Here is a 72089-nt window from a genome sequence, read left to right as displayed (position 1 = left end):
CTACCGACAGCTTGTGAGATCTTCAATGTATCTCAACATCACTCATTTTGATAGTGCACATGCGGTTCATACAATAAGTCAATTTCAGCATGCTCCATCAACTGTTCATATGAGAACTATTTTTCATATCATTAGATACATCAAAGGGACAATAAATAATGGAGTATTTATGGCTTCTTCTTCTTCTCTAAACTTCATTGCTTATACTAATGCTGATTGGGGAGGAGATCCAAATGATAAATACTCAACTACTAGGTTTTGTGTTTTTTTAGGAGAATCACTCATCTTGTGGAAGTGAAAAAAGCAACAGAAGTCTATCCTTCTTCTATTGAAGCAGAATATCGAGCCATAACCATATAACCTCCACAACCATGGAAATTGTCTGGCTTCGTCAAATGCTCTTTGATATGGGAACAAGAATAGAAGAACCCACTGATTTGTATTGCGACAACAAGAGCTTTAACTACATTACCAAGGACCAAACATTCCATTAACAAACCAAAAATATAGAGATGGATTGTCACTATATTCGTGAAGAATTTTTGAAGAAAACTATCAAGCTTCGAATATGTCTCCTCAGAATTCCAACTGGCAGATTTCTTCACTAAGCCTCTATGTTCTCCCATATTTAACTTTCTTTTAAATAAACTTTCAGTAATAGCACCGTAAATTTAAGGGGGAGGGGGAGGGTTTAAGAAATAGGGTATATGTATACATATATATTACTTATGTTTATGTATGAACAATACATATATAAATATAGGCTAATAAATGTATTAATAATGTATTATTGATCGGATGCCTTTTTTAGGTTTTACTTTTTATATTTTATATTTATATTTATTTTTACTTTTTGATTTAGCCATTGGCTAGTCCCAATGGTTCTTTTATGAGCTGTTGCATAACTTATTGCTAAGTCAGGTATAACAGATGATAAGATCATAGAAACTCTTGAAGCAGTAGGAAGCAAAATGACGATTGATGATGAAGTTTCTCTTACCAATCCTACTCCCTACCGACAACTTGTGAGATCTTCAATGTATCTCAACATCACTCATTTTGATATTGCACATGCGGTTCATACTGTAAGTCAATTTCAGTATGCTCCATCAATTGTTCATATGAGAACTATTTTTCATATCATTTGATACATCAAAGGGACAATAAATAATGAAGTATTTATGGCTTCTTCTCCCTCTCTAAACTTCATTGCTTATACTAATGCTGATTGGGGAGGAGATCCAAATGATAAACACTCAACTACTAGGTTTTGTGTTTTTTTAGGAGAATCACTCATCTTGTGGAAGTGAAAAAAACAACAGAAGTCTATCATTCTTCTATTGAAGCAGAATATCAAGCCATAACCTCCACAACCATGGAAATTGTTTGGCTTCGTCAAATGCTCTTTGATATGAGAACAAGAATAGAAGAACCCACTGATTTGTATTGCGACAACAAGAGCTTTAACTACATTACCAAGAACCAAACATTCCATTAACAAACCAAAAATATAGAGATGGATTGTCACTATATTTGTGAAGAATTTTTGAAGAAAACTATCAAGCTTCCATATGTCTCCTCAGAATTCCAGCTGACAGCTTTCTTCACTAAACCTCTATGTTCTCCCATATTTAACTTTCTTTTAAATAAACTTTCAGTAATAGCACCGTAAATTTAAGGGGGAGGGGGGGGTTTAAGAAATAGGGTATATGTATACATATATATTACTTATGTTTATGTATGAACAATACATATATAAATATAGGTTAATATATGTATTAGTAATGTATTATTGATCAGATGCCTTTTTTAGGTTTTACTTTTTATATTTTATATTCATATTTATTTTTATTTTTTGATCCAGCCATTGCCTAGTCCCAATGGCTCTTTTATGAGCTGTTGGAACTGGCCCAATGGCTAGTTCAGTCCACTCTTCCCTCTCTTCTTTTGTATAAATATCTAAACTACTCATTGTACAAATTGAGCTGTGGTGTACAACAAATCTCTATTCATTTGAATAAAGGTTATCTTTTTACTTAGCCTTAGTGCCTATTTCTACTGCATGTTTATTTAGTAATTGTTGCAGTCACATTTTCACACATCCCATCGCGTAAGTGGTGAACTTAGGCAACAGGCATACACTGACGCTTAGTCCACGCCATATCCACAAATATAGTTCTCGGGTTTTTAACAGCAAAATTTTTCTTGGGTATTTATAAGCAATTTTTTTTGGGAAAATTTTTGGAAAATCTTGGAGTTTTTTCAAAAAAATAAAAAATGAAAATGTTAGGTAAAAATACAAGAAATGAAAACTATTAAGTATTGTATTGCATTTAGGAGGTTATGTTAAATGCCTAAAATAAGAGGAAATAAAACAATGAAACAAAAGTTGAAAAAAATAAAAACAGAAAATGAAATAAAAAAATAAAAAATGGCATTTAAATTGCAATAAATTCAAATTTAACTTTTTTTCAATATATCTTGAAATTTTCCCATTTTTATCATTAATATCATGATATTTTAAAAAATATCATGATATTTGTGGCTATGGTCAACGCCCAAACGATGCCTTAACAACACATATTGTTACAATATTAAATATTTTATGAGCTAGTTAGCCTTTAAATCCATTATTTTGACTTACATAATTGATAATCCTATGAATTTCCCTACAGCGTCTAGTTCTTCCCTGATGGAAGCCCTTGGCTAGAAGCTGCAAGATCATAACAGGTGTAATCAGGCAAGGTGGACTTTTAACACCAACAAGAAGGTTATTTGATAACAAGCAAATAATAAAAGGGAGAAATCTCCAAGTTATTATCCTTCCAATTTTTTGGCATTTAAAGTTAGATGAACATACAGAAAGACTAAAAGACCTGAATCCAACAAGGAGAGCCACTTTGGAAGTAACATAAAAAATGTGCAAAATATTATACTAAATGAAATGGCACAAATATGAAAAAACTTTCAAGAAATGATGACAATAGTTAAGATGTGATATCCAATAGAAATCTAAACTAAAAAGGGCCACAAAGAATCAATATTCACAAGTACAGGAATAAAAAACGTTCTTGGGAATCTGTACTCTTGATGGTTCCAGCCAGTCACTTCCTAGGAACAGATTCCTACTGCATCTTTCAGTAACTATGATCATAACAGAGAAAAAACGTTGGAAATGTTCACAAAATAAATATCATCAATGCAAGAAAACTGAAACAGTGAGAAAAACAGATAACTTCACAACCGACAAGATTTTGAAATATGTGTTACATAGGTAGGTACGCATGTTCAAATGAAACCATTCAAAAGAGAAGAACAAGCATTCTGATCTTGTAGGAAACAACACATTGAATATCAGATAACATAATTTTCTGAAGGACTATGACTCAACCTAAAATGGGTAGTACAACCACATAAAGTGACAAAGCAACAGATCCTCACTTCTTCATTCATCTCAAAACCCAAGGCCCTGCAAAACCATCATTTGGTCTTGTAAGGAGGTTGCTCTTGTAAGAATGAAATCAGTAGCCAGCATACCTCATTGCAACATTTAGCTCCTTGGCATCAATTGTACCTAAATGAAACAAGTCAGAGTCAACAAGAATATAAACAAAGGTAGAAGCAAGCATACAATGGATAACAGTCATGCCTGAACCATAAGTGTCGAACAAGTCAAAGGCTTCTTTGATTTCCTATTTCTTTTGTTGACTTATTGGATGATGGCACCCTCTGGGCCTCTCTCTCCTTGACATTCGTTCACTTGTTTGGAAGCTTGCCGGAAAGAATAAAAGCCATTACAATAATTGAAAGGAAGTCCATTGAGGCTTCCTTGGCAAATATTTCCAGGTTTTTATTGAAATAGAGCTGCAAGAAGGCAACATGATCAACTATAATTTACTCAAAGGCACACCAGCACAATAAATAGCTGTAAATTTCAGTATGCTCATTTGCACTGCTCAAACTAATTATCTCAGAAATAAATGAAACTGGGGTTAGTTTGGACCAACTGCACCTTGTCAGGGACTTAGAAATAAAAATGAAATACATTTGATAATAACTAACTTTTAGTTGTTATTCTATTATGGTTCTATGTAAACTGAAGGACCAATTTAATGTAATCTCCTAAATGTAAAGGCCCAATTGCTGGCAGCATGCTTTTGTTGACAACATTAGGAAAAAAAAAATCAGTGTTGGTGTGAGATTGTCCTTTCATTGACCACATAGAAGAACTCAGACATCTCAAGTTTGATTGCACTACCTACACAATGTATCATGAAATTGAAGATAAACGTCATTAAAATAAATTTTCCAAAACAACAAGAGGAGGTGGAGAAAAAGAGTGTCAAAGTTGATGATAGTAACTAACATAAAGAACCCAAAACTATGCATCACATATAAAAGTAGAAGACTGTAAATCAGGTCCCAAACAGTGCACAAAGAGACCACCCAGAACAGCCTCAAGGACCAAAAAACCCAATGATCTAAGCATGCAGCCAAAACTGAATCTTCACACTGAGAACAGTAGAATTATATACAACGGGGAACCAAAAATGGTACTCAGACCAACAACAGGAAAAGGGACACACTTTCGTATTAATATGATAGAAAAAGTATAAGAGAAGGGAGCAACCCAACAGCCGGACTGTCCAAGAGCTAGTTAAGCAGAAAATAGAAAAATAAAGAAATAAAAAAAAAGAGAAAAATACAGAAGGAAAGAATAAAGATTACAAGTATAGACTATGTGCAAGATACATATATGTACATCATATATTCAACAATTACTAAGCATATATGAATAAATAGTATATATGTATAGAAATTATATATATATATTATGGGGTATATATATATATATATATATACAAGAAGAAACTGCAATCTATTAGATACAAGACCCTAGGTAAAAAAGTCAAGCAAGTTGATACTCTGAAGTTACAAAAGGTAGCTCAACACTCTTTGAAGACATTTTCTGATGGGTAAAATACACCATTTTGTTAGTTTATTGACATGCATTTATCCATAATTTTAGAGATTAATGTTTACATTATTTTATGTGTTAGAAGTTTATGTTTTGAATTTGGTGTTAAACATGGCTAAAATAAAGAAGATAATGCATTTTTGGTGTTTTGGAGCGAACTGGTAGAAGAAATGGACCCAGATTCAAACCAAGAGCAAAAACTGGTCAAATCTTGGATTCAAATCTTAGAATCAAACACAAATTTGTGATCCATATGAGGAGCAAGTGCAAAATATTTCAAAAGCCATTCTCGGCGGCAAGACCTTGTATTTGCTGTTTTAACATTTTTTGAGTTGCTTCACAATTTTATGAAGTATGTTGATTGTTTTTTAAAAGATTAGTGAACTCTTCGATAAAAGCACAGAGAGACATCTCCATGAGAGGTCATCGATGGCTGCCAAAGTCCTATGAGCTTCCATCCTCTCCCTTTTCCAAGTTCCATCATGGCGGATGATTCTTGTCCATGCATTGTTCTTTCCCCAGATTTGCAGGAGGGTGTTCTTGGCTGGGTAGCTTCGTTTCATCCTTCTCACCTCTTTGTTCCATCTCTTTTATGTTTTTCACTACTTGTCTGTTGAGATGGGTGGGTGCATCAAAGAATGGGAAGAATATTGGACCTAATGTGGATGTTTGTGGCCCTTCATCTTGGGACAGGTGGTGCTCCTTGTTGAGATATGGTTCGGGTCAAGTCAGACCCAACCATTTACACCACACGCAGCACATAATGGGCGATGGCAAACTTGGAATATTTATTGTTCTTTTGTGTATTTTATTTGTAACACTTAAATGTAATTAGTTTAAGTAATGACAAGGGGTGGGTGCTCACCCTAAGGCCCTAATTTTTCTTCTCTCCTTTCTCGAGCAGCCTCATTCTCCTCTCTTCCTCTCATATCTTCTTGAGACTCCATCTGGTGGTAATATATCAAAAACTTACACGGAATCAGAGCAGGTTTTGCCATTCAGAATATTTGGTAAGAGTTTTTGATTTCTACCCTAATCTTTCTGATCTCTTCCCTAATCTCAAAACTGCCATTTTTCTGCCATAATCTCTTATCTCTGCCCTAATATCAAAAACTCCCATTTTTCTACCCTAATCTCTCTGATTTCTGCCCTAATCCCAAAACTGTTGTCTTTCTGCCCTAATTTCCAAGGTGATCTATCCTAGTTCCTAAAACTTCAGCCCTAATTTCCCAAGCCATCTGCCCTAATTCCTAGACCTATCATGCCCTAATTTCCAAAGTCGTCTGCCTAAATTCCTATCCTTATACATATAGCCTCAAAGTCCAAATATGGATCAAAACCGCAACTCCACCATCTTGTCGTCTAGCTTTCTCTCTCAACTCATCTCACAAAAACTGAACCATACCAACTATTTGACATGAAAACGTCAAATAGTTCCCTTTATCAAGAGTCATCGCCTCTATCGACATCTCAGTGGCACCTCACCTGCGCCACTAGAATGGATCATACAGGAAGTGAAGAATGCTATAAGACAAGTTCAAGAAACCATCACAGAAGCCAATCCTGAATATGAGATATGGATAGCTCATGATCAGTCTCTTGTTGCATACATTACCTCCACAATATTAGAGGAAGTTCTGGCGGATGTTGATGATGACCTTTTAGCACTTGAGTTGTGGAATGTTCTCGCTACTGCATATTCTCAAGTATCATAAGCAAGATTCCTACAATTCAAGAGGCAGTTCCAAGATATCAAGTGAGGAACAGACTCAGTTTTGGTATACATACATGAAATAAAAATATCAGGGATCAACTTGCCATCATAGGACATACAGTTAGTGACAAGGACAAGGTACGAGAGGCTCTGAGTGGATTGGTTCCATATTTTGATGTTTTCTGCATTGCTTTAGAGGTGTTACTTGTTGGGAAGAGGTATTCTTCCTACACCAAACACAAATGTACAGTCAAATGTACTACAAAAATACCCACTTGTTTTTTTTGCAATAAGAGAGGTCATGTGAAGTCAGAATGTTAGCATAACCCTCAAAATAAAGGAAAATAGGTTAGGTGTGAAAAAAAGGCAGCAAGGCCATCTGTGTCGAACATAATGGCAGCACAAAACATTCCTCTTGATGTGCAGCAAATCTTAATGATAGCTTTGTCCAAAGTCAATCTTAAGCAAAATGAGGAAGCATTATGGTATGTGGAATCTGGTGCCGCAGCTCACGTGACTGATGACGCAGGTAAGCTTTCTAATGTTCTTCCTTATTTAGCTAAAGGCTCAGTTGCCCCACAAAATATCTCATATTGGAAATGCACATATATCCATGGCTTATTCCTCCATACCTTTAAAAAATGTTCTTGTTATTCCAAATGTCAAAAAAAATATTATTTTCATGTCAAAGCTTATTGATGATACTCGTTCTTCTGTTGAGTTTACTCCATCTTCTGTTTATGTCAAGGATGCTCAAACCGAGAAGACATTCGCTCACGGTGTTCGCAAAGGAGACATGTACGTCATTGACAAAGCTCCAAAAAGTGTCCAAGTCATGTGTTTCAAATTCATCTTTTCCCGGTCAGAGTGAAGTCAATCTAACAAAGTATGATAAGCCATCCATTTCGCATGGTCGTTTAGCACATTTTAGTCTGCATTCAAAGTCTTGTTACAGACAGGTATTGCATAAGCCTAGTCTAAGTCCCATCAATGAGTCTAGCATGTGCTCAAGCTGTCATATTTGTAAGAGTCATGCCTTACCTTTTTAGTCAATAAATAAGTGAGCTTCAAAGTTATTTGATACCATATACTCTAATGTTTGGGAACTTGCTCCTATTGCTTCTTCTTCTTGGAGCAAATATTATGTTTTTTTTATTGATTCTTATTCACGTTACACATGGATTTACTTTATGAAAAGCAAATCAGAGGTTTTTCACTTGTTCACCCAATTCCATGTCTTGGTCCAAAACAAATACTCTTGTAATTATGCATTTTCGATGAATTTACTGAGTATTTATTAAATCATTGGACTACTAGACAGATTTTCTGCCCTCACACACCATAAGAGAATGGTATTGCTGAAAGAAAGTATAGACACAAAGTTGAAAGTGCATTAAGTATGATTCATAACACAGATGTGCCCATGAATTTATAGACTGAAGCTTTCCATAATGTTGTTCTTGCCATTAATCGACTGTCATTATCTCTATTTGACAAAAAATCTCCATTCTTTATTTTACATCAAGAACAGCCAAATTATGATGAACTACATGTTTTTTGATGTGTCTGCTATGTCCATGTTGATGTCTTCTTGAGAAATAAGTTTCAAGATCGAGCTGTTATGTGTAAATTTGTAGGTTATGCATAAAATTATAAGGGCTATAGATGTTACAATCCAAAGACTGGGCACGTGTATATTTTACGACATGTTTTTTATGAGTTGAGGTTAAAGGATTTACAGGAGCCACAAGCAACACTTAATGTAAGAAATGATGTATATGATTCATGGCTGAATGCTGAAACATTAAGTCAAAGAGCTGATACAGACCATGCACAACGTGACAGAATTATTGATGAGTTCAAGACAGCCACAGATACTCAGATGGACAACACACCTTCATCTACTCATACCAACATCTAATCGTTTTTCAGGAGTGGTGTATACTCGACGATCAGTTCCAGCAACCGCTTTAAAAGCTGCCATTACTTGTCTACATAGATCAAAACATGTGCGGCACCCCATTGATAGATAGGTAAGTTATGATAATTTCTTTTTGGATTTTTAGCTTTTTATGACAGAATTGAGCAAAAAGGTAGAGCCAAAATGCTATGAGCATGCATGCAGAAGCAAATATTAGATCAAGGCCATGAATAAATAAATTGCTGTCTTAAATGATTAAAGGATTTAAAGGAGCCACAGACAACACTTAATGTAAGAAATGATGCATATGATTCATGGTTGAACACTGAAATATTAGGCCAAACAGCTTATGCATACCACGCACACAGTGACAGAATTATTAACGAATTCGAGGCAGCCTTAGATACTCAGATAGACAACACACCTCTATCTACTCAGACAAACAACATGTCTTCACCTAATCGTTTTTTAGGAATGGTATATCCTTGATAATTAGTTATAGTGACTGCTCCATGAACTATCATTACTTGCCCACATAAATCAGAATGTGTGCTGTACTCTATTGATAGATGGGTAAGTTATGATAACTTTTCTTTAGATTTTCAGCTTTTTATGACAGAATTGAGTAAAAAGGTGGAGCCAAAATGCTATGATCAAGCATGTAAAAGCAAATATTGGATCGCAGCCATGAATGAAGAAATGGTTGCCTTAAATGAATGTCAAACTTGGGAGATTGTTCCTCATTCAGATGATAAGAATGTAGTGGGTTCAAAATGGGTTTATAAACTCATATATAAGCCAGATGGAAGTATTGATAGATATAAGGCTCGTCTTGTGGCTGAAGGCCTCATTCAATAGTACGAAAAAGATTACGACGAGACTTTCAATCCAGTTATCAAGATGGGAACGATTCAGGTTGTCATTTCTCATGCAGTCTCACATGGATGGTGTCAACATTTTCCTCCAATGACTTTTTATTTTCCTGTCTCATAAGGTGAATATTTGAATCCAACAAGATGGTTGAAACAAGAGCACAAACTAAACAGGTTCCTCAAAATGAAGCTTCATCTTCTAGTCCTACGCAGAAACACTTGGCTTACCAGCAATTTAACCAGAAGGCTACCATATGTTTCGAATGTTTATGAAACGATTCATATGAGAGCAAGAAGAACAAAAGGCCCTGATGGTTACTCCAAAACCAACAACTGAAAAGCCTACCAAACAAAAGAAAACAAGAAAAACAACAAACCTTCTCCTACAGAACATGATAAAGACCATCTACATTTGGACTCATCAACCAGTAACTATGAAAAGCCTGAATTGCTTCTACAAAAGAAGGAAAAAATGATAAAAAAAGCAAGAAAAAAAGAGAAAGAATAAAGGTGAGCAGCTCACCTGGCCCTATCTCAAGTGAATGTTCGAAGCCAAAAAGGAAGAGAAAGCCTACCAAAAAGGGTAAAAAGGTAAAAAAGTAAGTAGTAGCTCGAACAATGAGAGTTCTAAAGAGCAAGTAAACGAAATCAAAGGCAAGAAGAAGAAGACAAGGTTAAAGTCAAGTAAATCAAGTGATGACGAAAGTCCAACTAAGCGCAAGTTTTATGTAATAGAAAAAAGAAAGAGCAACCTTGAACTTAGGAGAAAAGAAAAACGCTCATACTCATGTGAGGATTATTACATAGGCATTAAAGGAGATGAAAAAGTGAAGGGTTTTCCCAAGGAGTTCGTCAAATTATCGTCAATTTTGTTAAGAGTTTTCTTCAAAAGTACAAACTCATTCATGATCAGCTTGTAGACCCTTCCTCTGCAAATAGTAAGTCGGTGAGCTGCTTGTGAACGATGGTTCACATCTAGAACGTGAGACGTTAACCAATTAATTGCTACTTTTTGGCTGGGTTTAGCCGCCCTATATAGAGGTATGAAAGAGTGTGAAACTGAGTCGGTGCTTTTGGCAGCTTCAAGAATTCTGTGCCGCGCATCTCAATCTCGTTCATGTACCCAATTAATTGACAAACAGTGTGATGACGATTATGATGAATCAATGATGATGGGGGGGTGGGGTTTCTTCCAAAGCCGCTTCTAGTAACTAATACTGACGTGCGGGGTTCCGCAGTGAGAAGAAGCAGGCCCCTCGTAGATCTTGTATTGCTTTGATTTGTTGCAATATATTGATGTCGTGCTTGCAAGCGAAGCGAAGCGAAGGAGGCCGTTGATCGATTCGATCGATCAGCATGTATGATAGTGCATCAGTACTTGAGGGAGTGGTGTGTCTTGATGTTCCTTTTTTGGGTGTAGTGCCAGACCAAGGGAAAGGAAAGCTTTTTCGTTTCTAGCTCCATTATTTGTCAATCGTCATGTGGCGATTCATGAGACGTACGCGCAGTCACATACATACGTATTAGATGCACTCAAAAATACTACCGTTGTTGCGATCGAACGGTCAAAATGACCAGATCATGGTTATGGGTTACGAAGTTTCGAGTTGGCACTTAATTGAATTGGGTTGTGAAACCGATTCTGAACTTTCAAAGGAAAGATCCAAATTACATTACACAAGGATTCCTCTTGGTCTAGTAAGTTTGTGTTTGTCATATATTAGGATTCAGGTTCATTTTCCCTTACCAGATCCGACGAAGCCACCCTGGTTTTGCGTCGGCAAACAGATCGTAGTGTCAATATCCCTAATTTGTTTACAGAAAAGAGTAGGCAACTCTTCCTTTTGAGAGAGATCAATGTGAACAAAGAGTGGGCGGTCGAGTCCTATTCTCATAATGGGGACCATATTTTCCAAATGTTCATACCATAGAAGGCCAATTTGCCTTATGGAAGATCAGGAAAAACCAAGTGATAAAGAGCGGATTAAGTATTAAAAGATTGCATGAGTGCCTTTATACCAAGTAGACATGTGGGTGATTCGTATCTGTCGGCATCATGAATGGCATTCCTTTTTTTTCAACATTTATGAGAGAAGTGCTATCATGCATAGTTATTTCGGCTGTCGTTTTTCTTGTAACGCATAAAGGGGAGATCGCCACAAGTAGTTACCGCGGAAGGTCAAGTATGGCAAAAGGGAAACTACAAGTAGCAGAAGCATCATGTCCACAATATTGATATGTAGCCGACAGCTGCAGTTGTATTTATTCAAAAATTTGCAGCTACAAATTAATCGAGCTGCACTCATTTGACTCGGCAAACACTGACAGTGGGGACTGCATGGTGCTGCCCGTGAACCCCACCAACGTTCAAGCTGCGCCCAGTGGATAGATTGGGAGGTGTGGCGATAACCTCAAGATTGAAATTACTTATCTAACGGAGAAAAAATAAAATATAGCTTTGATGAGTTTGATCTTAGTAACACGATTTTATCTTATAAAGAAAGGATTTGATCGTGAATAAATGAATCTGCAAGAGTAAGATTAACTGAACAAGGACACAATAGTACTTGAACGAGTATTCAAGTATTTTTCTTCATTTACATACACTGGTGAACCTCTGTAATGCGAGAGGAAACAGACACACACACATATTGAAGCAGAGGATACTCCAACTACTGGATGTCGCTTTTTTTTTCTTTAAACAACGAGGTGGGTAGAGATACGGTGGCTGTGTGATAATTGTTACAGCACATGAATGAACTCTTTGGCGCACACATGCTTTTTTGACAGAACCAGAAGAAATTACAGAAAAGGAGAGACCCGCGGGAAATTATATTATATAGTGTTATTAATCTTCTGAATTTATTTGATGGATATATATGCAAGATTTGGTGCGGTTTTCAGTCTTGGTGTTCTTTTGAATATCTGTTGTAGGTTGCTTTCCTAACACTGGTGCCTCAGGTCTAGACGGAATGCAGGTTGAGTGAAGGTAAAATGCGAAGGAGGAGCTAGCGAGATTTTTATTTCCATCAATTGACTCTTTGGGCGAAGCTACTTGTATCGGGTTTCGGTGTGCAACGAAACTAGGTCTTCCATAGATCACAGTACCATGGCAACCTTGTCTGTACAAGTTATATGTCTACAATATCATTGCTCCCGCTCCCCAAGTATCCACACTTGCATATATTGTAAAAACCAAGACTAAGAAGTTATTATATTATTTGTGATAAACTTTACATGATATAAACCTAACAAGATTTATTTAACAAAAATGATATCACGGATCATCTCATCTAATTTAACTCTTAAAAATTAGTTAACTTATTAAGATGTCCATATTTATACTCATGATCTAAAGTTTGTATTTTGCTATAAATATGTATTATACACAATGTGAAAAACAAATATTAATTATAGAAAAATATTTTTTTCTTTATATGGGTGCAAGTACTGCACATAAACACCATATCATTGCGCACCTAAAGTAATCAAACGGACATTCGGACAAGCTAGGCAGTGACGGTTTGTGGTAGTGCCGAAACGTGGTCGTATTTCTTGCCAGTCACCCAGAAAGAACGCTGTTCGCAAGGGAAGAGAAGCTTGCACTGTTAATTGTTAGCGCCAAGTTACACACACACACACACACAGAGCACAGCACCCCAGCCCTGCCTCTCACTAATTCCTTGCTCAGGCTTTCCGTTGATTGCGGGATTCATGGAACTTTCCTCCCTTTAATCAAGCCGGAGGACCATTGGTCGGAATCTTCCTGCTTCTACAATTCAAACTCTCCCTCTCCCTCTCGCTCCACGACAACATTAGCAAGTTGCCCAACTGCGTACTTCTACTCTACTCTAACCATATCTGAATGGAGAAAAAAAGTGTAAAGAAAAGCAGAAACCTGAAATTAAAAAAATGAAAACGAAGGAATTGTTTTTTCAAAAAAAGTGAACTGCCCAAAATCTATTTGTTAACAAGAAAGTCATACCTAGTCCGACATTTTATTTTTCTAAAAGGTACATGCATAATTGAAGTACTTAAGACTATATATGTTGATGGTGTATCTTTAAGGACATGAATGTCCCGTGGGGAGCCCCAAGTAGACCTGGGCATCTCAAACCCTTGACAAGCCTTTAGGCGACATGCGTCTTAGACAACTTGTCCGAAACTACGAATTATTGAAATCAAGAGCTTCCCCTCCTCCCTCTTGTGATTAGATCGGATCTGTATACGGGTTGTGTGGGACGAAGGAGACTCAGAAAATCTGAGGTGGGCAGTCCGCTGGATTGCTGCTGTCTCGAGATTTATGACCTTTCAACCTCTCCACAATCAGGGGGGCTACCGCGTGGACCTGTAGCAGCTCAAATCTATCGGTAGCAGATCGATTGCGCTGATCACGGCGCTTTAAAACCTTCGCTTATGTAACAACTTGCCCACACCTTCACCTTTCAACATTTATCAATGATTGCTACAAGATCCAGGCAAATAACAAAGCTTCACTACTTTCCAAGGAGTCTCGAAGGCATTACAGCGTAATGGTACAAAGAAAATGATAACCTAGTTGAGAGATTTGAGCAAAATGTTCTCATGGATCCAACCCTCAGTACCCTTTGCAGTTTCCATAAAAAACAATGAGAAAAATCTCAAGAATTTATCCAAAAAAGGAGAATTCAATACAACAAGATGAAGGAGCCTATCTCTAAAACACAAGCTCTATCACTTACAAAGAAAAATCTTGCCCAACCCTTGAAATTCTCATCCGCGATGCTCCAATCAAGACCTTTGTAGAGTTAGTTGAATAAGCAGATTCAATAGAGGAAGGAATTGAAGAAGGCGATTTGGATGGAATTATTGCGCCCAAGTATAAAGAAGAGAGTAAGAAAGGACAACAACATCAATTATAAGCATGACAAAAAGACAAACCATAAGAAGAACACACAACTGACCAAAAGAGACAAAGAAGGAAGGAACAAATACCAAGGCTAGACTTATGACTGGAATTCACTCCCCTTAGCCAATCTCGTGAGAGGATCCTAGAATACTTCATCACCAAAGGAACTATCGCCTTACCAAAAATTTTACAACCTCAAAAAATGATGGAATGTGATAAGGAAAAATTGTGTAAGTTTCATTGTGCCCTTAGTCATGACACAGACGATTGTTTTGTCCTCAAAAACATTATCCTAGATTTCATTAACAAAGATCTCAAGGTTAATGATGATAGCATCCCTAAGAAACTAAGAAATCCATTCCCTGAACACCGGAAAGGCGACAGTTGCCACGATCGCCGCAGTCACTCCACTCTCATATCATCTGTAGGTTTATATCTGACCTTGTGATGGAAACAATTCACACCAAGTTATGTTTACTAATCGGGGTAAGAAACCTTTAGACTTTATTGGTATGATGAATAACAAAGCAGATGGTTCATCCAAAAACCCTATCATAATACCAAAAACTTTTCTTTTATGAGACAGTGATGATGAGTCATCAGATGACTCTCCTCAAATGAGGATCCATGTTATTTGGATGATGGCATCCCTTTGAAGGAACATCTTATTAAGGAAGACTGAATTCGGGCTTCTAAGGACTAGTCAATCACTTTTACAAAAAACGATATTTCAAAATGAGGATACTACCATGAAGATGCTCTCTACATCATCGTCCAAGTTAATAAGATGATTGTGCCACATGTATTGATCAATGGAAGAAGTGGCTTAAATATTTATCTTGATCTCACGGCTAAAGCTTTGGGATTTTGTGAAGACAAATCGCCCAACGAAACCAAGATTTATGGATACGATGGTCGAACCATGAATAGAAAAAGGACCCTCATCATGGACATGATCATTGAACACACCAGTCACTGCATTTTATTCTATGTGGTTGATGTACCCCCATCATATAACTTGTTCTTGGGATGGTCTTGAATCCAAGAAGTACGAGGTATCCCAACCACTCTTCACCAATGCCTCAAGTGAAATTTTGGCCCATCTATCATCACTGTAAGCACAGAGGACCCAGTTGAGAGGTTGGTACAACCAATGCACCCTAGACCAATTGGGTTGGTGGACGTACCCAACATAAGAACAACAAAAGAAGCACCCTTGGAGGAATGAGCATGAAGGTAGCGAATCATCCAGAAGTGCCTATATTGTCTCTATAAGTCATCTGAATTATCAAAAACATCTCTTGTATGCTCATTTTATAAGAAACCCTAAGGAACTTTAGTTACTTTTTAAAGGTGGATATCATCCATTCACTGGCCTCAGAAAGAATGAAGATGGCATCTCACAGCCAATCATTATCCCCTTTCAGTTAAACACAGATGATTGGGATCTCCTAAAGAAGTTTGAAGAAGATCATGTTAGCAGATAGTATTCGCCTTTATTTTCAAATCCTCTCACGAATTTTGTGATCTTAACTTGTACTTGTCTAGTCTTATGAAAGAACCTCCTCTATGAACTAAGAACTTTTTATATACAATGCAAGTAAACTTTTGTTATAATTATCAATTTTAATTTTGTTCAATTTTCTTTTATCCTCATCATTACAGAATGTTGAAACTCAACATGTCTCAGTTCCTTCTTTTTCCTCGAAAGTCCCCCAATAAGCATTTATCAAACAAATAGTCGACAAAATAAAACCTACGACAATACTCGAGTTAGAATTACTGAAATTCACTTAGATTCATAGAGAAGAGTATCCCATGTCCTTAGTTAATGATCCAATTGAAGAAATTAATATTGGAACTAGTGAGAATCATAAGATCCTTCAAATTGGCACCAGTTTGTCAGTAGAAGAGAGGAAAAAATTGGTAGACTTTCTTATGAGCCAACAAAAAATTTTCGGATGGACCTATGAAGGTATGTCGGGCCTAGACCCCCAGCTGGTTGAACATCATTTGCCCCTAAGTCCCAGTTGTAAGCCAGTTAAATAAAAACAATGCATGTTTGATCCTCAACTAGAAGGGCCCGTAAAAGAATGATTAGAGGACCTACTAATGGCAAAATTTATTCACGCCATCGCTTACCCTTTATTGTTCGCTAATATCGTGGTTGTCCCCAAGAAAAATGGCAAAGTTAGGCTGTGCATTAACTTTCTATACCTTAATAAAGCTGCACTAAAAGACGACTACCTCTTCCAAATATTGATTTATTGGTGGACAGTACTGCAGGCCATGCCATGTTCTTTTTTATGGAAGAATATTCAGGATACAATCAAATCAAATTGACAGTCAAGGATCAGCCCAAGACCACTTTTACCACACCCTAGGGCACTTTTTGTTACACGGTAATACCATTTGGGTTAAAGAATGCTCAAGCAACTTATCAAAAAACCATGACTACCATTTTTCATGACCAAATTCATAAAATCATGAATGCATATATCAATGACATATTAATTAAATCTAAGGCAAGAGAGGATCACATTGAAACCCTCGCTGAATCCCCAAAAATGTGTGTTTGGGGTTTAATCAAGTAAACTTTTGAGTTTCATGGTCAGTAAGAGGAGATCGAGATGAACCTTACCAAAGCAAAAACAATCATCGATATGCCACCACCTACCAATATCAAGGAACTACAAAGTTTCCAAGGGCGAATCCAGTCTATGAGACGATTCATCTCCAATCCAGCCATAAGATGCAAACCATTCAACCAGCTATTAAGAAAAGACACCAACAGTCATTAGAGAGGATGAAGAAATACCTTTTAAATCTACCAATCCTAAAGCCCCCGGTGTTTGGTAGACTATTACTACTTTACATCACAGTAAATGAGTCAACATGTGGCAGCTTTTTGGCACAATATAAGGAAGGAAGTCACATCGATCATGCATTATATTATGTCAGCAAAACTTTTATCCAATATGAAAATAAGTACTCTCTCATAGAAAAAAAATTGTCTAGCATTAGTTTGGATGTGTCAAAAGCTTATACATTATTTATTCGCTTGTGAAGTCAAGATACTCTCTAAGCTAAATCTTCTTAAGTATATCTTAGAGTAGTCATTCTTTAATGGGTGTATCACCACGTGGCAAGTTTTGCTGATGCAATATGATCTTGAATGTGTCCCAAAAGTCAATCAAATGACAAGCAATTTTTGATTAGTTAGTAGTCTTTCTCCAGTATAAAGAAATTAGAATAGATGATGAGTTTTCTGATAAACATCTGCTAATATTGGAAATGGCCGCAGTATGAAAGATGATTTTTGACGGATCTAAATATGTGATGGGAGCAAGTATAGGCATTTTACTTATCACTCTGGAAGATAAAATGATATCATACTCTTTGAAACTCGACTTTTTATATACCCATAACATGATTGAATATGAAGCCCTCATATAAGGACTTCGTTTCTTACTGAGTTTTCAAGTAAAAAAGGTGCATGTCTTCGGTAAATCTCAGCTTATCATCAACAATCTAACATGTTTTCCTGTGCTAGGGACTATTTACTTGCCATGTATTGGCTTGACATTCTGGAGGTAGTGCTTAAGAGCCCATAGTTCAAGCTACTCAACCCAATAAGCAGCTTTGTATGGGTACTTCCCATTCTTGCTCCTAGTTGATACAGTTCTTCCCATCCTCCTCTCTTTGAGCCGAGTGACCACTTGAACATGATCACCAAAGCCTACTGGTGAGTGCACCGTCCACTTAAGCACTAGCTATTTAGATGTTGCTTTGCTTTGGGGTTCAGATTAATTCATCTGTAGGAATATCCCTTAAGTTGCCGCTCAACAATTTTCTAGAATGTTTGAAAGCATGCAAAGACATCCAATTTCCTAGCAAGGGGAAAAATCGAAGAAAAACATGGTAATCATCAACTATTGGTAAATAATATGTATACCCATTTCTTGGCACACAAGGAGCGGCCCACAAGTCTGCATGCAAAATTTGAAGTGATAGAGAACTCTCATTTGAAAGAGGTGCCAGTCTGTGTCAGATCCAACACCGGCTGAAACGCCAGCTTCTGATTCAGATGCTACGGTCGACAAACTGGTCGCAATGCCACCTCCTTCACTAGGTTTATATCCCGAGTTTCACGTGTGCCACTTGGGGAGAACAATGATTGTGAAAACCCACTTTCCATAATATTTTTCCATTTTGCTTATTGTGGGCTTGTAGGTTATGCACTAATGGAGGTGGAGAACTTGAAGACAGTGCCGTCAACATGGAATAATAGGTCGAAGAAAAGGACACCTAATTTGGAATCATTGACTGCATGGGGAAGACTTATATCACAGTATCAGTAGGTATTTTCCCCGATCCTCATTGCTGATTGAGTACCTTGTTTTGCTGCTTCTCCTAACTTCAGCTCTAGGTCATGTATAGGGAGGTTTTTACTACAGCAGTTTGGTCAGATTTCAGTTGTAGGCATCGGGGGGATCAGTTGCATGTTGTTCTGATTTCATCAACTAACATGGACTGGAGGTCTCTTTAGGGATTTTTGTGTTTATAAAGTATGGTGCCTTGATTTCAATTACGCTGTCATGCTCGTCAAGATCATTAGTGTTGCATGTTGTTGCTCTAGATGGGAGATTTGGAAGTCTATGTTCGTTTCAGGCAAAGCAGTTTCCTCAATTATAAGCTTAATAATTTTTTTCTCTGTACTGGATTCAAGAGTTTTGAGATTGGCCTCACCGCTTGGTTCTGTTTCATAGGGTAGAAGCTAAACTCTAGGGTTATCATTTGTTGTCAGTGAATGAAAACCAGTTCTCTAAGTGGTGTAGATTGGTTCAGGCTTTTCACAGATCTCTCAAATAGGAAGCAGGTCAAGTCCATGATACCTCCATGTATGATGACATTGTGTTTGGATGTCTTCTGTTAATGTTGTGTTAGTTTGTCATCAAGAACATATTTTAAGTTTATTTATGGCATCTTTCCATGGTCAACTAATTATATAAATGGATGAGGGCAAGTGAATGATCAGAAACCAGTGTCAGAGACAGTCTTTTATAGTTAATCTAAGAATGCTAATGCTTAATAGTGTACATCTTCCCGATCAATTTTGTTGTTTATGAGGTTAAGGTACTCGAGTAGAAAAGAGCATCCACATTAGCCTATTGTGCTGAAACCCGACATGTCAGAGGAAGCCTAGCAATTGGATGCAACTTATTGTTGTGGTTGGCTCCGAGTATGTTGGAAGCTTGGAATGCTTTCAATGCGAATCTTGACCAGTTAGTTACTTCATACATAGAAGCTCTCAAGGTAATTTATTGTTGTAAATTGCACAAGCTGTTGGGAGTTGAGACAATTCAATCACCTAGAAAATTAATATTGAGATCCACTAGTGGATAATGCATACAGTGTTGCCATATTAGTGGGGAAGTTTTAACATTTTTTATGTATAATGGTTGAAACTCCATTCCCTTGCTTTTATTGCATTATTGTGTATTTAAGCAATTTTCAAGTGGCCTACTGCAACTCTTCTATTCAGTGTTGGACTTGTTGGTCCATCTGGTAGACATTTTCTCCCATATATCGAAATGAAATTGCCCTTTTTGCTTCTCTTCAATAACATTGATGCTTGAGATGTGATGTTATCCAACATATTGATGTTATCCAGCATATTGGCACATAGCATTTTCACAAGCTGATTGTTTTTTGTTTAGGGAGCCAACATGATTGCTCTGGTAGTTAAACAGAAATCTGAAGAAATGTAGAGAAAAGATAATCTCCACTAAGTTAGTACTAAAATATTGATTATATATCCTGTGGAAACTAAAAGAGAAATCAGATTCCCTCTGATGGTTTGTCGTTGGATTAAAACTCGGCCTGAGTCATCAAGTTGAAGTTGTAAATGGACGAGTCGGGTCCCAAGTCAGTGGGTTTTAAAACATTGCACTATATGTATTTTGTATGCATATATGCACACATTAACAGAAAAACACGTGTTTATACATAATGGTATTTTATCTCTATTAGGCATTTTAATGTTGTGTTTCCATTCTTTTTATTTCTTTTGTTTTAGTTGACCAACATTTAGTGATTCAAACCAACTAGTACAACTAGATTTTGGGGACTTGGCTAACTTTTGAGTGATATCATATTTTGAAGGTGAGATTTGGACATGTTTGTCTGCAGGGCTGGATTAAAATTGTTGCCCCTTTAAAAGCCAGGAAATCAATTATGCCTCAGTCTGTTTATTCCCTTCTCTTTATGACCCTTCTACAGTGTGTATTTCTTTTTGGGCTGTAGAATTTGATTTAGAAATTAGAATTCCAGATTTATTACATACCATGGAAGTATTCGTCAATTGTGTGTTTTGATGTAGTCTAAAATTTTGTTAGTTTTATTTTTTCCAAATCCTCATTTGCTCATGTATGATCCTGTTTTCACAGTTAGACAAAGTTGTAACTGCAACTTGTACTTGTTCATCTGTGAATTCAATTCTTTGTCAACTAAAGTTTGTATGGGTAAACTTAAAATTTATCTTAGACTTATTTGTGACATTTTTGTCAAGATAGCATATATTCATCGTGTTTTTCACAAATACTATCTTAAACTTGTGACTGGCATGTGCTCTCTGAAATCATTATTGGTGATCTGAACAGCAGGAGGAAGGATGCACCAGTATATTGGAAAATGCAAGAGCCAAAGGATCCATGGACAGCCTGTCAAAAAGAACTTAGATGTCATCCTTCGGGCTGGGGATGAGCTGGTGTTTCGTTCATCTGGCAACCATTCTTATGTATCCTTTACTTGCTACTGGAACACAGTGTTGCTTACTGAACTTAAAATTTGGCTCTATGGGACTTCATGGACACTCTCTCTATCATTAACTTGGTATTGGACATGTGTCTCTGTCTAACAAGCTAGTCATAGTGGCAGCACATTTTTCATGTGTGTCAAACAAGCTAGTCATATTTTGCTTTTTTCGCCACACATCCGTTTATTGATACAAAGACATGTGTGTGCAGTATGCACATACATACATGTGGCCAGGTAGTCATGGTGGCAAAATAGTTTGATCACTGGATTATAATCTTATATAGATAGCTCTGAAGTAGCTGAATTCTAAGTTTGTTTCTTCTAGGTCACTGCATTATATTGATATGAAGGTGTATCGTACAATACATATCATATAGGTTGGTAACTTGGCTGAATAAATATCATACACATTTTTCATGTATGTCAAATATGTATCGACCATATCTTGTGATACGTTTTCATGGTATTCCTTAAAATGCATCAAATTTATCTTTGAGGAAAGCTATTGAACATTTTCTTGAGTCACAAATAACGTATGTTATATACATATACACATTATGTATATATGTATGTTATATGTATATATAACATATACGTATTGTTGTATTATGTGCATACATATATATAACAATATAAGGTATATACACATTATACGTATATACATATAACAACATCTATGTATAATCTATATGTAGATATTACGTATATATAATTGTTATAACATATATATGTCATATATACATATAATATGTATTACATTTGTAGCACAAATATGTATGTGTGTATATATATATATATATATATATATATATATATATATATATATATATATATATATATATATATATATATATATATATATATATATATATATATATATATATATATATATATGTACATGTATTATAACATATACTCATATTATATGCATTATAACATATATGTTTTACAAGAACAATATACATACAACATGCTAGTAAATGTTAAATGTGCATACATATTATACGTATTACAACAATTTATATACATATATGCAATATGTTATGTATATGCATAACATATATATATATATACATATATATATATATATATATATATATATATATATATATATATATATATATATATATATATATATATATATATATATATATATCTGTGTGTGTGTGTCACACGGGTGCACCACTTGCCCGATGCAGGTGTGGGTGCGGCCCAACACAGCACCCAACTAGGTCAAACCAAATTGGTGCTGCTGACTGCACCCGTTCTTCTTTTCTCTTGTTTTTTTTTTTCATTTTTTTCTTTCTCCTATCTTTCCCTCTTCTCTCTCTCTCCCTTCTTATTTATTTAATAAAACTTTGGATTTTGTACGATATATATATATATATATATATAGAGGCGGAAAGAGGATTTTTTTCAAAGGTGAGGGCCAAACGGTCCAACAAACTGTAATATATATATATATATATATATATATATATATATATATATATATATATATATATATATATATATATATATATATAGACTCACACACTTTAGATAGTTTCTACATACCATAGTGTAGTAGAAGTGAACATATGTCGTATATAATTGCCCGCATCATGAACATGAAGTGCAATTTGTCCTACGACACATTTTAATAATTGCTTGTGTCATGAGCACAAAGCACGATCGATCCTAACCAGGCAAGGTGCTCTATTTCTATTACAGTAACATAGGTATGAACATAAGGTGGACATACAAATATCACAACCCAAAATGTAGAAAAGGAATGCATTTATTAACCTCAAAACTAAAAAAATAAATGTTACTTACCTAAAACAAGCATTTTTATATTCTTTCTATGGTACACAATCAGTTTTTGCCTCTGTTTTTATTAAAAATAGTTACATATCATCATTGATTCACCTATACAATAAAATGTAAATAAAAGCTACATCATTTAATATTGAAACTAAATAATGACTCAAATAAACATTAACATAAAAAGGATGCAAAAAAATATTTTACCTATTGCAATTGTGCTCTGCGACTTTTCATCTTGTAAAAGGCATCATTAATATCATTTGAATCAAATATTTGAGCAATAATATCATCTTCTCAATAAGATAACACGAAAAATCTGAAATTTAAGGTAGACAATAAGATTTAAACATATCGAAGAAAGATACTAAAATTTTAACTTATGAAAAACAAGAATTTAGAACCAACCACCTTGTAAACAGTAGATAAAGAAGACAACATTCACTTGTTGAACCTCTTGCACTTTGTAGAATAGTGAAAAGTTGTTTTCCCCCCTCCCTTGTGAATGATGTGTTAAGAAATAAGATATAGTAAGATTTTAGCTTTGTTAGGTTTTCCATTTTATTTTTCTTCTTTATATATTCTTCTTTTTATTCTTTATTTGTTTCTTTTGTTTTAGCCGTTGGAAGTCCCAATGGCTCTTTTATGAGCAGTTGAAACTTCCAATGGCTAGTTCAGCCCCTTCTTCTTTCTCATTTCTTGAATAAATATGTAACCTGCTCCTTGTATAGTGAAGTTGTGATTTACAGCAATTCAGTGTTCATCTTGAATAAAGATTATACTTTTTCATTTGGCCTTAGTGCCTATTTCTGCTATATGTTCATTTAGTGACTGTTAGAGTCACATTTTCATGATATTAGAGCCACTTTTGGGCTGATTTTTTTTATTGGAACTCTAAAGCTGGGTCATTGTTCTATCTTTGGTGACTGAATCATTCAAAGTCTGCCGTTGATATCTTCACCACCTGTTTGTGGAGTCGTCTCGAAGACTATCTAAAGCTAAGTGACTCCATTTCTTTCTGCTGTATTTTTCTGAAGAAGGGTATTTATCATAAAACAACACCTCAATTTTGTGCTGTTTTAATCTTGGTTCACTGTTGCACTATGAAGTATCATCCACCAACTGTTCGATGAAACGTCCAAAACTACCTCTTAATCTTCTAGAGCATATTTCATGGATTGAGGGAGGAAGCTATCATGCCCCATACAAGCTTGATGGAACCAACTATGCGCTATGGGATAAATGTTTGGAGAATACTTCTGGGGTTTCATAAGAGGTACATTCATTCCTCCTTCTCTCAAGTTAACTAAAGAACAAAATGAGATTGTGAAAGAATTAGATGGAGAGGAAAGACAAAATGCTATGAATGAATATTATAAGTAACTAGATAATTGAGAAGCAAAGAACTCTAAGATTAAAGTACGGATTTATGGAAGTATTGAACATAGAATTACTGAAAACCTTATGTACTATGAAAAGGCAAGTGAAATATGGGAATGTCTCAAAGGAATGTTTACTCAAAAAGATATGACCCGAAAGTATCTATTGATTCAAAAGGCCCAAAATATCAAACAAGGAGAGAAAAATGTTAGAGATTATTTTATGAAAATATCTAGTGTGTGGAATGAGTTAGATCGACTTAGTCCTAAACTAGGAATGAATTGTAAGGGCCACGAGATTAAAAGAGATGAAGTCGATGAATCTATATTTTTTCAATTCCTTCAAGGACTAAGACCTAAATTTGAACAAATAAGGTCAGCCCTTCTAGCCTTAGCTTCTCTTCCACTCATTCATGAACTCCTTACGAAATGAAGTGGAGAAGAAACTAGAATGAAAGTATAAAAAGAAATGGATAGTGTCCTTATTTCCAAACAAGAAGAAGAAAAAATCTTAGCCGCTTCTAGACTAAAAATAACAATAGATCTTTTATACCTCCTCATTTTAAAAATGAAAATAGAGGAAAATATAAGGTTGTTTGCCACTTTTGTCATGAACCGGGCCACATAAGACCTAGTTGTCCAAAGTTAAACAACAATGAAGGACAATCACAAAATTATGAAGGGAATGTTTTTCAAAGGAGGAGCTTCATATCCTCAATTCAGGCAACACAACCGAGGAGCTTCGTATTCTCAAGGTGCTCAACACAAAGGTAGACAGTTTGATCAAAAGAAGGTTGCAAATGTTCAAAATGAAGGATGTGATCTTATGTCAATCTCCACAACATTGAACCAAATCATGACGGCTCTTCAACCCATAATAAATGAGTCAAATTCTGAAGCACTGGGAACAATGGCATCCACCTCCAACACTCTCAGTTTGATTCCATGGCTTCTAGATTCTAATGCATCTTTTCATATGACACCTAACATATCATCCTTGAAATGAGCAAGAAAAAAATCAAATGTAGTTACCTCTGATGGAACATCTTTAAGTGTTAAAGGACTTGGAAATTTTGAAAGAGAATTTGGAAAACAAAAATTCTTTGTATCAAAAGTCAGTTATGTCCCAAGACTTAATCTTAACTTACTTTCTTTATCTAAAATTTCAGATCTTGGTTTTGATGTAGTTTTCTCATCAAATAAATGTTTGATGCAGGATCACCAAACCAGGAGATTAATTGGGAAAGTTTTAGAAAGAGGGTCGTTTACTACATGAACAATTTATGTATCCCCAAAGAAAAATTTTGTTACTATATAAAAAATGTAGACATCAATGTTTGGCATCAAAGATTAGGTCATCCAAACATTAGAAAATTATCTATAATGACTCCTACTAAGGATATTTGTATTGAGAATTTTAAATGTAATAAGTGCATACATGGAAAGATGAAATCTATATCTTTTGGACAAAAAAATTTCTTTTCCTCTACGCCCTTTGATCTTATTCATTCCGATGTATGGGGGCCCTCTCCTATTATGTCAAAAAGAGGGCTATCATATTATGTGATATTTTTTGAATATTTGACTAGATATTGTTAGATATATATCCTAAGATTCAAATATAAAGTTTTTGAGATGTTCAAGAATTTTCACAACTTGGTACAAACACAGTTTGATGCTAAATTAAAAATTTTAAGGACTGATTCTAGAGTGTAATCACCCCAAATTTTTTTAAAATGCTACGCTCTTTTACCAAAACACAAAACCCAATTTTTGGGATCCAGATTAGATCCAAAACCCAAGTTCAGATCTAAATCAAGCATTTCAAACCCAAAATTTGAAATTAAGTTTGAAACGACAAAATTTGATCGTCGCGCTTGCACGGACCCTCCATTTGTTTTAAGAACTCATTTCTCATGCCAAAACATGTTTTTAAACCCAAGTCGCACACTTGAATGAGTCGGCAACCAACTGAACCAAAATCGGATTTGGAACAAGCTCGGAGGAACTCAAAATAGAGCCGACTACCCATTTGAAAAAAAAGTTTTTACATATTTTAAATAAAAAAAGAGAGTATTTTATTCCCATTTTATACTCATTTTATTATTTTATTTTACTTAAATTTCATAACATTTAAAAAAAAAGGGTTTGTGTGCGTCCCACAATGCGCTGTCACGCAACGCATAGTCACGCGATCGCCCATCACACAACGTGCGTGGGCGATGGCGTGACCGCGTGCATGACGTGCGTTCATGCACGACAGTGTGACTATGCGTGCCACGCATGGGTGCATGCCCTCAAGCGTAAAAATGCATTGCCAAACCCCTTTTTCCTTTAAAAGTTGACTGTTAAGGGTGATTTTGAGCGTTTTAAGTGGGCATTAGCCCTCCCTACACTTAAAAAAGGGATTTACAGGCCTAATGGCCAATCATACTCATTTCAAACCTATTTCTTTTTCAAAAGAATTGAAAATAATTCAAAATTATTTAAAATTCGTATGAAAATGCTATAAAATTAAAAAAAAATTGAATTTTGAGTTTTGGCTCCAAACTCTTTACAAATACCCCCATTTTCCCCCTCTTGGGCGAAGGAGCTAGCCCTCGGCGAAGATTTAGTGCATTCTCACTTGAGCACTTAGAGTTTTTAGCTTTATTCCTCCATTTCCTTCTCAAACTTCTTTTTTTTGTTCCAATTTGGAGCAAGCTTCATCAAGCTACAACTCTTCAAGGAAGCACCAAGATCTTTTGGAGACATCTTCTTCATCACCTTGAAACTCCATTCAAGGTGAGTCTATGATCACTCGAAGCAAGGGTGATCATTTTTTCCCTCAAATTATTCTCTTAAGAGGTATGTAACCAACATCTCACTCCATTCTTTCTATTTTCTTCTCTTTTTCATCTCTGCATAGTCATACAAGATAGTTCTAAAACTTCTATTTTAGAGTCAAGAGACTATTTTTGAGTGCACCAGGAGCATGAGAAGGTGAAATAACATTTCATTTTATGATTCAATCATGCTATCTCTTTTCTTGAATATAGTCATGTTTTACTTCTCCATTTTTTCTCTCTTCTTTATCTCTCCATGGCCATATGAGATAGCTCTCAATATCTATTTTAGAGTCAAGAAACTATGCTTGAGTGCACCGGAAGGATGAGAAGAGGAGATGATATTTCATTTTATGATTGCATCATGTTCTATCTTTTTTTGAATGTTGTCTTGTTTTGGTTCCTTTATTTTCCCTCATCTTCATCTCCCCATGGCCATATGAGATAGCTCTCAATCTCTATTTTAGAGTCAAGAGGCTATGCTCGAGTACACCGGGAGCAGAAGAAGATGAGATGACATTTCATCTTATGGTTGAATCATGTTCTCTCTCTCTTTCCTTGAATATTGCTTTGTTTCAAGATATTATCCATGCATAGTTGTTTGATTTTCTATGTGAATGCACAGGGAGAATGAGAGTATGGTTTGGGATTTTCTTTTTATTCTTATGTTAAGTTTTGAGGTTTGTACATGTTAAAACTGTATCTTCATGTCATTATGGTTAGTTTTCTTCTTAATCACCCAATTAGGAACCCTAACAAGTTCCTCGTTACGTTGCTTGATTTTCTTCCATACCCAATGGTGGAAGAAATATATCCCTTGTAACAAACCAAATAATAGAATTCTATGTTTTTATATAAATCATATTTTACAAAAGATTTTCAAAAGCAAATACCCTATCTAATATGGCTTTGGAGACTTAGCTTGGACTCTTACATGAGTTCTAGCTCCTCTCCGGCCTACATCAAACTTGAGTAAGTTATTTTAGGTTATTTCTTGATTTCTAATCTCATGAAGACACGTGTGTATATACATGTTATATACATATATGTGCACATGATGATTCCCTTCATCCTTCTCTCCCTATGATTCCACATTCTATTTTACAAATTTTCATATGCACATGAATGCGTATATACATGTGTTCTATTTCATCTCTTTTGAATATTTTATTTCTCTTTTCAAGACAAATATCTTTCCTTACAAAATTTCTTATACATACAAAAATATACGTATGGATATTTCTCTTTTACTCTAAAATCTCTCTTTCTCTTGAAATCAATACCCCTTTTGTTTTAAACTTTCATATGTGTATATATGATGGTATGTACACGTATATGCATGTCTTTCTCTATCTCTCTCTCTCTTTCCTTTCATGAGAGTATTTCTTCTCTTCTATTCTTTTTAACATTTTCCTCTCATGATCTTTTTATTTACCAACTTCGTCAAGACCAAAAATCAAGTAATGACCCAATATTGGATTCATGCTTGATAGTCTACAACCTCAATCCATTTTTAAAAAACTTTTCCTTCTTATATAAGATAGTTATCAAAATAAAAATCTTAGATGTATGTTGTGGTAGAAATATTTCTAGATGAATGTTATGGTAGGAATGAATGATTTTCCTTTCTAATCATATAGGATCAATACACTCATGCATTCACACTCACATGATATCACTTATGATCACAAACACTTTTCCAAAAGAAATTAAGCAAGATGAGATGAAGCTCTAACTAGGCAGTAATCGAATTAGAGCAAAATCTCAAACCTACTTAAAGTCTTAAGAGAACACTAAAATGACTTCAAAATGATTTTTCAAGTTTTCTAAATGATATTTACAAAGATTTTTCAATTCTAGTTTTCTCTAAAATATTTCACATTCTCAAGTAATTCTCAAAAATCTTTTCAAAAGTTTGAAACATCAAACTTTCAATGTTCTTCTACACCGCATATAGAGAGATGTTCAAGCCAAAATAAAATGCATCAATAATAGACATAGCCCTTGGATTGATTACCCCTGGTACAAGCGCTGAGAATGGTTGATCCTCGTACTGACGAGCGAGTCTCTGTCTCTCATTTTCAAAACAAAACTCATTTTTTTGGAGCACTCCAAAATCAAAAATAAAAATTTTGAGGATGCGAACACAGAGGTAGATATATTTCAAATGAATTCAAAAGATATTTGAAAAACTATGGAATAGTTTTTCAAAAATCATGTCCAAGAATAGCTCAACAAAATGGACTTTCTAAAAGAAAACGTACGCACATAGTTGAAATAACAAGAACTATTCTTATTGCAAAAAATATACCTAAAAACTTTTGGGCTGAAACAACTCTTGCTTCTGTTATCTCATAAATAGAATGCCTTCAAAAGTTTTAAAGAATACAACTCCTTTTGAAAAATTGTTCAAGTATGAACCTGATCTCAATAGAGTTTGAAATTTTTTATGCAAATGTTTTGTTCTTAATGACAAGACTGACAAACTAATATTAAAAGTTATTGAATGTACATTCATTGGTTATTCTGAGACACAAAAATGCTATAAATGTTATGACCCAGTCAAAGACAAGATCATAGTTCCAAGGAATGTAAAGTTTAATGAAGACGAAAATGTGTTCGAAAAATTGTGGAGAAACACAAAACAACAATGATTATTTTTTTTTATTCAAGTATCTCTTTTAATGTGACGATGAAATGTATGATATTGATGATAGTAACATTAATGATAATGATGTCAGTGGAGTAGCCAAAGACATAATTACATATCATGGAAGAAACTCACAATAAGACATTGGTGAAGAAGAACACCATGAGACTATTGATCTCCAACCAACTTTAAATGAAGAAAACATTAAAAGATCCACTAGAAACATAAGGCAATCCAATAGGTTTGTATCATATGAGACATTTACCTCAACAATAGAGCTAGAATCAATGTCATTCACTCTCACTTTTGAACTGTCTACATTTAACAAAGCCTCCAATTATTAAGTGCAAGAATGCTATATTAGAAGAATTGAGTGCCTTGAGAAAAGCTCAAACATGGGAAATACAAGATTTACCAATGGGGAAATAGATTATTGGATGCAAATGGGTATACAAGATGAAAATAAAAAGTGATAGATCTATAGAAAGATAAGCTTGTTGCTAAAGGTTATACTCAAGAATATGAAATTGATTATGAGGAAACATTTGCTCTTGTTGCTAGAATGACTACTGTCAGGACTCTTATTGCTTTAATATCCCTTAAAAACTGGAACATCTTTCAAATGGATGTAAAGAATGCTTTCTTAAATGGAGATTTTATAGAAGAAGTTTACATAGAGGTACCATCAGGTCTGTCACTTCCACAAGGAAAAGTTCTTAAACTTAAGAAAGCTCTATATGGCCTCAAACAAGCTCCTAAAGCTTGGTTTGATTGTTTTAGCTCTGTTATCTCTAATTACGAATTTCACTCATATTTGACTAACACTGCTTTGTTTGTTAAGAATATTACTGCAGATATCATAATCCTCCTACTATATGTTGATGACATAATCATTATAAGTAGTGACAAAGAATGTACTAAGGAATATAAGAATTTACTGCAAAAAACGTTTGAATTGAAATATTTAGGTTTTCCAACGTATTTATTGGGTATTGAGGTTACATACTCCACTAGAGGCTATTTTTTGTCACAAACCAAGTTTACTGCAGAGATTATTGCTAGGTCAGGTATAACAAATGATAAGATCACAGAAACTCATGAAGTAGTACAAAGCAAAATGAAGCTCGATGATTTAATTCTTCTTACTAATTCTACTCCCTACCAGCAGCTTGTGGGATCCTTAATGTATCTTAGTATTACTCGCATTGATATTACTCATGTAGTTTATATAGTAAGTAAATTTCAGCATGCTCCATCAAGTGTTCATATGAAAGTTGTTCTTCGTATCATTAGATATATCAAAAGGACAATAAATAAGGTAGTATTTATGGTTTCTTTTTCCTCTCTAAACTTGATTGCTTATACTAATGTTGATTGGGGAGGAGATTCAAATGATAGACACTCAACTACAAGGTTTTGCATCTTTTTAAGGGAATCACTCATCTCGTAGAAGTGCAAAAAGCAACAAAAAGTCTCTCTTTCTTCTACTGAAACTGAATATCGAACTATGGCCTCTACAACCATAAAAATTTTCTGGCTTCGTCAAATGCATGTTGATATGGGAATAACAATAGAAGAACCCACTGATTTATGCTGCGACAACAAGTGCTCTATCTACATTGCCAAGAATCAAAGGTTCCATGAATGAACCAAGTATATAGAAATGGATTGTCACTATGTTCGTGAAGAATTTTTGAAGAAAACTAATAAACTTTTTGTCACTTTAGAATTTTAGCTGGCTGATTTCTTCACAAAGTCTCTATGTTATCCTAGATTCAACTTTTTTTTTAAAAGTGATAGCACCGTAAGTTTAAGGAGAGGTGTTAAGAAATAAGATATCATAGTTAGGTTTTAGCTTAATTAGGTTTTATATTTTATTTTTCTTTCTTATTTATTTTTCTTTTTATTCTTTATTTATTTCTTTTTGTTTCTTATGTTCTAGCCATTGGAAGTCTCAACGACTCTTTTATGAGCTATTGGAACTTCCAACGTCTAGTTCAGCCCCTTCTTCTTTCTCATTTCTTGTATAAATATGTAATCTGCTCCGTGTATAATGAAGTTGTGATTTACAGCAATTCAATGTTCATCTTGAATAAAGATTATACTTATTCATTTGGCCTTGGTGCCTATTTCTGTTGTATGTTCATTTAGTGACTGTTACAGTCACATTTTCATAATGTTGCCTTGCTTTTCAAATTACCACCAGTGGATAGGCCTTGCAAATAAGAGTTTAGAATCACCACCTAGACAAAAAAAATAGGATAATGGAGAAACATACTTTATTTCTCTGCAACACATAACGGCATGTTGGATTGCCTGGATAACCAGTTTGTTGCTGAAAGATGTCTTAAAGGCATAAAACCCATTCAGACACAAACAAGAAATTAACTTCAGAACTTCCGAGTTTTCTAGTTTAACAGGCATTATGTTTTTCTCAATTGTCCATCAACCGAAGAAAATGGGTTCAGAACTTCGTGGCATATGCATAAGCCTGGGCACTGGGTCGGGCCACCGTCGGGTACCGGGCGTCTGGCCCGACTGAGGCCCAGGCTCGGGTAGCATAAAAAGCCTTATCGAGTTCGACCCGGCCTGGAACTATAACGGGCCGGGCTCGAGCTTTAAACTCTACCCGTCGAGGGCCCGAGAAGCCCGACGTCCATCAAAACCGATTTTTATTTTTTATTAGGTTAGGGTTACACAATGTTTCAACTTCATTTTCGATTGAACAAGCATAGCGACGTAGTGTCGATGACTCGAAGCTCCTCTGCGGCTCTGCCTCCTCCGCTCCTCGCTATCGGCATCCTGCCTTGCCCAGTCGCCAACTGGCCGTCAACAACTCGCTAATTGCCATCAGCGCCGCCGCATCGCTCACCACCATTGCTGCTTCTCCAATCTCCATCGTTGTCGCCGGACCGCATGCTATTTCTGCTCAAACCATCGCAGAAATGTCCAAAATCTACAGTGACAGGTACAACTAGTTGTATCCATTAACTTGTTTTTTCTGTGTCTTTCCTTGGCCTGTTCAACTTGGGGATCCCTCGTCTATTTGCTTACCTTAAAGTTTTTACACTTTGATCTTTTTGATTCCCTCAGTTGGGGGGTCACCTTGACGACGGATCAGAGATTTAGAGTTGGATGCAACTCAAGCGATGTTCCTTTAATTCTTACTGTCTTCAATTTTGGCATCATGAACTTGTCTGCTTTTTACTTCTTACAGCAGGCCTTGGGGTCCTCCTTGGGGAATATGAATCTTCACAGATTGAGTTCTTGGTTCTGGATTTATGAGCTGCCCTTGTTAACTTTTCAAATGCTTTTGGCTTTAGCGGTTCCAGTCGCATGTGTCTACTTGTTTTTTCAACTACAATAAATTTGTTAAGCCTTTTTCCCATGCTGGGTACTTCGGATCAATGTTCTCCATTTCAGAAAATAGCCTGCATCAGCCATAAGTGTTATGTTCATGGTATTCTTAGTCTAATTCATTCCTATTTTTAGTGAATGGATTGATGATTCGGACTTAATTCTGCTTGTTCAAAGGACAAAAGCTTTTATTTATTAGAGGCCTATATGATGTGTATGAGTGGATACAAGTTGATATCATATAATTGGATACAAGCTCATGAAATATGTGTGCATGTCGTCTTATCTGTGGTGCTTATCTGTGGATGGTTACAATATATTGCAGATGTGCATATTGATTGTATGTGTCTCCAGTCTCATGGCTTCGATTTTCAATAAGTTTTAATAGGTGGGACATACTGATTCATTTCCTTGCAGGTTATATGCATAAGTTTATTTGAGGGAATTGTCATATTACCATTTTTAGGATCTTATGTGTTACTGATGCATTGCTGATACCGTGTGATTATCACTGTTAAACCAAATGATCTTTCTTCTCCTTCGTTTGATGTCTCTATATTGCAACATGGCAGGGGTGTTACAGTTCATCACTCTTACATGCCTGGACATTACCTTTGTAGTAAACCAAGCCTATCAATTTATGCATTCTCCTAATTTTCCTCTGACTGACTTCTTCCTAAGTTTCCCAGTATACTCTTGCAACTTGCATTGTACTTCCAGCCTATGTTGCCCTTCTTCCTCCTTTTGCTTTGTTCTTATAATATTTTTTGTTTTCTTTTTATTTTTTGTTGTTGTGATCCCTACCCTTATTTGATTCAGTTGGTGCTTTTTCTTTTCTGTCTAGAAGTGTTGAAGATTTTTGTTATGTTTGCTTAATAGGGTAAAGACTTCGTATATAGCCTTTTACTTGGCACCAAGTACCTCTTCTATGGTATCAAATAATTGACTTATAGCATTATCATGTCTTTCATGGTTCTATGTATGATATGGCTTTATAATGCTCATTATTATGCTTCTAGATATTCTCATTATTATTTTTTTGTGAAATGCTATGCATATTTTAATTTCTAAATACTTTCAAAATTTGCAGGAATGGTTCCTTCTACTACCTTATGAAAACTTACCACCATTTAAGTCCTGAAGCACTTACTATGGATTGGTTTAAGGGAATATGTGAAAGCTTTGAAACTGTTGTAGTGTACCTTTAATGCAGCGTTTTGATGTGCATGGGGACAATAATCCAAGTTTGATGGCATGCCCATGCAAATAGTATGTCGTTCTCCAGGCTGTGATAATCCTAATTCAGCACAAATATGATCTGATTAAAGCTACTGATTTTTTCCCAGGATCAATAAAATGGTTGAAGTCAAGCTATCCACTTGTCTTAGTTGGTTAGTTTTGTTGACTAGCCTTCCTGCATTTGTATTTATGAAGTTGCTAATACACCTTTTGAACATCTCATCAAAGTTTTGGATTTTTCGGTGGTGATGAAAGAGAATAGCTTTGTCATGTGTTTATATGTGTGAGTCCATGTGCATGTGTAGCATGTTCTTGCGTTTTGTGATACTAAGTTCCCAACAGATGACTGTATATCTGTATCCTGTCATTAGTGTATAACAGATGTTAATATGCATCTTTGGATATATGTACCTTTAATACAGCACTGATGAACTGAAACTGCCATGATGCCCGAAAATGTTGCTACTTTAACTATTACATTTGGAAGTGTTTGCCAGTATTTTTCCTTTAAAGCAAATTTTTCTGAAAGTACCATTGTTTTGAAAACTGTCATTTGATGTCCATTGCAGCTTGTTCCTGGTGGTTCGCTAGAATGAAGAAGACACTTTTTTAGGGCAAGTTGGTTTCTAGATTCAGCATATGCAACTCAACACATCACTTGTCAGATGCTTATTTTACTTGTAATTTCCTTGAGGAGGCTATTCAGATTTGTTAGTGAACCATGTGGGAACACTGATTTTCTTTTTGTTTATAGACCTGAAAAGGGGTTGTTCATTGTTGATTAGCTTTACTGACAGGAATGTATTTCGTGCCAAAGTTCCTTGTTGATCAGATTTAGCTTGTAATTTTCGACTGAGCTCATTGGTTAGATTGCAAACTGTAGCATGCCCGACAGACCCAAAAAAGCCCGGCCCGGCCCAAGAAAAGCCCAACCTGGCTCGTTAATAATCGGCCCGGGCCGAGTCTCGAGCATAAAATCAAGCCTGATGCCTGATAATTCATCGGCCCGGCCCAGCCCCATTAATAATGGGCCGGGCCTCGGGCTGGCTCGATAGCGTTCCCGGGCTCAAAATTGGACAATTTTATTGGGCCAGGCCAGCCCGGCCTGGCCCGATGCCCAGCCCTACATATGCAGTACATACAAATGGGCTACATGCATGCCGACAGCCCATCGAGCAGTAGTGGCTGCTCAGCCTTTTCTTTCTAGTGCAGAATTTCTTATTCCAATTGAGTGTCACTTCATGTACATTTTACATGCTAACTGCTATTTCTTTTCCCTCTTTTTAATGTTTAGTAACTCGCCGAAGCTGAAAATAAGAGTCACAAGCTGTCCCCTGCGCCATAAGATAATAATATAGCATATTGTCATCTGATTTTTGTGAACAGTTATATATATATATATATATATATATATATATATATATAACTGTGTGCTGCCCTACTGAAGGCATCATTAATTAATCTGATCTTGGAAGAGCAGAATTTGATAGCACTTAACGGAATCTGAACTTCAAAGATCAATGGAAATTCACAAGAGAATTGTCGACATTTGTATCACATTTCTCCAGGTAGACAATTCCTTTAAATTGCTCTATCAAATGCTAAAATTTTATTGAATGTTTATATGCCAAACAAAATCACCTCTTCAAATCCCTAGATCATGGGCATGATAAAAAAAATGCATAGGAGCTAAAAGCAAAGGTTTTAACTGATGTAATTGGATATATGATGTAGCACCTAGTAGTACCTTCGATGCAGTAGTACCTTCATTCACCATCATGAAATGCCATAAACAAAATAACTTAAGAATAGAATTAGAGGATGTGACAAGCTCGCCCTCCAAAGCTCTCTGGTGAATGTTCTGGTGTCAAGATGATTGTACAGAATTGATTTGCATTCAGAAGGCTTGCTGATGAATGCTTTAAGTTCAAAAGGATCTTACATAATTATTTAGTGTGTTAAATTCATAAATACAGTCAAAAGCAAAAAATAACAGAAGAGAAGCAGCTAAATCAATTAGAAAGTAACTCAGTTATTTCAATTAGAAATCAACTCCATTTCCCCAGGGAAATTTTTGTTCGAAAGCCTGAGGTTGCACCATCCAAACCTGCCCAGGGTAGGCACCAGTTTGTTTTCGAAAACATAGTGCAAACAAATAGTATAACGCAAAGTGCTGTCTCATAGCTTATCCAAGAGCACTAGACAAAATACATATGTTGTGGAATAAAAATGATAATGATACAACTCGTTGCAGTAGATAGGCCTAACTAAAAAAGGTTCTTGCTTGAATGGCAAGCTGGTCCATCAGCTCCTCAGGATGCCTAGATTTTGCTTTTCGTGGAATTCGAACTACACTAAAAAACAACACAAGCACCTATCCAATGGCAAGCTAATCATCCGAACCACTAATCCAAAAAAACAAAAAAAAAAATGAAGATCAAAAGAGAAAATTGAAAATCTCAAAACGATTTTACCCACTGCTGTTGTGTGCCTGTGTCCTTTTTCCTCACGTTCTTCTCTTTGACTCTCTCCTCTTCTCTTCCAACCTCCTTCCTGCAGCCCTGCTCTCTCGTGCTCCCATTCTCACTCTTTCATTCTCTATCTCCCTCTCTTTGTCTCTCGTACTCTCCCTCGCACTCTCTTCTTGCAGCTTCGTTTTCCCCCTTTGAAAACCAGTTTTCGAAATAGGGCAAGGAAAGGGGCTGCGGGCAGGCTGGATTCAGGTGGGGCCAAACTAAAAATTTTCAAATTTTTTAATTTTTTTTTTTCAATTCGCTGTGGTGGGGTCACGGCCCAGACATGCCCCCTGGCTCTGCCCCTATATGTATGTATGTATATATATACATGCTCTTGTCGCACCCACACCAAATTTTTTTGAAACTTGTTGCATCCAGCACCAATACCCGCACCCTGTACCCATGTGACATATATATATCATATACATATGTATACAAAGTATGTGTACGTTATACAATAATGTAATATTTGTAATGTACAATATATGTATACTAACATAACATATACAATATGTATTATGTAATAGATACATGTATGCATATGCGTATATACATAACATATTATGTATTATATATATACATGTATGCATACACGTATATACACAACATATTATGTATTATATACACATATATATCATATATATATATATGATATATATGTGTATACACAACATATTATGTATTATATATATAATAATACATAATATGTTATGTATATACGTATATGCATACATGTATATATTACATAATATACATATATGTATATGTTATATTAGTATACATATATTATACATTACAAATATTACATTATTGTATAACATTTTTGAATTCTGTTTGGGTTTTAACGTCCGAAATTCTTCGATGGACTGAGCTAGTGGGGACTGCTCCTCCTAACCCAGCCTTGGCTGCTTGGGTGCAGCCCTTCAACCTCTCACCAACGCACCCACCTGGTGCCGACGTTAGTGTGTTGGCCTGAAACTAAACTCAGCCCGAGATTGCTCTTCTACAAGGGAGGCAAAAGGAAGTCGCCTTCCACCGCGCCCACCCGGCACCTCGGTAGCTGCCTCTCACCCTCAGCCGGGTCCCCAAAGGAACCTAAACTGCCGCACCCACCTGGTGCCTCGGCAGCGCACCTCGGGTTCGATCACCCTATGCTAAGTGGTGAGCTTAGCTGCAGTCCTAAGTGTAACAACAGGCAGATAGTAGCTTCATGCACAACTGTACTTATCGATAAAATTTTGACCTCAAACTTGGTCAGCACGAAGATATAATAGTTATCTAACTCTCCACAACATTTCAGCTCAATCCGAGATGTCGAACCCACTAAAATACCTCGATCTTCCTGGTAAACTACACACAGGACAGAATCTGCCAGCCTGTTTGGTTGATAAAGGGTATGAAATCCGGGTTTTCTGAGAAAATCAAGTCCAGTGTCCTATATGCCCTTGAAGCCACAATAATTATACACCTCTCCACCAAATTCCAGATGATTTCGAGGCCGTTCACCCCTGGAACTTAGCCGTTTACCACTGCTGGCTGCTAACAATCTGAAATCTGTGGTCTACACTTTCACCCCAAGCAGTCGGAATTTGATGTTCTCACTGTTATGCCTGTTGTACCATCATGTGTAGCTGCTAGATTTGATGAAGTTTGAGCACGCCGGAGCCTCCAAACAGCTCTGATACCAACTCATAGGTTGGTATGAGTAGGGTATGAAATCTCCCACTGAATAAAATCTAGTTGTGCCAGAAATCCACTGTTGTGCTCACGGTCCAAGAAAGACTTTGAGATGCGCTTGGGTCCCCCACAATGCTCTGACAGTAGGGTATGAAATCTTCCATTGAATAAAATCTGGTTGTGCCCGAAATCCACTGATGTGCTCACGGTCCAAGAAAGACTTTGAGATGCGCCTGGGTCCCCCACAATGCTCTGATACCAACTGGTAGGGTCGGGAGCTACGGCGGATAAATTTTGCCACTGAGGCCTGATCCTACTCCCAAGATCTATGGAAGGAGGCTCACCAATCAAAGAGAGGTTAAGATTTACACTTTTAAAACCCTACCGGACAGTCACCCTGGCTTAATTTTCCCTTGAGTCAAGATGAACAAGTAAAGTTAAACCCGCCCAAGTCTTAACCTACTACAAAATGCTACAAGGATGTCAGGCTTATTACAAACGTGAGCGATACAAAAATAGCTCTCCTCACTCAATCAAGCACATTCATTCACCAAACTATCCTGTTCAAACCATGCCTAAGTGCAACAAACCACACCCAAACCCTAGGTGGGTCTTCTTAACCTGGGAATGTGTCCTTGGCTAAAGAGAGCCTTAGAGGATTCCACGGTTGCTGACTTAGCCTCTTGTCCGGCTACAATCACATGCCCAACCCCAATTTCTATAGGGTGTTGTGGAATGTTACCTCTCGGGGCCACGCTTGAGGTCTCTCGATAAAGATGACTAGAGGTAAAGACCGCAGCTATTGCTGCCCTCTAGTATTCAGCTCTTTGTCCAAACACCTTTAGTCATGCCTTATGTCCATCCGTAGTAGTTACGGCTCTTCTCTCTGTTCTCCTTAGCTCAAGACAATTACAAGGAAGTCACAATGCAATCAATTAAGCAATGAAGGATAGAGAGCAATTAGATGCATTCACCGGATTAGATTTCAACCCCAAGATGTAAACAAGTCGATTGGGGGAAGCAATCACCAATCTCGCTTGGCGAACGCGGTTCCTTCAATGTAGGTCCGGTGCTAGGCTAGGTATGTTCGAGCCTTCATGGTCAATTCATGAAAGTGGGTCCACGCCTTCTTGGTCATTGCTATGCTGCTGGTCCACGGTCAAGGTTTGACTCCACCTGGTTCACGTGAGGAAGGTTGACTAGGTCCTGGTCCTTCCTTCTAAGTCGGGCTTCTCTCAAAGATGGCACTAAGTTCACACGTCAAGAGAGATGGGTCCCACTTGCTCGCCTGCCTTCTCACCTTCCAAGTTAGGTGCTGTCTAGGTTCAATGAACCTAGGTGGCAGCACCTTCCTTAGTCTCCTCCTTCTGATTTGGGCTACTCCCAAAGATGGCGCAAGATGATCTTCCAAGATTATCGTCAGGGATCACCTTCCAAGATTGTTGCCCGGGTCACCTTCCACATTTGATGCAAAGGATCTCTTTCCTAATTTGTAGCTGCCGAATTCACCTCCTCCTTCCTTCCTTATTCGTAACACATCCAGGTTCAATGCACCTAGGACGAATTCACCTTCCCAAGTTGGCACCTTGAGCTGGTTGAGATCTTCTCCCCAAATGGTAGGCGAATCTCCTTCCTATCTTGGTGTAGGCCAAGACCTTCCTTTTCTCGCACATAGAATACTTTCCTTACTTGTAGGTGGTGATTAGGGAAATGTAACCACGTGGCAGCTCCAAGTGTTCTCTTCTAGAACCCTCCCTAACTGCCTTAGGTCCAGGTTCAATGAACCTTGGTGGGTTGATTGCACCTTCCAAATCTGTAGGGTCAGATTAGATCATGCGCTCATTCCATTTAGGGACGGGTGCTAGGTGGCGCGTGCTCCTTTCTTCATTTGTAAACAGCCCCGGATCAGAACCTCGCTGGATTGGCGCCTTCATCCTATGAATGACACCTGTCCTCCACACCCTTCCTATTCCGACGGGATAGGATTTAGCAAGAGCTGGAAGGCGTCAATCCTTCCTTTTGAATCACCTTATGGCCTGCCTTGCATTAGGGTTAGCTCGAGATGGCTTGGACCAATATACCCTTGAGATATAATTAATATTTTAAGAAAATTAATTCTCAGCAAGGGTAGATTAGGAATAGTTCACCAAGTCTATGAGCTGGCCGGATCTAGCCCGAGCTGGTCGGATTGTTGGCCAGATTTCAGAGTCACTCCATGGATTCCGGTAAACAGGCCAATGACAGGGAGTAACTTGCAGAAGAGGTTTCAATGGTCAGATCAACTCCATTTATCGTGAAATTTGGATATGTTGTATAAATTTTAATTACAAATCTAACGGTATATGACTCACCTGAAAACTCCCCGGGAATCGCCGGAAACAGCCTCTGCAAGTGGTGGTTCTGCGGCGGCTGCGCCTCAGTGGCGGCAGCAGAAGCAGCTGACTTTCGTCACGGATTTGACTGCCTTGCCGTCGTCCGATCTCTTGAAATTTTAGTATGTTGGAGAGGACATTGAGAGCTTTCCAACGAGCTATGGCACACCTTAAAACTCCTAGTGGATCTCTGGCAATCGCTTTCTGATTAGAGATATGTTCTGGCACACTTCTTCAGAAACCTGAGATCTTCTCTCCGCGCGTTTTCCCTCCTCTCTCCAGCAAGTTGACTCCTCTTCCTTCTTTCTTCTTCCTCGTTCCACAACCTTCCTTTAAAAGCTCAAATTTTCAATAGGGATGTAGAGCGCCTTATCCCATCAGTGATATTCCTTAGGAAAACCAGAATTTAGGTGATTATTCCGGATGAACAATCGGATGCTTCCTTCTTCCATTGGAGCCTCCCACAATCGGATTTCCCTCTTCACTCAGTGCCGCCTCTCCAATCCTAGTTAGACAAGATAAACTTGAATGCAAGGATGGAAGCTACATTGATGTTGTAAACAAGGTGAAACCGAGAACTCTTCCGCTAAGTATCTAGGAAGATGGAAAACTTAGCTTTAGGATGAGATCTCGCGGGATGTCGATGATGGATGAGGGACGGGCAGAACCGCGGCTCGTCTTCTTCTCCACCTCCCTATAGTGCAGACGCCTCTCAACACTTTCATGGTTAAGGTGAAGGCACGGCTCCCTATCCAAGGATTCCTTTGTTCAGGAACGATGACGAACTTCACGTTAATGGTTACCGACAGCCATTAATCAAGCAAACTCCTCAATATGCTCACGGCTTGGTGAGTGTTGTAGTGTAGTGCTCTAAAAGAGCCACGCGCCCTAAGGACCAAGTGAACTCCTCACGCAGAGGGAGAGAGAAAAACTTTTAATTCATCAAATCATTCTAAACAATGTCTCGGTTTTCAACCTTTATAGACATGGCTGAACCGGTTCCTAACTCATCTCGGTATGAGACTTATACAAACCGACTCAAACAAAAGAGAAACGGTACATAAGTAAAAACAGGTCAATGACCCAAACAAGAATAAGAAATGATTTGGGCGTTTGGCCCGTGATCCAAATCCGCTTGCGAAGTGTTGATATGTGATTGGGCTTGCGCCCACCTCACCTAGGTTGACCCTAGGCTGTTGTAGAAGGTATGCTAGGCACGGTTCTCTCGGGTCCCATATCAAGTCTTCAACCTCTTGCTCGTGGACCCTTCTTTGATCTCGGATCCACTTGGTTTTGCTCGTCGGATCTTCTTGCTCGCTCATCCTTCCGCTATGTCCGGATCCACTTGTCTCCTTCCGCTTGCCCATTGCTTGATGTGGTTGTGGTGCACCCACTTCATCTTCACCTTGACCAACTAGCTCACTATGGGCATTAGGTCTGCCCATATTCAAAATACTAAGTTCGGCCTTAGCCTCCCTTAACTCCAACACGTCTTCACTAGCTGACCCTACCTTGTACTCGGGAGATTAGCCTCACTTAAAATTTCGACATCTCCTGAGGTTGCCCCCATAAGTCAAATATTAGCATCACTAAGATTTCTTACGCTATTGTCCGTGAACGCCTCCCCGAAGTTAACCTCATTATGGTTTCCTTCGCATTCCGCTACAGCACCCTTGCAAGAAAAGATAGCCTCATGTAGGATTTGGGCACTTCAGTAGCACCTTCGGCATTCCTCGATATGGTCCAAATTTGGCACGTATCATAGTTGGATGAGGACCGTTGTAACAACTTCGGAAAATATCGGGGTGGGACGAGCTTTCTCGAGACCAAAAAGAAGCTCGTTAGGGCTTCCATATAGACTCCCTCTGGCCTCGGTTTCCTATCACTGCTGTTCAACAGAGCTGCCTCTGTCCCAGAGAGAGAGAAAGGGAGAGAGTGAGTGAGAGAGAGGAAAGCAATGGCTCCCCCGGCCACCGCTGAAGCCCGCCCGTTGGTGACCGTCCAGTCTGTGGAGGGTGACATGGCAATCAATGGCGCTGCGGTGTCTGTCCCTCTCCCGGAGGTCCTCTGGGTTCCGATCCAGCCGGACATCATCTCCTTTGTTCGCGACAACCTCTCCAATAACAAACACCAGCCTTATGCGGTCTCCAGGCGCGCCGGTCACCAAAACTCTGCCGAGTCCTGGGGCACCAGCCATGCCATCTCCCGTATCCCTCATGTTCCCGATGGTGGCACGCACCGCGCCGGCCAGGGTGCCTTCGGGAACATGTGTCGTGGCAGGTGGATGTTCGCCTCGATGAAGATCTGGCGCCACTGGCACCACAACATCAATATCAAGCAATGCCGGTTCGCCATGGCCTCCTCTATCGTGCCTTCTCTTGTCCTCGCCCATGGACACTGTATCGAGTCCGTTCCCGAGTTACTGCTTGTTCTGTCGAACTCCGTCGAGTCCATGGAGAAGACCTCCGGAGCATTGAAGCTCCTGAACCAGATTGGTGCCGGTCCTGACGTAGAGCACGCGAAGACAAGCCGGTCCGTTCGTCCTGGGAAGGAAAAGATGCGCAACCGCCGCTACGTTTCTCGCAAGGGCCCGTTGATTGTCTACGGATCCAAGGGATCGAAGCTCGTCAAGGCTTTCTGTAATATCCCCGACGTCGAAGTGGCCTGCGTGGACCGGCTTAATCTCCTTAAGCTTGCTCCCAGTGGTCATTTGGGTCGGTTCATCATTTGGACCAAATGTGCCTTCGAGAAGCTGGATGCTGTCTACGGTGGTTTGTACAAGGTGTCGGAAAAAAAGACTGGATACATTCTTCCCAGGACAAAGATGACAAATGCCGATCTTGGGAGGATCATTAACTCAGACGAAGTGCAGTCTGTCTTGAAGCCCGCAAAGACAGATATTAAGCGCAGGACGCTGAAGAAGAATCCGCTGAAAAACCTTGGTGCGCTCCTGAAGCTCAATCCCTATGCAAAGACCGCGAGGAGGATATCTCTGCTTGCTGAGTAGCAGAGCGTGAAGGCTAAGGCAGAGAAGCTGGACAAGAAGAGGAAACAACCGAAGGTTTGTTTAAGCTCTCTCGACGTGGCAAGAAAGTCATATGGTAGTTTATCAAGCTAAGTATTTTCAGTCAGGCCTAGCTAAATATTCACATTTGAGATCCCTACTTTGGTATTTTTACTTTAAAGGTTTAGCCAAAGTTTAGACAAGTTTTCAGTGCAGAGTATCGCGATCTTAAATCCATGAATTTCAAAACTTGAAGACCTTGATATTAGATCGAATGTGAAGGAGATGCAAAGGTTGTTGATCGGTTAGATATCTCCTAACTGTCTTGCAGGAACAATTGCAGCAAGAACGAGGCAATCAACAGACAAAGTGGCTACAAAGAATAACAAGGCAGCTAAGCAAAGGAGAGTTGTTGTTACAGGGATGGGTGTGGTGACTTCGTTAGGCCATGATCCTGATACATTCTACAAAAACCTCCTTGAAGGTGTCAGCGGAATAAGTGAAATTGAATCATTTGATGTTCGGGCTTCCCAACTGTAAGTCTCTAAGTCCGTTAACTAGAGATTTGGCCTCCGAAATCGTGTGGATATTTGATGGTAAAGGTATAACTGATTTGTCATTTAAGAACTTTCAACTAAATAGCCCGTTATGCAGCGGATTGCAGGGGAAATCAAATCCTTTTCACCTGATGGATGGGTTTCACCAAAATCTCCCAGAGAATGGACAAGTTTATGCTCTACATGCTCATCTGGCAAAAAAGCATTGATTGATGGTGGCTTGATGGAAGAGACCACGAAGAACCTGGATGCAGCAAAATGCAGCATCCTGATCGGCTCCGGAATTGGTGGAGTCCAGGTGAATTGTGCAAATATTCATAGATTGGTGTTAATTACCAAATACCTGGCACTCTTCATTTCTTTTCAAACTTCTTGAATTGATAGAGCTACAAATTGGGTATCATGAAGTTTAGAAAAGCAGACTTCCTGCAACAAATGGTTTCGCTGGAACATACGATGCTTCATGTCGTAGATGCGACTACAAATTTATCGGAAAAGTGTATATACAGATTCTGTGTATGAAGAGGATTTTGTAGTTAGATGAGAAGAATACGGCCCCTGCATATGTAATCCTAAAGGAGTTCCTTCGAATAACTAAAAATACACTATATGGTTAACTGATAAATTTCTTTAATAGAGTAAAACAGTTGCCTCATATTTTATACTGATGAATGGAATAGGTACTTTGTGATAATACGGCACCTATTCTATGTACCTTTTGCGGTAAAACAGTTGCATGGTCTCGCATAAAAAGATAACCCATTCTATGTACCTTTTGCTGTACCGAATATGGGGTCCGCTACACTTGCAATGGATTTGGTAAACCAAGCATTTGATTTCCAGTGGATCTGACAGATTCATGTTCTTATCTATGACCCTAAGAAGACTCTTCATGCCTCTAGAATTCAGGGTTGGATGGGTCCTAATACTCGATTCCAACTGTCTATGCTACAAGCAACTTTTGCATACTGAATGCAGCTAACCACATTATGTCGGGGCGAAGCTGTAGGTCTCAGGCTCAAAAACGCCTTCCATTTTCTGTACCAATTCAAAAAGCATTCTATTCTTGCTGATGGTCGTCCTACAAAAGCAACAACTGGATATATCTCATTCTCCAAGAAATTGATGACTTTTTCAGGATGTAATGCTAGCTGGTGGCTCTGAAGGCACGAATTCTACGCATCGGTACTAATTTCTGTTATAAAAGATAACTCACATACCTGAGCGCCAGCCATATTCGTCTCCAATATGAGTAACCTGAGCATTCTTTTGTAATTTGGAGCAGGCATTGGAGGTTTCAATATGAGTAACCTGAGCATTCTCGTTCATGGGACAGTGTATAAACTTAATTATCTCCTATGTTCTATGAAAGCATATGATTGAGAACAGAGGAAGCGTGAAACAAAAAACTGGAGAGAACTCTATATATCGATTGATCTCTTTGAGTAACATAAATATAGTACAAAAAACGTATCATTACAAGATTTTTGGTACGTAGAAAATGAAGATGATGCACGGCCATATCCATGTGTATCCTTATCCTTCAAAACAGTTTCTTCTCTCATCCTTTATCCACCGAGAGATGCATAACAGCTCTTGATTTTCTTCTTGATCCTTTACTCTTGATACTCCCTCTCAAACTGAGGCATAGATATTTTTTACGCCCAGTTTGGATAACAAATGTTTGAATGCCTCTTTGCCTAATGCCTTGGTAAAGAGATCGGTTAGCTGCTCTTTGCTTCTAACATAGCATGTTATGATTTCACCTTGACTGATTTTTTCTCGTACTACATGACAATCTATGTCAATATGTTTGGTGCACTCATGAAAAATTAGATTGGCTGCAATACGTAGTGCAGCCTGATTATTGCAACACAAATTTGTTGGTTGTGAGTGTTGGGATGCCTAAGTCGGATAATAAGTCTTTTAACCATATTACTTCACAAACAGCATTTGCTATTGCTCGGTATTCTACCTCAGCAGAAGAGCGAGACACAGTGGACCACTTCTTTGTTTTCCATGACATTAAAGATTCTCCGAGAAGAACACAATAGCCAGTGATGGATCTTCATGTTTCATGACAAGCAGCCCAATCGAAATTACAAAAAACACTTACTTGAAAATTATTTTATTTGCCCAATAGAATGCCTTGTCCTGGATTCATTTTAATAAATTTGACAAGTCTCAAGGCAGCTTGAAAATGTGTTTTCTTCGGTGTATGCATGAAGCGACTTAGTATATTAACGGCAAACTAAACATCTAGTCTTGTGATACTCAAATAAATAAAACGTCCAATCAGTCTTCTATATTTTGTTGGATCTTTTATTTCTTTAATCTGAGTAGTATCTAGACCATGTTTATGCTCCATGAAAATTTCCATTGGCTTTGCACTTAGTAATCTGACCTCATTTATAATGTTGAGTGCATAATTTTTTTGTGAAACATATTCCTTTGGATGACCGGGCAATTTCCAAACCCAAAATATTTAAGAGTATTAAGGTGTTTCATGCGAAATTTTTGGCACAAGAAAGACTTAATTTTTTCCACAAAATTCTCCATATTATCAACAATGATCAAGTTGTCCACATATATACTAAGACAACCAAAAAAACCTTCTCCTTGTTTAAGAGTAAATAGCGTGTGATTAGCCTTGGATTGTATAAATCCAAATTCTTCAAGTGCCATAGATAGCTTGTGAAACCAATTTCTTAGAGACTGCTTAAGACCATAGAGAGATTTGTGAAGCTTACATACTAAGTTCTCCCCCTTACAGTCGTATCCTGACGGTACCTGCATATATACTTCCTCAAGCAAGTCTATGAAAGAAGACATTATTTACATCCATTTGATACCTTTTGTAGAAGCAATTAAAAGAATTCAAACTGTTATCATTTTAACTACTGAAGCAAATGTTTCATTGTAATCTACTCCCTCTTTCTGTAAAAAACCTTTTGCTACCAGATGGGCCTTGTATCATTTGATGGATCGATTTGACCTAAATTTTACTTTGTATACCCATTTGCAAGTGATGGATTGGATCCCTTTTGGTAGAGTAGTCAATGTCCATGTTTTATTGTCCCGCAGTGCACTAATTTCTAAGTCCATTGCATCTCGCCACTCTTTAATTTTACTTGCCTCTTCATAGGTTTTTGGTTCAAAATTGAGGCTATAGAGGCTAAAAAGTTGGAGTAATAGAAGAGAAACGATGAAAAGAGGTAAATTTGGAAAGATGATACGTTATGCCTTTCACAAGATTTGCCATCAAGTCGCCGTTGATCAAAGGTGTCAAAGTTAGAGAACAATAAAAAACTTTCATCCAAGTGGCTGGCCTTTTTTGTCGAGATGATCTTCTAAGGTGTTCAGTTGCTTCAGAGTCCAAGGCTTGGTTTGGTTGCATGATCTCACTATCGGTGTTTTGGATTGCAGACAAGAGGATATCATGAGTTGGAACAAGCGTCTTACCATTTTCAGATATGTTTGTGCCTTCATTTGGTTCAGCCGTAAGCGATGCTTTATTTTCAAACAACACTTCTTCCAACGGGCCAATCATATTTTCTTGGGTTATTGGCATAGGCAAAACAGTCAATCTTTCATCCTCCTTGACTTGTTGGAATAGAAAAAGATTTTCATAAAAAACAACATTCCGATTAGTGGAAACTTTATTGTTTTTTAAAATCATTGACCTTGTATGCATTTTGGCCTTCAGGATAACCAATAAAGATGCATTTATGTGCTCTATCGTCAAATTTCTCTTTGTAGTGGTTATTGTTGGCAGCATAGCAAAGGGAGCCAAAGACACGTAGATGTTCAAAAGATGGTTTTTTTTTTTCAAATAATTTTTCAAATGGAGATATTCCTCTTAGGGTAGGTGTAGGAGTACGATTAATAAGATAGGTGGCAATTAAAATACACTAGCCCTAGATTGGTAAATTTGCTTCAAAATGAAGGGCCCTTGCTACTTCAAGAAGATGACAATGTTTGCATTCTACCATTATGTTTTGATGTGGTGTGGTGACACAACTATGTTGGCGACTGGTACCTTGTTGATTGAGAAAAGATTGCATTTCATGAGAAAAAAACTCGGTACCATTATCAAACCTCACATTTTTAATGGTGACACCAAATTGATTTTTTATTAAAGTAAAATGTTTCATGCTTGTGTTTCATTAAAAAAATCCATGTGACATGAGTGTAGTCATACACAATACTTAGAAAATAATGTGCTCCGTAAGAGTTGACTGTGAATATGGACCCCAAATGTCACAATGAATTAATTCAAAAGGCTTTGAAGTATAAATATCACTTAAATTAAATTTCAAATGTGTTTGCCAAATATCTTTATTCAAATAGCAATTCAACCCTAAATAAGAATTAAGTAACTTAAGTCGAGAAGTTGAAAGATGACCAAACCACCTATGCCATAGGTCTTGAGAAGAAGTTACAGCAAAACATTTTGTAGGTGACACCAATTATTTAAATTCATATAGTCCTCCTCTTTCTTCACCCTGACCAATCATTATCCTCGATGCTAGGTCCTGCAATACACGATGTGTTGGAAAAAAGGTTACCGAGCAGTTTAGTGCCTTGGTTAGTTGACTAACTGATAACAATTTATTTTGAAAGAGGGAAAACACAAAGTATTGTCAAGTGTAAAAGATGGCAAGTGAACGTCACCGGTTTAATGAACAAAGATTACATTCCCATTTGAAAGATTTATGTGTGTATGACAAGTTTTTAGATTTTAGATGATTGAGTTGTCAGTACAAATATGTTGACTTGCTCTAGAATCTATAATTCAAGGTATACAATTGAGATTACATGAAGAGATATTACATGCGAAGTTGATTGAGGCAGTTTGATCTTTAACGAGTGATAAGAGTTTCTAGTACTCATCCCTAGTGAATGAAGGCACAACTCCCATGTTACCTTGACTATCATTACTTAAGGAACCAACACCATCGACAGTATGAAGGTCTGTCATTTTCTGATTTTGTGTTACAGCTGCAACCATGGAAGACTTGAAATTGGGGTTATAAAACCGATGCCCTAGAGGATAGCCAATTAGCTTATAACACTTTTCTTTTATATGACCTCTACCATGACAGTAGCTACACATGGGCCTGCTCTAACGGCCTCCTTTATTTAACTGAAACCGAAAGACTTGATCACGGGCTTCTGTCTTACTATTATAATTGCAAGTGATGACTAGAGCAGCCTCAGAATGTGATGATGTGAATCTTGCTTCACATTGTTTTTCTTTCTGTAGAACTAAAGCATAAACTTTGTTAATGTTAGGCAAAGGATCAAGCAGTAAGATTTGACCACGAATTGCTCCATACAAGTCATTTAGCCCCATCAAGAATTGGATTACTCTTTACCTTTGAATATGATATGAGTAAATTCTTATAGCACCACATGAACAAGGCGGTACAGGGAGAATAAGAGTTTAAGTTCATCCCATAATGCCTTAATTTTTGTATAGTACATAGTAACTGATAAAGTCTCTTGTTGAAGCCGACATATAGAACTCTGTAGTTGATATATTCTTGGTGCTAAACTCTAATAAACCTGCTTTTCAAATCTTCCCATACATCTTGAGCAGAAGTAGCATAAGCAATAGTAGTTTGCTAATAGAATTTAAAATCCATGAAAGAATCATATTATTGCATCTAACCCACAAGGCACGATTCTTATATCCTTCTTTTGGCTCTTTGATCCGTCTATAAAGCCTAGTTTATTTTTTGATGATAAAGCCATTATCATGGCTCTTCTCCAAATGGCATAATTGTCGTCGTTAAGTGCGTGAGATACCAGCACACTTCTGAAATTATCATAATGATGTAAAAAAGAAAGAATCTGGCATCACCTGAGAATTTTCTGAGTTGCTGATGTCACCAATGCTCTTCTCTTTGTTTGCCATAGCTCCTTCTCGCTGCTCAAGGAAAGGAGAGTCTCTGTTGCTCTCTTATTCACAAATTCAGTTCAAATGCACCCGAAGAAAAATGCCCTATCCACATTACAGTCCGACGGCCCCAAATTTTGTTTCCTCCCTCTTGTCTTCACTGGAGAAGCTCTTCTTCCGTCTCAAATCGGAGAAGAAACCAAAGCCTCTGAGAAAGCATCGAGGTTGGCTCGACACAGGTACCGTTGGTTCAGCACGGCATCCAGCTCGAAAGTGGGAGTCTCAAAGTTGTCATAGAATGCACGGCTAAGTAGGGCCTCAAGATAGAAGACGACGGCACAGGAGCTCTTCGGCGAGATCCTCACATCATCGGGGCCAAGGAGAGGGGTGATAGCTTCATGGCTGGTGAGATGCTACAGACGAACACCTTCAAGGACTAATGGTAATGGCGGTGACGACGTTCATTGGCAGCCATGGATATCGACTTACTCGCTGGTGGGACAAGGGAGAAGACGAAGCGCACGGCCCCCAAATCTGATGATGTCTACCTGAAGCTCCTCGTCAAGCTCTACAGGTTTCTGGTGCAAGGGACAAGAAGCAGCTTCAATGCTGTTATTCTGAAGCGGCTGTTAATGAGCAAGACCAACAGGTCGCCGCTATCGCTGAGGAGGTTGATCCTGTTTATTTCAAATATAACTACAAAGCAGCAAAAGTAGTTAAAAACAATTTCAAATTGACAGCAGTTGTACAAGCACTCAAGAACCACTTGCATGCCCCTTGCAGCTACAAAAGCTTCTTCAGTTGTTAGTGGTTTGTAAATGAACCTCACATTGCATTTGATGCATCTTGAGGTCAACTGTTCCTGACAAACATAAAAATGCATTATAAATAGCCTTTTTGGGACTAAACTGCATAACATAGATGAATAGACAAAATATTTTATCAAACTTGTCATGTAACAATATTTATTTGTAAATTATGCATTAAATGTTTGAAAGTATCTAGTTCCATTCCACCTTCTAGGGAATGGAGATGACTGGGATAAGATTCCTTTAAGAAGCTTCCAGGATTTCATGTCCAGCAAGCATCACTTCATCCACTAGGGTTCCACAACATCAGATTTATCCATGACCAACAACAGCTCCTCATATAGTCCATCATATTTATCTCTGAATCCTCAATACAATCGTTAGTGTAACATATTCAAAGGTGACTTGAGTGCTGCAATTTCTCACCCTTAATGCCTTAAGAATACCAGGCCCTGTTTTGTGCTTTCAGTCCCAGCTTGTGGGAGATCATCATGCTGCTTTTTCTAGCAGGAGAAGTGGGATATTCCATTTTGAAAGGTCAAGGCTAAGCTGTCTTAAAAGTTTACAAACTACATTATATTGAACAGTTTGGGAATCTTTATTGGGGTTGGAATATGAATTTGTGATTTTGCAATGTATAAGAATAATCCACATAAATTTACTGAAAAGGTAAAATGAAACAAACACAACAATGTGAAAGTGGACCCGACAAAGAAGCTTTATGTACCACAGGATTTATAAAACAAGGTGGTAAATACTTAAATACTAAATCAGAAAAATCAGCATGCTAAAGGAAACCGTCAAAGATGGTTTGGATATTTTACCCTTGAATCTGTGCCACAAAGATACAGGGAAGCTTGATTCATAAGTTTGGGAGTAACTCAAATATATATATAGAGAGAGATTTTCTCCTAGTAATTGGTCAATAATGGATCCAGGCAAGTTGTAAAGTTAAAGGAAGTCAAAAAGAGAAGAGGGTGCTGGATCATGCAAGCCAAGGCTCAAAATTCATGGATGGAAAGCAGCCTTCAAGTAGGTGGAAGGATTTTGAAGAAGGTTTACAAAAGCGCCAGAGTATTTACCGAGAAAGACACCACTGTAGACGAAAATCTGAGATTATGATCTGTGGATTTCAATCGCAACCGTCGATGGAAATCCGGGATTATGATGAGGGGTGCAATTGAAATCCACGGAAATTAAAGTTGCCCGTTAGGGCTTTCTTTTTCTTGCTGCTTGCAGCAATCACCAGTGGGGTATTGAACTCGATAAAGCAATAACCTTGCATCTTCTGAGTCTCAGGATTCACAAACATCCATTTTATATCCCCTTCTTAATCATGCCAACCTGCCTAAATATCTTCCTAACGACGCCCTCCAACTTCTAAAGCTTGTCGGGCCGAGGTCGCTGACCACGATGACATTCTCAAAACCGAAATCGACCAAGACCCATAGTTTCAGAGGAATCAGGAGCAGAAAATTTTACATCAAGATGCTCAAATTCTCACAAGGGAAAAGGTGGATGGAGTAGAAGTCGACCCTCGAGACGTCGATCTGTGAGGGGTCGACGACCAGGTGAGAAGCCGACATTGGAGGCTCCCTCTGTGCCTCGCTTCTTCTCTTCCTCAAGTTTTTGCTGAGCGGTAAGAGAAGCTCCTGGTTTCAGTCTCAGAGAGGAGAAGCGGAACGTTGGCCAATTTATGCTCGCATCCCTCCATTCTTTTTGATATTTTTTTAAACACATCGTTTTTTCTTTATATACATTTCCAGAGATGATATCTATATAAAAACGTAGATATTTTCATAACGGTTATTTTTCTTCCTGCCAAACCAACTATGTACAACTAAAAGAATCTGTGGAAATTTTGCTTTTCCCTTTTCAACAGGCCTCATTAAATGTAAACGTCAAGACAATAGTGGTCTAACAATGGTATAAATCTGTAGCAGTGAATTACTAGACTCACCGTTGTGGCTAGTGGTCTAACAACCGTATAGATCTGTACCGGTGAATTACTAGACTCATCGTTGTGGCTAGGGGTCTAACAATGGTATAGATCTGTAGCGGTGAGCTATATTTCTCCATCCAGTTTACCAACTACAGTACCATAGTCAATATGATCCACCAGGCATACACAACTCTTTAGCAAGTACGCGGAAGTGAATACCATGATTACTCTGTCTATGAATAACCACCATGCATTGCATGGTAGATGTGAAGAAGTAGGCCATTGTCTCAGCAATAATGAACCAAGCTAGTATTGGCGGTGAATCCCCCTGTTAACTAGTCATGCATACGAGCCATGTAGGGCAAAGGAGAGCCATGAACCAAGCTAGTATTTGTTCCTCAAGCTCTAGTTACTTGAGATCCTTTTGGTATGTACTTTTATTAGAAGCAACAACATCCATCTAGAAGAGAAATGACAAAAGACTTCTGCTTTTGATTCTTCTGCTGCATCAGATGTGCTCAAATACACTTTTGTTTTTTATGGAAACAACTCAAGGAAGCATGATTTCACTGCAACAATTACCCCAGCAGGTTCACTCATGTAACTAAACAAAGACGCAAACACACACACACACACACAAAGGGAGAGAGAGAGAGAGAATCGGCCAGAACTTTCACACTACCAAATGAAAAGCAAATTTCCCAACTCAAATCAACAGAAAATTTCTCACCTCCCAGGTGAATCAGCCACAACTTTCACACTACCAAACTTCAAAACTTTTGTTGCACAAGCACTTAAGAAACACTTGCATGCCCATTGCAGCTACAAAAGCTTCTTCAGTTGTCAGTGGTTTTTGAATGAACCTCACGTTGCATTTGACACATGTTTAGGTCAACCGTTCCTGACAAACATAAAAATGCATTATAAATTGCCTTGAGGCTAAACTGCATAACGTAGATGAATAGACACAAAATATTTTATCAAACTTGTCATGTAACAATATTTATTTGTAAATGATGCAAAAGTATCCACTCCAAGTCCATCTTCTAGGGAATGGACATGACAGGCATAAGATTCCTTTAATAATATATACGTAAGTATTTAACATGTCTTCTAATAATAAGTACTCAATCAAACCATCAAATTCAAAAATCAAACACAAATATTCTATTCTACTCTACTGGAACAAGAGGCTCCCATAATTTCTCTGCCGTGCATATACTTAGAAAGGTCCTCTTAGAAAGGTCCTTAGTACATAACTCAAATTGTGGTTTTCCTGTCTAAAAATGCAATCCACACCCCTAGATAGCACAAACAAAACATGCTAAAAGATAATCCTCTTAGCAATATGCAGAAATCAAAGAAAAACCACAGTACATGCCCTAAAAACCCCCTCCTCCCTAAGTGAAATTTCTAAGTTCAGATTTTTACTCTATTTGATAGAGTTTCAAAGGCCTAAAAATTAAAGAAAAATCAAACATAGAAACAAAAAAGATGCGAAAAAACACTCCAAAAAAGTAAAATAGAACATTTCTTTCTCTTAGAGAATTAAAAAACCGAGAACAGAGCAAAAATTTTTGGTTTTCAGAATTCTGGTTTGTAAGAAATAGAAACAAGGAATAGTTTACAAATCTGTCAAAAACCACTAGGAGTTCAAAAAATCAGACCCAAATTCAAATTTTAATTCAGAAAGTGAAATTAAAAAATGGCATACTCTAAGATAGCGGCAGACTTTTCCAATTCTGACAGGTTCACAAACCCGGGTTAAAAAGACATTATCTTGTAAGAGTTGATACGATAACTAAGTGCCTTTTAGCTCTACAGGAATAGAGCGTTTCAGAAAACAAAAATTCAGATTTTTTTCAACAAATTTGTTATTTATTTTCAGTTTTTCAATTCAGCATCCTTTCCGTACAAAAGTAGAAATTAATAGAAGTTCTCAAAGGCAATTTTTCCAAAAAATCAGAAAACTATACTGACATGCAAGAAGATCCAAACAAAATTTGCACAAGAGTTTGCCAATACGTATATAGCAAAATTCGTTTCAACGTCGTTGACAAGTGTCAAGAAATAACTTTTAGAAATTATAAAATTGTATGATGTATCAATAAAGTTGCTAAAATTTTTTAAATGTGTACAAAGAGTTTCTTAAAAAATGTTTACTTATGCTCAAGAAACATAATAAAAATGCACAAAATTTGAAAACAATTGACTGTTGCCAAACATATAATAAATTTCAGTAAAAGAAAAGTGGCATTTAGTGATGCACAACATGCTTCACTAAATGTAGCATAACTTATGCATCAACAATGATAACCCAGCTACTATGTCACTAATTATCCCTGAACGACTCATGAAACAATGAAAACTATTGATGGACAACCAACAATCACAAGCAAATGCTCAAGCAGCAAAAATAAAAAATTTAAGCTAAAATAAATAACATTTCAGATATAACTACAAACCAGCAAAAGTAGTTGACAGTAGTTGTAGCAGCAGAAATTAAAAAGTCACCAACCTTTTATTTGATAAATTTCCTTTTCTTTGATCTAAAAGTCAAAAGCGAGTAGGAAAAACTTATAAATTAGGAACAAGGAAGACCTACTACCATACCACATTGTGTGATGTGAAAAAGGAGATCAATTGAAACACAGGAAAATCTCGCAAACAGTTGAAAGCATCAAACCTGAATATGAGGTTCCAAATAGAGTAGAAAAATATCTCTGCCCTAAAGCATAAAAATAGTATACTAAAAGACACTCTTAAAAAGCAATCAGCTGTACGCTTGTACATCTGTTGTGCCCACTGTGTAAAGAGATGCTTGATTCACAACTGTTGAAGCATGTAAAGATGGGTCTTGGGACCGGGTCTGGATCTACACCCGATCCTTACTTAAAGACGTGTAACCCTAATTTCTAGTGTGAATGAAGTTCTAAGAGAGAGAGGAGAGTCTGGCGGCTAGTGGGCACCAGACCTCCTCACCCGTGGTTTTTTCCCTCTCCTTGAGGGTTTTCCACGTTACATCCGTGTTCGATCTTTATTTCTTGTGTTTCTACTGTTTCTACAACAACCATCCAAACATTCTAGAAAGTTTGTTCCTCAAGCTCTAGTTACTTGAGATCCTTTTGGGATGTACTTTTATTGGAAGCAACAACTTCCATCTAGAAGAGAAATGACAAAAGACTTCTGTTTTCAATTCTTCTGTTGCATCATACGTGCTTGAAAACACTTGTTTTTTATGGAAACAACTCAAGGAAGCAAGATTTCACTGCAACAATTACCACAACAGGTTCACACATGTAACTAAATAGAGACACAAACACCCACCCACCCACACACACACAGGGAGAGGGAGAGAGAGAGGTTGAAGGTGAGGATCAAATTATGTAGATTCTGATGTGATATCACTAGAATGCAGACAAATTAGCAAATTAACATTTCATATTATGTCAATGTGCAAGCAAATAAACCACTACAGCATTATTCATCTACAAAACATAAGAATTGTTAAAGATACAAAAAAAGGGGTTTTCTGAAATATTAGGAAGTTAGGGAAGGTCTCTTTAAATGTTTTGTTACTTTTAGTGGACTTCTCTTGTAATTTTCCCTAACCCTAATCTCTTAATAGAGATTAGGGTCAAGTAATGCAAGAGAACTTTTTGCTGCCTCTCTCTCTCTCTCTCGTAACATGGTATCAGAGCGGGTGTGGGCGTCGACGGCAGAGTGCACTTTCCGGTGACCTTCTCCGGCGATCACCATCTTCTCCGACGAACAGCCAAGTGAGTTCGTTCCTTTTTTTTTCTCTCGTTCTCTCCCTTGTCACTGCTACTCCTTATTCCCTCTTATCACCCAATAAGGAGACAGTGAGGGAATAGGGGTTGGGCGTGCCGTGAGAAGGAGGACCTGATCACGCCTATGTGGAAGGCGTGATCAGATCCTCATATTGGTCGTATGAAGAGACTATTGTGGATGCAGCGTGACATGTGACGCTGTGGTTTGTGATGATCGTAAATACAGTTTCGGTAAAGTCAAGCTGCGTGAGGTGTTGTGGATGCTTTGTGGAGTCTATGTGCTGCTTATAAATTCAGGTTTTTGAATATGATCAGATTTTTTCTATAGATCGTGGATACAAATTCAGTAAAGAAAGGCTGCGTGAGGACTGTTGCTGATCCTTAGTACAAGTTTTTGTTTGATTTCGTGGATTTCTTTGACACGTGGACAGGAAGTTTTATGAGAACTAGCTGCTGTTATAAGTGGCAGCAGTCTTCAGTCGTTGGGAGCAACAATCTTCAGTCGTTGGGAGTTCATTCTTGTTTTTGTCATCGGCTAAATCAGATCTGAAGTGACAGTAATTTCCTAGCCCTCCTTCTTTAAACGTTTGCGTCAATCTGGTCTTCTTTATTTACTATGGCTGAAAACAGTAAATCTGAAGGGTCTACTGACTACAAGATGGCTGGGAATTCATTCTCTTATGGAACCACGATGAAACTTAATGGCTCAAATTATGAAATATGGTCTAGGGTATTCATAATGTCGGTGGCTGGTCATAGGAAGAAATATATTCTTGAGGAGGATGAACCTATTGAGAAAAAAGGAATATATGCTGCGTGGGATGAAGATAATTATATTGTTATGTCTTGGATTATGAATAGTGTGGAGTCTCATATAGCCCCAACTACTGCATATTATACCAAGGCCAAGGATATGTGGTCTTTCTTAAGAAAGACATACTCGCATGCCACTAATGTAATCAAGATCCTACAACTAGAAGAGGAGTTATGCAACATTCGACAAGGGGATCAGGACCTATCTCAATATTTTGCTACTTTGACTGCTGCATATGAACGGTTAAAGGCTCTTCGCCCACCTTGCCAGCATTGTTATGCATCACACGTTGAGACTGGTATGGTGGCAAAGTTCTTATCTGGCCTATCTTCAGAATACTCTGTGGCAAAGTCTCAAATTCTAACAGGCAGTGAACTTCCAGATTTAGCAGACACGTATAATAGGCTGAGTCGCTTTGCAGCCACTCTTTCTCAGACTACGCATGACATACCAGTCTCTGCACTTGTGATATCAGGAGGACGGGGCCCTAGTTCTTTTGGAGGCACTAGGGGGCGTGGTACAGGCCGTGGTGCTGGACGTGGCAGATTTCAGTGCTCTTATTGTGGCAAAATTGGTCATCTAGAGGACCGTTGTTGGGACAAACATCCTCACCTCAGGTCTAATGTTTCCTCTGGACGTGGTGGAGGTAGAATCACCACAAGCAGAGGTCCTTCTTCATCCCAGGCAACTCATTCAAAGGCAACAATATCTATGGTTGAGTCTTCTACTGATCCTTCTATATCTATGTCATATTCTCTTAACCTAAGTAAGGATGAATATGATCGTGTTCTTGCTCAGAGGTCTGGCTCTACATCTGCCTCTACATCTACCAATGCTGCTGTTGTAGATTCAGCATTCTCTGTTGGTGCTCCTACTGCTGATCCAGGTATGACATGGATGATAGACTCGGGCGCTTCTAGACATTGTTGTAATCAACCACAAAATTTTTCATCATTTGTCAGATTTTCTACACCACAGTATGTTAAGCTGGCTGATGGCAAGTTGTCCCCTGTTTTGGGTAGCGGTGATATTTATCTTCCACATTTAGGCACTATTACACATGTGCTATATGCACCTCAGTTTCCTGTTAATTTGATATCTGTGAAGCAGCTAGCTATCGACTTACAATGTCAAGTCATTTTTGAATCTGACTCTTGTTCTTTTCAGGACTTACCAACTGGGAAGATGATTGGTGGCGGCCATGAGCGTGAGGGCCTTTATTTTTTGTCAATCCCAGTTGATGTTGCTGCATCTTCAGTCCCTTCCAAGCCTTCTCCCTTCCAATGGCATCTCAGATTGGGTCATCCTTCCGTACCAAAACTTCGTCGCATGTTTCCAGACATTCCTGCATCAGAGTCCTTCTTATGTGATGCCTGCCAGTTGGGCAAGCATACACGGAGCAGCTTTCCTTCGAGTCAGAGTCCATCGAGTCAGAGTCCTTTTGATCTCATTCATGTGGATGTATGGGGTCCTAGTCGGGTTCCTTTTCGATCATGTTTTCGATATTATCTTGTTCTAGTTGATGATTTTACTAGAGTCAGTTGGGTTTTCTTGTTAAGGGAAAGATCTGAAGTCATATGTATTCTTCAAAAATTTATCAAGGAAATAAAAACTCAGTTTGGATTCATTGTCAAAAATATTCGCACTGATAATGCTCTTGAATTCAAGTCTTCCATTCTACTTCAGTTTTATGCCGACCATGGAATTCGACCTCAATATACTTGTCCACATACGTCCCAACAGAATGGTGTAGCCGAACGCAAACATCGGCAACTCCTAAACGTAGCTCGTACCCTCATGTTACATTCTCACATGCCTGCCTATTTTTGGGGTGATGCTATCCTTACTGCGTGTTACCTCATTAATAGATTACCCTCTTCCTCCATTCAAGACCGTATTCCAATTCAAATTCTATATCCAGGGCGTTCATTATTTCATTTACCTCCCAAAGTTTTTGGATGCACTTGCTTCGCACATATCCTAGGCCCGAACAAAAGCAAACTGGCTGCCCAAGCTCTCAAATGTATCTTTATTGGCTATTCAGCTAATCAAAAGGGATACAAATGCTTTGATCCCGTGACCAAGAAAGACATTATCAGTGCGGATGTTACCTTCTTTGAGTCTCGTCCTTATTTCCCTCCGTCAAGTCCCTCTTCATCTGAGATGCATGCACCTATACCTCTTCCTCTTCCACCAGTGTCACTTGAGTCATTTCCATCATCTCAACCTAGGTCACATGAACGTTTTCTTGAGCCTCCGTTGGTTTACACTCGTCGTCTAGGTCCCTCTCTCAACCGTCCACCAGCATCGTCTCAAGAGGTAAGCTCTACTGATAAGACTGACTCAGGTTTGAGTGATGACTATTCTGCAGCAGATCTCCCTATTGCTATTCGCAAGGGCAAGCGACAGTGTACCTTACATCCTATATCTAATTCTGTCTCTACTGCTCATCTGAGTACACACTTAGTACAGTTTGATCAAGCTTTATCTAGTCATGTTATCACGTCCTCGCACCATCACGCCCTGTTAGATCCACGTTGGCGACAAGCTATGCAAGAGGAAATGGATGCTCTTCTTTCTCGGGAGACTTGGGATTTGGTAGACCCCCCAACACGCTGTGATGTGGTTGGCTCACGATGGGTATTCACCATCAAGTATCATTCTGATGGGTCAGTTGAAAGGTTCAAGGCCCGTCTTGTCGCAAAAGGTTATACTCAGACTTATGGTGTTGACTTCTTTGAGACCTTTTCGCCTGTGGCCCGGTTGGGCACTATTCGCTTGATTATCTCTCTTGCTGTCCAACGAGAGTGGCCTCTTTTTCAATTGGATGTCAAAAATGCCTTTCTGCATGGAGACCTTTCTGAAATTGTTTATATGCAGCAACCACCTGGTTTTGAGCGACAAGGGGAGTGTTCCAAGGTATGCAAGTTAAAGAAGGCTATTTATGGACTCAAACAGAGTCCCCGTGCATGGTTCCAAAAGCTTACTGAAGTGTTATCTAAGTGTGGATTTAGTCGATCCCAACTTGATCACTCATTGTTTATCAAGCGAGGCTCAGCAGGACTTGTGATATTGATTGTCTACGTGGATGATATTGTTCTTACAGGGGAAAATGATCAAGAGATAGCTCAAACAAAGGAGTTTTTACAACAACACTTTGTTACGAAAGACCTTGGACAACTTCGTTATTTTCTTGGTATTGAGGTGGCTCGTAGTAATAAAGGAGTTGTAGTGTCTCAAAGGAAATATGCTCTTGATCTTCTACAGGAAACAGGACTATTGGGGGCTAAACCTGCCACACTTCCCATGAATCCTCGCATTCATATACATGATGATGACTCAAAGCCGTTTGACTCTAGATCTTACAGATCTCTGGTAGGGAAACTGTTATATTTGACTGTCACTCGTCCCGACATTAGCTTTGCTGTGAATAAGTTGAGCCAATTCATGGAAAAACCCCGAAAAGTTCACTGGGATGCAGCTCTAATGATTGTAAGATACTTGAAATCAGCCCCGGGAAAGGGGCTATGGTTCAAGAAAGGAGAATGTGTTGACATCGAGGCGTATAGTGATGCTGATTATGCTGGATCTGTAGATGATAGGAAGTCTACTACCGGGTTTTGTGTCTTTGTGGGCGGTAATCTTATTTCCTGGAGGAGCAAGAAGCAGAATGTTGTGGCTCGTTCTAGTGCTGAGTCAGAATATAGGGCTATGGCTCAAACTGTGGCTGAAATGTCGTGGGTTAGATCACTACTTGTAGAGTTGGATGTCTCAGTGAATCTCCCAATGAAAATGTATTGTGACAACAAGGCAGCTACATATATCGCTAACAATCCTGTCTTCCATGAGCGGACTAAACACATTGAAGTGGATTGCCACTATATTCGGGACTTAGTTCAAGGAGGAATTGTTAGCACTATTTATGTCTCCTCAGAAGATCAGGCAGCAGATATTCTCACTAAAGCTCTTCCCATAGGCGATTTCCTGAGATGTTGTAACAAGCTGAGCATGATTGACATATATGCTCCAGCTTGAGGGGGAGTGTTAAAGATACAAAAAAAGGGGTTTTCTGAAATATTAGGAAGTTAGGGAAGGTCTCTTTAAATGTTTTGTTACTTTTAGTGGACTTCTCTTGTAATTTTCCCTAACCCTAATCTCTTAATAGAGATTAGGGTCAAGTAATGCAAGAGAACTTTTTGCTGCCTCTCTCTCTCTCTCGTAACAAGAATATTTTCTTTCATCAAATGAATAGCAAATTTCCCAACAGAAAATTTCTCACCTCCAAGTAGAATCAGCCACAACTTTCACAATGCCAAACTTCAATATTTCTGTCGTACAAGCACTAAAGAACAACTTGCATGCCCCTTGCAGATACATAAGCTTCTTCTGTTGTTAGTGGTTTCTAAATGAGCTCTGTGTTTGCATTTGGTGCATCTTTAGGTTAACTGTCCTGACAAACATAAAAATGCAATATAAATCGTCTTTTTGAGACTAAACTGCATAACATAGATGAATAGACACAAAATATTTTATCAAACTTGTCATGTAACAATATTTATTTGTAAATGATGCATTAAAGGTTTGAAGGTATCCACTTACAGTCCATCTTCTTGGGAATGGACATGATTGGGATAAGATTACTTTAATAATATATACATAAGTATTTAACATGTCTTCTAATAATCAATACTCAATCAAACCATCAAAATTCAAAAATCAAACACGAATATTCTATTTTACTCTATTGGAACAAGAGGCTCCCTATAATTTCTCTGCCCGTGCATATACATAGAAAGGTCCTGATGCAAGATGAAAGCATAACCAAATCATGTAACTGGATCTAGTTAGATTTTTTGTACTTGTAAACAGATCCAGATCCGCAATCCATCCCTTTCTCTATATAAAGGGACGTGGGTCATTTTGTAACACAGAAAAATCAGTTGAAAGAAATGCAAGTTGTTTGTTAGTTTTCTTCTGTTCTTCTTGTTCGTTTGATCTTTGCTTGAGTTTTTAGTTACTTTAAACATAGTTTTAGTTTAGTGAATGCAGTTAAATTAAGATCAGTTAATCTTGATCTTTCTTGCATCAGTTGGTATCAGAGCGAGGCTTTTTACGAACATGAAAAACCAAGTTTAGCAAACCTTGCTGCTGACCTTAGCAAGGCAAGAATCTGATCTGATATTAGACAAGGAGTTGCTGCTTTCACGACAAAAGTGGATGAATTGGGATTCTCTCTTGAAAGATTAATGGACAAATTCAGAGAAATGTTCCGTCCGGCCCTGCAGAACATGCAAATCGTTCATGGACCTGCTGTTGCAGACATTCGTTTGGCCGTCAGCGCTTCTGATGATGGAATGAGAAGAGGCGAGCAGTCATCGAGGGTCCCCATCGGCCGGTGATAGTGCAGAGAATGCCGCCTACGCTCACGGAACACCTTGTGGGCAAAGTTTAAAGGTGTTGCCACCCAAACCAGCCCGGCCACTAGAATCGCCGCCCGTCGGTGGACCAGAGGCTACAGGTAGTGACCTTCTGCTGCCTTCCGCCCTTAGACGGGATGGTTGGGTGGCGGTGGGCGCCCACCCTTCGCCCTCTGGTTTGCCCCTTCCGCCTCTGTTTGAGGCGAAAGGGGGGAACTCGAGCGGCAGCTCGAGGCGCTCGAGGGTTTGGGCCGGTCCCTTTTGAGACCGGTTCAAGCGATAGGCCGGCCCGGCCCAAGCCCACGCCCAATCGGGTCGGGCCGGCCCATTGCCCAAGCCTAATTCAAACCCTCTAAGGTGAAGAATCATTTTGGCGGAATGAAAGATTTAAACTCGTCGAGGACGACTCTTTTCCATCTAGGGTAGTCTGATGCAAGATGAAAGCATAACCAAATCATGTAACTGCATCTAGTTAGATTTTTTGTACTTGTAAATAGATCTAGATCCGCAATCCATCTCTTTCTCTATATAAAGGGACGTGGGTCATTTTGTAACACAGAAAAATCAGTTAAAAGAAATGCAAGTTGTTTGTTAGTTTTCTTCTATTCTTCTTGTTCGTTTGATCTTTGCTTGAGTTTTTAGTTACTTTAAACCTATGATACACCCGTTTGGTACCGGTACGACACCAGTACCGGTACCGGGACGGGCCTGGGTACGGTCCCGGTGCGGCGTTGACCGTACCGGGTACGGTCAATGCACCGGAGCCGTATCTGTCCAAAATTGGACACGGTCAATATTGGCCAAGTCCAATTTTGTCCTTTTTTTTCTAACGTTTATTTCATTTCAACTTTAAAAACATTTTGACGTTAAAAAAAACGTAAAACGAAACCCTTGCGTCTTACCTCTTACGACTCTTACCTCTCGTCTCTCTCCGACGAAGCAGCGGCGAACACAGGCGACGGCAGGGGTGGCGAACGCAGGCGACGACAGCGGCGGCGGCAGGAGGTGACTGTGACTTTGTTTTTTTCATTTTTTGTTTTCATTTTCATCGGCTCCACCCCTGCCTTCATCGCCGGCGACGGAGACAGTGTGCAGAAAACCCATCGCCTGAAAACCCATCACCTCTCCCTCTGGCTCGCCCTTTCTCTAATGTTTATTGCCATCACCTCTCCCTTTGGCTAGCCCTTTCTCTACCCGAGAGGGTTTCAAATTTGTATTATACAATACAAATTTGCCAACATTTGTATTGTATATGATTTTGGCATTTTGCACTACATGATCCCTATTAACTGCGTCTTCCCTAGTTATTGCTGTGATATATCGTATCGTGAGAGGATTCATCTATTTCAAATGATCCCTATTTTTATTGGTTATGTGTTGCAGCTCTTTTGCTAGGTTCTGTTTAGACATAAGTTGTAATGACCGATAAAAGGAAAAGACATGTTTGTATAATTGTATGTTAATTACTTCCATACTGTGTTTTGGACCATGATTTATGTGTGAAAGAAAGCGTGCTGTTTGCAATTTTTTGATATATATGTGTGAATATGTTATTTTGTTTGAAATTATATATATATATATATATATATATATATATATATATGTTCGTGCGTGTACGGCCATACCCCCGTACCCAAATTTTTTGAAAATGGTCCGTACCCGTACCCGTACCTATGTGATATAGCTTTAAACATAGTTTCAGTTTAGTCGTGAATGCAGTTAGATTAAGATCAGTTAATCTTGATCTTTCTTGCATCAGGTCCTTAGTACATAACTCAAATTATGGTTTTCCTGTCTAAAAATACAGTCCACACCCCTAGATGGCACAAACAAAACATGCTAAGAGATAATCCTCTTAGCAATAACACACAAGCAATATGTAGAAATCAAAGCAAAACCACTGTTCATGCCCTAACAAGCCCCCACCTCCCTAAGTGGAAATTCTAAGTTCAGAATTTCACTCTATTTGATAGAGTTACAAAGGCCAAAAAATTAAAGAAAAATCAAACATAGAAACTTGAAAGATGGGAAAAAACACTCCAAAAAGGTATAATAGACCATTTCTTTTCTCTTAGGAATTAAAAAACCAAGAACAGAGCAAAAATTACTAGTTTTCAGAATTCTGGTTTGTAAGAAACAGAAACAAGGAGTAGTTTATAAATTTGTCAAAACCACTAGAAGTTCCCAAACTCAGACCCAAATTCAGATTTTAATTAGAAAGCGAAAGTAAAAAATGTTCTACTCTAAAATAGGGGCAGATTTTTCCAATTCTGACAGGTTCACAAAACCGGGTTAAAAAGACATTATGTTGTAAAGAGTTGATACTAAAACTAAGTGCCTTTTAGCTCTACAGGAATAGAGCATTTCAGAAAACAAAAGTTTAGATTTTTTTCAACAATTTGGTTATTTATTTCCGGTATTTCAATTCAGCATATTTTCTGTACAAAAGAAGAACTTAATAGAAGTTCTCAAAAACAATTTTTCCAAAAAATCAGAAAACTATACTCACATGCAAGAAGATCAAAACACAATTTGCACAAAAGTTTTCCAATACGTATATAGCAAATTCGTTTCAACTTCTTTAACAACTATCAAAAAATAACTTTTAGAAATTATAAAATTGTATGAAGCATCAATAAAGTTGCTAAAATTTTTTAAATGTGTACGAAGAGTTTTTGAAAAAATGTTTACTTATATTCAAAAAATAGAATAAAAATGCACAAAATTTGAAAACAATTGATAGTTGCCAAATATATAATAAACTTCAGTACAAGAAAAGTGGCATTTAGTGATGTACAACATGCTTCACTAAATGTAGCATAACTTATGCATCAACAATGATAACCCAGCTACTATGTCACTAATTATCCATGAAGGACTCATGAAACAATGAAAGCTATTGATGGACAACCAACAATCACAAGCAAATGCTCAAGCAGCAAAAATTAAAAATTTAAGCTAAAATTAATAACATTTCAGATAATAACTACAAAGCAGTAAAAGTAGTTGAAAACATTTTCAGATTGAAGGCGTTTGTAGCAGCAGAAATTAAAAAGTGACCAACCTTTTATTTGACAAATTTCCTTATCTTTGATCTAAAAGTCTTAAGCAAGTTGGAAGAACTTATAAATTAGGAACAAGGAAGACCTACTATCATACCACATTGTGTGATATGCAAACTGCTAGTATCTACAAAATTATGCTAAAGAAAGCAAAACAAATCCTCAAACATGAAAAAGGAGATCAACTGAAACACAGGAAAATCTCGCAAACAGTTGAAAGCATCAAACCTGAATATGAGGTTCCAAATAGGATAGAAAAATATCTCCACCCTAAACATGAAAATAGTATACTAAGAGACACGCTTAAAGAGCAATCAGCTGTACATCTGTACCTCTATTGTGCCCAGTGTGTAAAGAGATGCTTGATTCACAACCATCCAAACATATTAGAAAGTTTGTTCCTCAAGCTCTAGTTAGTTGAGATCCTTTTGGTATGTACTTTTATTGGAAGCAGCTTTGTCTGCTACAGGATTTACTGAAACAAGATGGTGAATATTTAAATATTCACTCAAAAAATCAGCATGCCTAATGGAATGGTTAGGATATTTTTAAAGGAAAACAAAAAGAGAAGAGGGTGCTGGACCATGCAACCCAAGGCTCGATGGAAACTAGACTTCAAGTAGGTGAAAGGATTTTGAAGAAGGTTTACAAAAGCGCCAGATTATTACCGAGATAGACACCACTGTAGAAGTGGGTTCCTCATCCCGATTTTCAAATTTTCAGCCAGGCAAACACAGGATCACAATCCCGAACGGAAATCTGTGATTATGATCTGTGGATTTCGATCGCACCTGTCGATGGAAATCCGAGATTATGATCCGGGGTGCAATCGAAATCCACAGAAAATAATGTTGCCCGTTAGGGTTTCATTTTCTTGCTGCTTGCAGCCAGCACCGGCGCGGTATTGAGCTCGATGAAGCAATAACCTTGCGCCTTCTGAGTCTCGGAATTCACAGGCATCCATTTTATAGCCCCTTCTCCTTAATCATGTCGATCTGCCCAAATATCTTCCTAATGATACCCTCCAGCTTCTCAAGCTTGTCGGGCCAAGGTTGTAGACCACGATGACGTTCTCAAATCCAGAATCGACCAAGACCATGGTTACAGAGGAATCAGGAACGGAAAATTTTACCTCAAGATGCCCAAATTCTCGCCAGGGGAAAGCTGGATGGAGTCGAAGTCGAACCTCGAGACGTTGATTTGTGAGTGGTCGACAACTAGGCTCCCTCTGTGCATCTCCTTCATCTCTTCCGCCGGTTTCTGTTGAGCAGCAGGAGGAGCTCTGGTTTCAGTCTCATAAAGGAGAAGCGGAATGTTGGCCAATTTCTATTCGCGTCCCTCCATTCTTTTGTTATTCTTTTTAAACGTGTCGTTTTTTCCGTATATACGTTTCAAGAGACGATATATTTAAAATAAACGTGTCGTTTTTTCCGTATGTACGTTTCAAGAGACGATATATTTAAAAAAACATCGATATTTTGACCTTCATTTTTTTTCTATTATTTTGGTGAAAATCTGACATGAAAGCAAGTAATCTTGTGTGTAAATTATTATATTAAGTAATGTAAAGATTAAAGCACGTTTTACACCTTTTCCTTTTTATGTCAACATCAAATTTGTTACTCAAGTCGGTTCAGTTAATCAAGTGTTTAAAGATGAAACTTTACCTTCTGGTTGCAGTTATGATTTGCAAATCTTACAATAATTTAGCGGTTAAAGATGAAACTTTACCTTCTGGTTACAGTTTTTTTTTTTTTTTTAATCAAGCCGTTTTGGCAGTTAACCTAAGCTTGCAGATTACATGGGGCTAAATCCATTCCCTTGGCTTCTTAAAACACTCTAAAGTTTGGTTCTTGGCACAGTCAGTTGTAGTTCCAAAATACTGTCATGTCGCAAGACCCGTGGATTTAAAATCAGACCCTTATTTCTCTGATCTTAGATTAGATTCGAAAGACCTTTAGTTTTTATAAACCATAAATATTGCTGCTCTTGAGATTCCAATTAAACAATGAACATATTGAGTGAGAAAGAAAGTGAAGAAAAACAAAAACTATGGCTAACAGAATTTTCTATGTGCTTTTTTACTCACACTTCATTGGTGATGGACCATTATTAACATCGCTGGTCATTTCCACTCAATAGGCTTACAGTGGTCATCACCGGTATAGACCCTTTCAATGAGTACAAGTGGAATCCGTAATGTTGTGAGACGCGTTACTGGAAATTTGACCACAATACACATACACCAGTAAAATTTCACCGATATAGGCATTGGAATGACACTTACTTTGTCATGATTTTTGGCAATAGAATGTACCTTTTAAACTAGTTTTTAATAATAAAATCTTAAAAAAAAACATCTGCTCGTATAATACCATTATGCAATTAAAATATTTCATTTTCTTTTATTTTCTGCCCTTTGGCTTGGTGACATAGCTTGCCTTGGCACTTGTGGGCATTACTCATTAGTACACTTGTTTATTGATGCATAGGTACTCTAACAAAATGACACGAGAATGAGGCCATTTGGCGTAAATATGCTTGTTCTGAATAAAATTGGCTGCGGATCGATTCAATTTGAACTTGTTCAAGTTTTTAATATATTTATGATTTTTTTATTTTTTTTTATTTTTTTATACTTTATACATTTATTTTCAAAAATAATTTGTAATGGTTTTTGCCAATTCACCAAATTGGCAGCCTCCTTGTTAATTGTTTGTTCAATACTCCCAATCACCCTTTCATCTTAATTACTCTACTTACAGTTCTTTCTTGTTTCAATTTCTTATTTTTCAAACATGGACATCATGTTCCTATAGTTAGTCTTATAGAAAACCCTATTAACTCACAATTCAACGGTGGTTGGTTATTTACGTATTTTTTGACTTGGTTTTAATTTTAGCACTTCTATTGGTTTCACCTTGCTTTGCTAGCTGCCGTCCACAAGGCGTTGGTTGTTGTCAACATGAGCCAATCAGGATTGAGATAACTAAATGATCTTCTTCCGAAATTATATGGAAGAACATGAGGTCTTTCTCTCCATTTTAGATCTCGAGTTAATAGGCCCAATAAGCAGGTGTTAGAAACAAGCCACTCCGCTCATGGCTCAAATTGGATCCCAAAATTTTGTTGCCTTGGCTTGGTTTAAATGAGCCATGCGCATGTTTTAGTGAGTCACATGGGAAATTTAGCTTGGCTAAGCTTGTATGGACACGCTAAACAAACATAAAAAAATAAATGGATATACACATATAAACACACACGCATCACATTTAAAATTGCTTAGAAAAAAGAAAATTGCATTGAATTAATGTCAATTACAAACTTTTGTTTTCGCAAGGGTTATATATGACGTATAGATTTTCAAACTGAGTTCAGCCAAAGCCATCACTGAATAACATGCTAAGTCTTATCGCTGGTAGAAGTTTTTCATCCCCAGTAGAAGTTTTTCAGGGCATTCATTTAACGTCGACGAACAAAAAAGCACAGTGACATTGTTATGTACTCATCGTCCTTTCCTTCTGTTGAGGCATTCTCACTATTTCTGTTTCAAGGCCAATCTTTCCTCACCAGCAACCTCCGCTCTCCTTCCTTCCTTCAGTGGGAACCTCACCATCATCCTTTACGTGAACAAATGCATGCGTGAAGGAATGCATGTTAAGTATGTTTGCTACATCTGTGCAATGTTAGGGTATTCAAGTAAATATGCATATTGTACCTTCTTTATCACAAAGGTCAATACTGGAACTTCATATGTAGGTAGTAGGGTCCACCTCCTTATATATGCTCAAAGAAGTAGGGTCCACCCTCGGCATACACTTGTTGCGTACACGGGTGTCTCTCTCCTCGCATATGCTTGTCCTACCCCATATGTATGTATGTGCTACAAAAAACATGTTTTGGTTCGAGGCCTATGACAAAGCTACTGACGTTTGAATAAAACAAAGCTTCACAGAACATGAATTAAACACTCCTCGAAATCTAATTCAATTGATGGAACAAAAAAATTCTATAGGGAACTATAGATACGAAACTACAAAGTTCTAGATAAATCTGCATTGACAAGAAAAATAGAATTTTTTAGAAAGTAGTTTTCTGAGATTGGCTTAGTATACCTATCAAATAAATTCGGATTGATGCAAAAGATTGGTCCCAAGTTACTAGACATTATACAAACCATAACCAACTAGAAGAACTAAAAAACTATTATGGAATATGAGATATGACTTGCCTAACTCAGGTTACATTTTGGTTTATTAGAAACAGAAAAATAGAAATTTTCAAGAATATGTTGTCAAAGAATCAGTAAGAGAAAACACCAAAACGAGTTGGAATAATTTGAAAATCTTCAAGTAGGTTCTATACTAACATGGGCAACACCCCAAATTGACAAAATCACAAAATCCAATCTGGAACACGAGTTATGGCCTACACAATCTATGTCAAAAAATTGCACTTTATGGAAACAAGAGCAAGGCCTATTTCAAACAGTTGTTTTGAGATGGAAAAATGTTGGCTAAAAGGATTAAGTTGGGCTCAAATTTGGAAGAACAGCATCTAATATAACCTAGAAAACTGTTTTTTTTCATGTATATGCAAAACTCGTTCTAAGTTTGAACTCTTTATGCTCAAAAGTTAGGAACTGTTCATGTTGCAAGTTCTATAAAATGAGACCTTCTAGAAAATAGGTTTCAATGAGTTGACTATAAGAGAGGCAATTTAGTCTGCATGCAACTGATGGGAAAAAGATAATTAAGTCACGTCCATCCATTGAATAGAGATGGGTTGTATAACATGTTTTGTGTTATTATAGATCAAGTTCTTTCATGTGATTTTCTTGTTTGATTTAAAGTGGCAGAAAAATATATGTGTTACTCTATGCTTGTACATATATCTCTGGCTTGTCATACTATTGTGGTATGTTTGTTCACTCGCATGGCAGTTCTCATGTAACTAAATTGCTTGACTTTCTTGTACTTCTATTGTCTAAAATTAGATGAGCATCCCACATGACACACTATAATTATTTGTTTGTCCTTTTGATTTCAGAATTGCAGGAACCATACAGTGATGCCTTGTCCTAATATTATGTAGTTTTTGAGGGGAAGACTAGAGGCACATACAGTACGTGGGATAGAAAACTGGTTGCTAGCGAGCAAACATAGTTATTGTTGTGTTTACAGTAGTACTTGTCCTGTTAAACTTTTGTATCCATTTTTATGTCAATGTACTCCAACATATGACCCCCTAAAAATTGAATATTTAAACTACATTCACATACACAAACAGTTGAGGAGTACTCACATGTAAATATACGTAACTATATGTACATGTATATAAATAAACAGGTCAACTTTTATAGTAATATTTATAAAGCCCATTTTAATCTCTAATTTGTTTAACTATATGTTTTATGTGATTGGAAGCAAACTATTCCAAAGCCACCCTATTGAAGGACAGAGTCTCCTACGTCTTATTCAAACAGTAAGGATTTTCTATAGAAAAGAACCAAAACAGGTGTGATTCAATTAGTAGAAAACTATAGGGGACGGCCTCCTAAGCTCAAATTGATCATTAATGGACAAGAGAAGTTTCAATGTGTTGTGTGAAAGATGTTGAAGCTTGCAGCCACTTACACCAATGAAGTTTCTGGTTCTCATATTCTCAACAAGCATTGTAATTATACATTTCCAAAAAACCTCGAACACCACTAAAATTAGCCAAGAGCTATAGGGGTACAAATGCTCACTATGAGGAAGTAAGTCTTTATCTATTGAA

The 72089-nt window shown here is 37.7% G+C and overlaps 2 long non-coding RNA genes and 1 pseudogene across 7 annotated transcripts; 2 read left to right on the top strand and 1 right to left on the bottom strand.

Annotated features, from left to right (window-relative positions):
- Positions 1 to 32362: 32362 nt before the first annotated feature.
- Positions 32363 to 35309, top strand: LOC116261921 (uncharacterized). The gene is made up of 2 exons (XR_004174380.2): positions 32363 to 32820; positions 35018 to 35309. It is a non-coding gene; the product is annotated as an uncharacterized LOC116261921 (long non-coding RNA).
- Positions 35310 to 42970: 7661 nt separating this feature from the next.
- Positions 42971 to 45738, top strand: LOC116262216 (60S ribosomal protein L4-like; annotated as a pseudogene).
- A 3175-nt stretch (positions 45739 to 48913) lies between these two features.
- LOC116262388 (uncharacterized) lies at positions 48914 to 67622 on the bottom strand. 6 transcript variants are annotated; one of them, XR_004174457.2, is made up of 6 exons: positions 67444 to 67621; positions 66644 to 66786; positions 62112 to 62282; positions 53958 to 54128; positions 50441 to 51338; positions 48914 to 49109 (listed from the first exon to the last, which is right to left on the bottom strand). It is a non-coding gene; the product is annotated as an uncharacterized LOC116262388 (long non-coding RNA). The 6 variants fall into 6 exon arrangements; XR_004174459.2 differs by lacking the exon at positions 48914 to 49109 and having other exon boundaries at positions 50003 to 51332; positions 67444 to 67622; XR_004174456.2 differs by lacking the exon at positions 48914 to 49109 and having other exon boundaries at positions 50003 to 51338; positions 62112 to 62277; positions 67444 to 67622.
- Positions 67623 to 72089: the final 4467 nt, after the last annotated feature.

This window comes from Nymphaea colorata, chromosome 10 (assembly GCF_008831285.2).
Source record: "Nymphaea colorata isolate Beijing-Zhang1983 chromosome 10, ASM883128v2, whole genome shotgun sequence".
In the NCBI taxonomy this organism is placed as follows: domain Eukaryota; kingdom Viridiplantae; phylum Streptophyta; class Magnoliopsida; order Nymphaeales; family Nymphaeaceae; genus Nymphaea; species Nymphaea colorata.
Note: the sequence above shows the minus strand (reverse complement) of the source record. Positions and strands in the feature narration are given on the sequence as shown.